At 43.3% G+C, this 71,853-nt stretch overlaps 2 protein-coding genes across 2 annotated transcripts in view; one reads left to right on the forward strand and one right to left on the reverse strand.

The window, feature by feature from the left end:
- The first annotated feature begins 37,982 nt into the window (after positions 1-37,982).
- CALB1 (calbindin 1) lies at positions 37,983-57,461 on the forward strand. Its single transcript, XM_068158502.1, has 11 exons — positions 37,983-38,181; positions 38,503-38,579; positions 43,376-43,450; positions 48,739-48,822; positions 48,912-48,968; positions 52,091-52,168; positions 55,355-55,410; positions 55,535-55,574; positions 55,663-55,716; positions 55,838-55,909; positions 56,360-57,461. Exons 1-11 carry the CDS (start codon positions 38,100-38,102, stop codon positions 56,471-56,473), a joined length of 789 nt encoding a protein of 262 aa, XP_068014603.1. The 5' UTR covers positions 37,983-38,099; the 3' UTR covers positions 56,474-57,461.
- Positions 57,462-63,609: 6,148 nt separating this feature from the next.
- The window catches only part of DECR1 (2,4-dienoyl-CoA reductase 1), a 14,157-nt gene continuing 5,913 nt past the window's right edge, over positions 63,610-71,853 (reverse strand). The window contains exons 6-10 of the mRNA XM_068158503.1: positions 69,504-69,603; positions 68,300-68,372; positions 64,979-65,125; positions 63,919-63,981; positions 63,610-63,809 (exon numbers count right to left, since the gene is read on the reverse strand). Of these exons, the coding sequence (XP_068014604.1) occupies positions 63,750-63,809; positions 63,919-63,981; positions 64,979-65,125; positions 68,300-68,372; positions 69,504-69,603 (443 nt within the window). The 3' untranslated portion in view covers positions 63,610-63,749. The remainder of the gene's footprint in view (positions 63,810-63,918; positions 63,982-64,978; positions 65,126-68,299; positions 68,373-69,503; positions 69,604-71,853) is intronic.

Genomic DNA, 71,853 nt, shown 5'->3' on the forward strand with positions numbered 1-71,853 from the left:
AGACATTTAAGAGTACTAAGAGTGCCTTGCCAAGAGGACCTGATAAGAACTCAAGGAGACATTGAGTCTCTTGTAAATTCAGGTTATTGACTTAGCAATTGATGCACTGTGCAGCAGGGATTTTCCTGCTTCAAGTTCTGTTTGGAACTGGCAAATCCCTGCAAAGCCAATTTTAACCTTAACTCTGAAAGTCCACTGAGATGCTTTGTCGGTCTCTGTGTCTTTAACCTTGACTATAGCTCTCATATTTTCTTTAACCTTGACTATAGCTCCCATATTTTCTTTAACCTTCACTATAGCTCTTACATTTTCTCTGATGTGGCATGTATGGGATGAAGATGTGGTGACAGGTTGGACTCAATGATCTTTGAGGTCACTTCCAACCTTAGTGATACTGAATATATATATATACTGAATACTGAATAAGATGTTCAAAGCAGACAAGGTAAGATCTCAAGATTTGCTCTCCTGATTGTATTGTATGATGAGTAAGTGGAGAGGAAGATGGCCCAAATTTGACTACAAAGAGAGGTAAACTATCTTTGGGTAAAACTGGTGGCTAGAATACTGGCAGAGCTTTATTCAGCTTACTGATTTAAGAGGTCCCAAGTTCAAGTAACAGCCTCATTTCACAGTGAAGTTTGATGGTTGTAGCACCAAACCTCATCCAGATAAGCACCTTTTAAGACATAAAATGTGGGGCTGCATTCAAACCTTAGGGCTTTCTCTCTGCCTCATTAAAAACACTGGAAGTGATTCAAAAACTCACCGTGGTAAATGCATTAGGCCAGCCAGCACTGAGCTAGCTGAACTTTTTAGCTGTACAATTTATTTACTCAAAAATTGTTTCTGAAGGTGGCTTAAATTCCTAACAAATGAATAAGGCAGTGAATAAATTCAGCTGCACAAAATGAGCTAAACTCAAAAATGCAGTGAAAGCCTTGTTTGTGAAAGCACCCTCCCAACACACAGGCTCAGCAAATCATTCTGAAACCAATTTAAAGTTCATCAGGCTCGAAATGAAGGAATTGTAAACTTTGTTTCTATATGTCAGAAAACATAAACCAGCCCACAACTATTCTCTGGACCCTCTAATGTTCTATGGTGTGTCTATGATTTAAGATTTGGGTGGAGGGGTTTTGGTTTGTTTTGGGTTTTTTTTGGGGGGTTTGGGTTTTTTTTTGCCATGGGAGGAAAAAGTTTTTGTGTGTGCCATTAATGAAGCTAGATTCTGTCTTGCAGGCACAAATACTTTATCTGAAATCACTGCTGTGCATAAAACTCAGACAAATTTTCTAAGCATTATTCAGGGAAGGTACAAAAAAACTCCTGCTGAAATTGGTGGGAAAACAGCTTCACCAGAGCAGATATAACCTTGTTTAATGGAGCTGCTACAGTATGCTGTAAAATGCCTAGATCATAGCTCTCCACATGGCTGAAAAGGGACCTTTCACATCTGCTCTGCTTTGGTTTTGGAGCTTCCATGCAGCTTTTATCCTGGTGTGAATTTAGGCAGGGACTGCTGCGAACATCACTAAAAAAACATGGGTGGAAAGGGCCCTTCCAAAACAAGCAGAGTAATATTCATATCCTTGCAAGGCTAGGGTGTAACCAGAGCCATGTTCTTGCTTGCTGAAGCTTCAGTAGACCTGGGGGACCAGACTTCATCATAGTACAGAGGTATGGTTGATTGTAACATGTCTGTGTTAAACTCAGAACCCCAACCCCAGCTTACTGCATGAAGACAACTTTTCATAGCATGAAGTGCAGCTGTTAAAGACTTGCCTCAAGGGGTGGGTGAAAAGCTTCAGCTGGGGCTTATGCAAAGAAAAGATAGACTCATGGAATTGTTTGGGTTGGAAGAGACCTTCAAGATCATTGAGTCCAACTATTGAGCTAACAACACCATGGTCATTAAACCATGTTCCCAAGTGCCATGTTCACACATTTCTTGAGCACCTCCACAGGGATGGTGACCCCAGCACCTCCCTGGGCAGTCTGCTCTAAAGCCTGACCACTCCTGCAGGAAATAAATTCTTCCCAATCACTAACTTAACCCTCCCCTGGCACAATTTCATGTTGAAGTTCTTGAACAGGACTTAAGCTGCAGACACGCTGGATGTCCACGTTCAGTTCTGTAAGAGTTGTGAGTGCTCCATATATACGCCCCAAGTTGTCCAGGTTGAAATAAAGCAGATGGAAAATCCACAGAGCAGAATAATCAATAATTCTACTTGGTTAGTGTTTGGAGAAAAAAATTAAGAAAGAGAGTTCTATTCCTGTTAGCCAGAGTTGACTCACTTTTTGTCAAAGAACAGCAGTGTTGAGCCGTTTTTGACAGCAGGTGCCTGCTTCATTCTGATAAATCAGGAAGCATGAACAGAGAGAAATTCAGGCTTTCCAGGCAGTGACACCAGGCAAAGAAGGTCACTTGCACCTCCTTGCTGTGTGATACTCTGCAATTGTACACAGCCATGGGCAATGTGTATGAAATGAGAGGCATTTTAGGCTGCTTTAAGGGACTCTCATTGCTGACTTCTGCTGATGTCCCCAGTTGAGGTTGTAAAGACACTGGGGAAGAGACTTGGATGCTGTGAACATGAGATTACAGTGAAGTGTAGTACTAACTTCCAAGGAGAAGTGACACTTTTACTCTGTGCAATGATTTAGTGTTTAGTGTTGTGTCACTTAGATGTAGCTTCCTGGCCTGGCAGGGTTATTCAGAGCACATAGCTGAGATACTGTGTAGAGATGGTTAAACAGCCAAAGTTATTAATTTAAGCTAAGTCTGCATCCTCTCTACTGAGGGTAACAGATAGTACTAGCTTTTGCTCTGATAGGAGACCCTTGACACCAATCCCAGCAGCAGCAAGGGTGCATTAGGACCTGAATCACAGTGAGTATCTGTGTGCTTAGTCGCTGGCAAGAGGCAAACCCATTTCAGCACCGCTCTGACTATGTGACATCCAGCTCAGTGACAGCCAGGACTGCCAGGAACAATGCGGATGCTTTATTTCAACCTTCCTCAACGCTGTCTCTCCTGAGTGTCTAGGGAGCCCCATGACTGCATAGAGAGCCCTGTTGCTGCATGGCCATGGTAAGCATTCCTGTTCATGCCAAACACTCCTATAGCTGTAGAGGGCAGCCTGAATCCAGCTCCACTTCTCTTCACTGCATAAAGAAACTAAGTCTGGCAATGCTGAATAACAGGTACTCTGCCCTTGAATTCAAGATACCACAGGGACACATAAGTCTTCAGTACATTTGAGGAAAGGCTCTAATTCACCTCTTCTAGAAAGCCCTGGACTAACTGTGCATCCCACAGGTCCGTGGATCACTGCTGCTGGCGTAGTCCTGTCCTTCTGGCTTGGGACTTTCTGCTGAAACTGCCAAGGAAAGAAATAATTATAACATCAGACATTTCTGTGCTGAGACAATCTCCATCAGGAAAGAAATGAGGAGCATTTAGCACTGCTCTCTGGACAACTTCTGGTAGACAGAAACATCTTGTTGTGGCCAACCTAGATCAAGTTTGGTTCACTGTAAAAGGAAAGCACTCAAAGTCCTTGTTACTAGGCTCAGACTACATGAAAAAACAGGTCTGTTTTACACCAGCAGAACTGATTTGAGCTTTACAAAAGGGCAGAGGAAGAAAGGTTTGAAGACCAAGGTAAAAGCAGAGGTCACATGTACAAAGAAATCCAGGAGGGACACAGGATATAATTTAAACACAAACAAACAACAACCAAATCAAGTAACAACAAAACAAACAAACCAGAATCCTCTTTAATTGTTCTATCTTCTCAATGGCTCTTACTTATTGACTAAAACTGAAGAGGCATTGAAGAGCTGTTCTTCCTCCATGAGGAGAGACATGCAGGAACAGAAGCATTTATGATTCCTTATCTTCCAGTTTAATGTTTGATTTACCATACTGTGTGATAGCTTTTGTTGTTCATATACTGTGCATATCATCATAGTAGCAGGGTCAACAAGGGCATGAGCCAATCTGATTTGCCAGCTGTCCTCCTGCCAGGCTAGGACTTAGAGCAAGCAGGCTTTGCTCACCAGGTCCAAGTGCACAGTCCTTGTCTTCTACGAGCTTCAGCTTCCCTTAAATCCTATCTATTGAGTTGTGCAGCAGTTTTGTGAGACAGAAAGTCAGTCAAACCATCTCACACAGACCAGGATTTCAGGATGGAAGTCTTAAAATTATCTAAACTTGAAAGATAGAGGCAGCCCTTTGCTTTGACCTTCCTCCCAGAAGAGCTCATCATGCTCTAGGCAGATTAACTCATCTCTTTTTTGGGTAAGCTAGCAGGTTAGAAAGTGAGACCCATATGTTTAGCATCCAAAGAGCTATTTGAGAAAGATTCACTGAGGTTAGTAAAGAATGATAGCTCAAAATAATCCCCTCCTTTGCATTCTTGGTTTGTAAAAACCCTCCCAGTCTTCCACACAGCACTCAGGGACTTGAGCGTGTCCAGAGAAGGGCAACAAGGCTGGGGAGAGGCCTTGAACACAGCCCTATGAGGAGAGGCTGAGGGAGCTGGCATTGTTTAGCCTGGAGAAGAGGAGGCTCAGGGGTGACCTCATTGCCCTCTACAACTACCTGAAGGGTGGTTGTAGCCAGGAAGGGGTTGGCCTCTTCTCCCAGGCAACCAGCACCAGAGCAAGAGGACACAGTCTCAAGCTGCGCCAGGGGAGGTTTAGACTCGAGGTGAGGAGGAAGTTCTTCACCGAGCGAGTCATTCGCCATTGGAACGGGTTGCCCAGGGAGGTGGTTGAGTCACCATCCCTGGAGGCGTTCAAGGGGAGATTGGACGTGGCACTTGGTGCCATGGTCTAGTCATGGGGTCTGCGCTGATAGGTTGGACTCGATGATCCTCGAGGTCCTTTCCAACCTAAGTGATACTGTGATACTGTGATACTGTGAATCAAGGATTTTCCCATAAATACAAATCAAAGCAACAACAAAAGACTAACTAACCAACCAACACCCCTCCCCATCCCCCCAGCCAACCAACCAAAACCAAAACAAGCAACCAACCAAAACAAAACCCCCAGCAGAACAGGCACTAATTTACTGGGCAGAGAAGCAAAATAGCTTTGACCCCTGGCCAGCATGGCCTCTTCTATTGCACTCCCTTGCGTGCAATGCCTCTCCCCCACCTTTCCCGCAGTCCGTGGTTCTGGTGATGGTGCTGACTTAAACTTTGGATTTTGCTCTCTGTCTGCAGCGTCTGTTACTGCTCTGTAAATATTGCAGCTGTTTTTTCCCTATGAAAAGAGACAGACTGCAAACACATCACTTTCCTGCACATAAACCTTGACAACGTTTGTTTCTTTGAGTAGTGCAGCAGGAAACTTTGCGTTAGAAAGTGAGATGGGAGTCAGTCTTAGCTGTGAAGATTAAAAGCAATCTGAGCTATCTTTTACAACAGCTTCTGGACTCCCAAAGTTTTGCATCAGGAACAGCCATGGATAACTTGGTACTCAGCTTCCCTATCTCCTTCTGCTGATTCAGGGTGTAACAATTATTTCACACCTGGTGAATGTGTGCAGTTAGTAGAAGGTTAAAATATTTCTCTCACAGATCCCTCACATTCCCCAGAGTATTACCTCACCCTGCATCCCATCCAGATTCCACATGCTTTGGCTTGAGAACAAAGCTGGAGCCAAAAAGGGGAAGTTCAAGCTTGTATTTTTTCCCCCCATTGATACTGTGTTTAAACCAGCCAGCCCTTTCAGTGTGGGAACCTGCTGAAACTCCTCGCCAGAGCAGAGGTCCAGGTATGCTGCTTGGGTGTGTAAGTTCACACTCTTCCTCTGGACACTGAGTCACACAAAGAATGTATTTGTTTGGAAGAGACCTTCAAGACCTCCAACTTTCAACCTGGCACTGAAGGGTTGACACTAGACTATGTTCCTAAGCACCAGGTCCACATGTTGCTTAAACACTTCTGGAGATGGTGACTCCATCACTGCCCTGAGCAAACCATTCCAATGTTTGATAAGCCTTCCTGTGAAGAAATGTCTCCTAATATCCAGCCTAAACATCCCCTGGTGCAGCTGGAAACCATTTCCTCTAGTCCTGTTACTTGACACCACGGAGAAGAGGCTGGCCCCCTCCTTATTCCAGCCTCCCTGAGGTATTTGTAGAGACTGATGAGGTCTCCCCTCAGCCTCCCCTTCTCCAGACTGAACAACCCCAGCTCCCTCAGCTGCATTCACACTAGTGTTACACACTTTCTCCATCCCTGAAGAGCCCTTGGCCATGATGTTAAGCTTCCCTAGCCCCCCATGACACGGTGTATGTTGCCTCTAGCTTTCACTAAAGCCCAAATTGTGTGGGAATTGTGTGGAAGAGTGCCAGCTAGCTTGGGCTCTGCCTGGGGCAGTTTTTACGGTCTGGCATAGTAGATAATAAAATTTTACCATTCAGTGACATTTCCTGACAGTGCAGACACCTCAGGGAGCCCTGTTAGCTGCTGGCTGATGGAAGAACCATTCCTTAGAGGTCTGTGGAGAGGATGTGTGGCTGGAATGTGCCTTTTCTAGCTGTAGAATTGGGAATTCTTCCTGTTGCATCCCTGCTTTCCTGTCTCTCTCTTCAGTGAGAATGGCTGTGTGTGGAGAGGCAATCTGGATTTAAACAGAGAGATGTGAAAATGGTTTGACCATATTTGTACATCAGAAGAAGAGGAATAATTGTCTTGTCCCTTCATGCCTGCTGCTGAGCAATTCTTTCTGCATGGTCTCATGAGGCACTCAAGAATGAATGAATGAGGAAAGAAAGGTGGCACCTGCAAGGAAGCCAGCTGCACATTCAAGCAGTGAAGGTGTGTGTTTCCCTCTTAATGTTCCCATAGAAATAGACCATGTCACATTTAGATGATGAAGATGAAAAGTGCATGTTTAAGATCACGAGCTCTCTGCCTTGCCAGAAGTTTGATAAGAAGCCCATGCACTTCTCCCTCCCACCATACACTTGTGGGGGTCTCACTTGTGTGCCTGTGCAAATCTGTTTCCATTAACCTGTCACACAGATGACAGTTCATCACACCAGCCCACAGGCAGGCAGAAGAAGTTTCTGCAGAGCTGAACATGCAAGGCACTCGATCCTCCAAGACACTGCTCACAGTTTTAAGTGACTCTAACAATCTTTAAGAAATGGCATTCATGACCATCAACTTGCACTTAACCTCTGAAAACGAACATCTGGGGCAGCTCCCTGTATAGACAGACTCACCAGTTCCCATCAACTCTGATGCAGAGAGAGCCACCTCAGAGATGAGACATTTGATTACAGGTCTGGTCTCTGGCTGAGGCTGTCAGATTTGGGGCCAGTTATGGTCATGGAGTTTGAAATGTCAGTCTCCATCCACCCGGAAATAAATATCCCACAGAAGTGAAAATCCAAGCATCATCTTGTGCCAGTTTGAAGTATTTCTGACAAGAACCAGGTGTGAACTACTTACTGAGGGACAAAAGGTTTATTATGTACATATCTGCATGTTTCAAAGGGAAGAACAATGAAGGTCAACTCTGCTTGTCTGATGTCCACCCCTCTCTTGCCTGTCTTGAATTTCTCACATGGTGCTGTTGAAGCAGAAAATAGCTGTCAGTCCTTGCTGGAAGGCTGCACCAGCTAGGACAAGGCAGACATCTAGTTTTCCAGAGGACTACACTTGTTCCAACTCCTTCTCTGCAACCAGATTGCTAATGAACTCGCTGCTTACCCAGTTACAGAGCTCCACATGGAAAGCTGGGGAGGTGTTTATGGCTCCAAAGGCTCATAAAAGAGAACAGGCAAATTATTCCTGCTGACTGCACAGCAGGGAGTTGAGAACGCAGTTAGCTCTGTCCAGACACTTCATGCTTCCAAGTTAAAGAGCAAACCACCTAATTGCAGCAATACCTATGTCCAAGATAAAACACCAGATCCCTGACTGAGGATTTTCCAGTGCCTTCTGTACACGGCAAGAAGCAATTTACATGCACTCAGAATTTTACTGCATTGCTTTTCTCAAGCAGATTGCTGCTGTTTAAACAGCTTTTGTTCTTTTTCTTATTCTTTTTTTCCCCCTGGGGATGTAGGGGGATCTTTTGCTTGTTACATTTCTGCTTGAACTTTTCTGAAATGAGATGCACAGTGGATCAAGACTGAGCAGAACATCTCCCTTCCGAGAAAAGGTTGAGGGAGCGGGGTCTCATTAGCTTGGAGAAGAGGAGACTGGCAGGGAACCTCATGTGTGTTTACAAAGATGTGAAGGATGAAGTGTCAGGAGGACAGAGTCAGGCTGTTCTCAGTAGTGTCCAATGATAGGACAAAGGGCAGTGGGTGCAAGCTGGAGCAGAGGAGGTTCCAAGTCAACAGAATGAAAAACTTTTTCACTGTGGGAGTGACAGAGCACTGGAGCAGGCTACCCAGAGAGGCTGTGGAGTCTCCTTCTCTGGAGACATTCAGAACCTGCACAGATACATTCCTGTGTGACCTGCTCTAGGTGATCCTGCTCTGGCAGGGGGGGTTAGACTCATGATCTTTCAAGGTCCTTTCCAACCCTTAACATTCTGTGAATCTCTGAATGCCACTTCCCGGACTCAGGGGTTTGCAGATCTGATGAGATATCGAAGCAGTCCCTTCGCTTTTCAAATGCAAGGACCCAATTCTCATGTTGAGAAATGGTCCTGACTTAGGTTGTCTATGCTTTCCTGAAGGAAGACAATTGCAGTAGTAGAGTGCAAGTGAAAATGAGTCCCATTGTACACTTCTGGAGACCGCAGACCATTAATTAAAACTCATACAGAACCAATTAACATTTCACATCAGTGCAGCTGCTGCAACGTGGAAAAGACCATCATGTTTTTCAAACCTTTCTGGAGACAACAAAGTCAATTAAATGATGAGGCAGTAAAATATATTTAATGGCCTGAACTGCCTAGCACTTATTTGTAACACCTCAAGGTTGGCACTAAACAGGATGCAGCAGGCTGCTCAGTCACCTTCATGGCGCTGCAGAATCACAGAATGGTTTGGGTTGGAAGCAATCTTCAAAGGTCATCTAGTCCAACCCCCCTGCAGTGAGCAGGGAAATCTTGAACTAGGTCAGGTTGCTCAGAGCCCCATCCAACCTGAGCCTGAATGTTTCCTGGGCTGAAGCATCTACCACCTCTATGGGCAATCTGTACCAGCGCCTTACCACTGTCATTGTAAAAAAAATTGTCCTTGTGTCTAGTCTGAATCTTCCCACTTTTAGTTTTAAACCATCAGCCTTTGTCCTATTGCTACAGGCCCTACTAAAAAGTTTCCCTCCATCTTAATTTTCTCATGCACTGTATGTATACATAATGATTTTAGAAGTTGCTCCTGCACATGGCATCTGGAACGGGGCTCAGGGGCTTCATATTCAGAACTCAGACAGCTGAAGGAATAGCTCTTCAGCCAGAGCAGAGAGTTGACACAGATGGAACTTCCTGAAAAGACCCATTCACACAATGTTAGCCATCAAGTGAGGAAATTTGACTAAAGGATTTTTGTGCACTCCTCAGAGCTTTTTCAAGAGCATTAGAGACTCTAGACCAACTCCTTCAGTTTCCCCAAACAACTCTGGCAAAATGTCCAACTTCCACATTTTAGGGCATACAATCATAAAGTCATGGAATTGTTTGGGTCAGAAGGGACCTACAAAGGTCATCTAGTCCAAGCCCCCTGCAGTCAGCAGGGACATCCTCTACCCCATCAGGCTGCTCAGAGCCTTGTTGAGCCTGACCTTGAATATCTCCAATGATGGGGCCTCAACTACCTCCCTGGGCAACCTGTTCCAGTGTTGCACCACCCCCATGGTAAAGAACTTATTCCTAACATACCCAATCTAAATCTGCTCTTCTCTAGTTTGAAACCATTACTCCTCATCCTATCTCTGCAGACTTTTGCAAATAGTTCCTCTGCAGCCTTCTTGTAGGCCCCCTCCAGGTACTGGCAGGCCACTATTAGGTGTCCCCTGAGCCTTCTCTTCTCCAGGCTGAACAACCCCAGCTCCCTCAGCCTCTTCTCACAGGAAAGGTAGTCCAGACCCTTTGATATTTTCTTGGCCCTCCTCTGGACCCACTCCATCAGGTCCATGTCCTTCCTGTATTGAGGGCTCCAGATCTGGATGCAGTATTACAGGTGAGGTCCCATCAGAGTGTAGTAAAGAGGCAGAACCACTTCTTTGTTGACCTGCTTACCACATTTCTTCTGATGCAACCTAGGATGTCATTGGTCTTGTGGGCTGCAAATGCACATTGTTGGCTCATGTCCAGCTTCTCCTCCACCAGCAATAGGACCCCCAACACAGAAGAGACAAAGACCTACTTTGTCCAGAGCAAGGGCACAAAGATGATCAGAAGGCTGGAGCATCTCTCCTATGAAGACAGGCTGAAAGAACTGGGGTTGTCAGCCTGGAGAAGAGAAGGCTCTGAGAAGACCTCATAGCCACATTTCACTATCTGAAGGGGACCTATAGAAAGGCTGGGGAAGGGCAGTTTAGAAGGGCTTGTAGTGTTAGGATGAGGGGCAATGGTTTTAAAGTGGAGCATGGGAGATTTAGGGTGGACAAAAAGAAGAAGTTCTTTACAGTGAGGGGAGTAAAATACTGGTACAGGTTGCCCAGAGAGGTGGTGGAGGCCCTATCCCTGGAGACATGCAAGGTCAAACTTGATGGGGCCCTGAGTTAAAGATGCTCCTGCTTACTTCAGGGAGCTTGCACAGGATGACCTTCAAGGGTCCTTTCCAACCCGATGGATTCTAAGATTCTAAGACTTTTTTGGGTTTTTTCTCACGTCACAGGAGGATGTTTGGATATAGTAAATTAACTTCTGATTCTAGTCTTCTGTCACCAGATAAGATCTGGAGTTCAAACACGTGGTACACACTGCTGTCACTGATCATTGAATCACTTCCCTTGTCCACTTGAAGTTACATTTAGAGGGTGAACCAAACTTTCCTAAGCACAGAAGGATGATTTCCCAGAAGACTAAGAAATTACAGGAGCATCACGTAGAAGCTTCTCCAAAGCAGCAATTCACCAGGCTGACAAACCCAGTCCATCTACTTCTCCTCAAAATAAAAGTGGCAAATATTAGGTCAAACGTGAAGGGAAGCAGTAAGTGTGTTAATGAGGGCAGCAGCAGCCTGATACACCGAGCAGGAGAAAGCGAGGGCAGGCGGTGGCACTGTTGAAGAGGAGGATTGCATTTCCTCATCTGAATAAGATGGTGAATTTGATGGGCATCTGCTCACTGGAGAAACTGTGGAGGACATCTGTGCTAGATCAGTATCATCTGGGATAGCCCTAGCCAGTCAGGACCTAAAAGAGCTCTCCTGCCAAGCATCTTACAGCAGATGTGCAGTCAAAATGCATGTAGGCTCCAGCCATTGTAGGTAGGTGATGGAAAAGTTAGACCCCATTCAAATTTCAGGGGAAATTTGTTTGCAGATCTGCTCAGTCAGATGTATCAAAAGTCTTCTGAGGTTTCTGATCACTGCAGTCATGCACTGAAACTACTTGAAAATGTTTTCAGAAACACAAAGTGGAGCCTTTCACACAGCTTCTTGTAGGCCAGGGGCTACTTGGGGCTGGGGCCTTTGAGGGTCTCCATGCAGGTGGCAGAGCTCTCTAGCAACCATCACCAGAACAAGAGGACACAGTCTCAAGCTGCACCAGGGAAGCTTAGGCTGGAGGTGAGAAGAAAGTTCTTTACGGAGAGAACTGCCCAGAGAGGTGGTGGAGTCACCGCCCCTGGAGGTGTTCAAGAGGAGATTGGACGTGGCACTTGGTGCCATGGTCTAGTCATGAAGTCTGTGGTGACAGGTTGGACTTGGTGATCTTTGAGGTCTCTTCCAACCTTGGTGATACTGTGATACTTATTGCACTGCTCCAGTCAAGGAGCAGGGCAGCTGAGGAAGCTCCAGTCCCAGGAATTGGACTCCTCTCTGGGCACAGTCTAATATGTTATAGAATCATAGAACAGTAGGGGTGGAAGGACCCTATGGAAATCATCTAGTCCAACCTCACTGCTAAAGCAGGTTCACCTAAAGATTGCACAGAAATGCATCCAGGAAGGTTTTTAAAGTCTCCAGAGAAGGAGACTCTACAACCTTTCTGGGTAGCCTGCTCCAGTGCTCCATCCAGCAACACCTGGGAAGTTGCCATAAGACCACGAGGGTTTGTGGACACAGCCTTCCTCTTCCCCTATCCTTCATTTATTTTTAAATGGCCAGGCCTGGGTCTGACTGCTGTTCCTCAGGCTGGGAAATGCTCTGTGGTTAGATACACTGCAGGAAATCCTTTGGATGAGAGGAGACAGGATGGAAAGTGTCAGCTGGTGGACTATCAAGTCCTGCTTTCTCAGCACCTTCTCACAGCTGAATCACTAAGGAGCTGCAGCTCACAGCTGGATCGGAAAAGCTCCCTGAGGACCCGAGACAATCAAAGAAACCTTCACAGAGCTGCCTTTACAAAGCCAAGCTGAGGAGAGGGTGGATGTCTAAAGTGGAGTGAAGGAAGGATGCTAAACGGCTTAGTTACAGGATCGTTTCCTCTTGCCTCGCAGACTATCAATATTTGTGTACATGTGATATGCTTCTCTAGTTCCCTCCAATCATGTCCATTTTCTATGCCTTAATAAACAGATTTCCTACAACTGGAGAGAAGTAGCAGAGGGATGATCTGCCTACACAGGGCACTGCTCCTCAAGCTGGGGTGGACCTTGCTCAGTCACTTGTGAGGGGCAGTCCTCGACAGGCTGAACCTGTCCCCTTTTTGCTTCTGTTAATTACATGGTGAAGAGGCTACGACTGTTCTGGTGTATTTACCCCAACCAAATTTGTTTCTGGACACCTTTGACGCCTTTGTGAGCTCTGTAAAACTGAGCATTCAGTAAAAAAAGATCACAGACACTAATTGATGCTGCTGTGGAGCTGCCTCAATCCTTTTCCTCTGCTCCTAGACCAGCAGTAGTAAAAGTATGATTTGTTACTGAGATAATAAGAATTTTAGCAGGCAATCTTTCTGAGTCCTTTCAGGGAAGACAGAGTGGCAGAACACGATTGAACAGCCCAATTAACCTCAGCCTAGTATCATCAATTGGCAATAGAGGAGGCAAATGCTAGAAGTTCCCCATGTAGGATCATTTCAGCCCTCTGGCACGACTGTCCATATTTTTAGAGATGACCAGAGCTGTGATGGAGACACCTCTTTAGCCATCTCTACAGTTCAGAAACCAATCTATGGAGCTTTTTCTGGCAGGGTGCCAGTGGCAGGAAAAGTGCAGTTTTGAAACTAGCCCTCAGTGTAGAAGAAATTTGACTTTTGGCTATAAATAGCAGCAACACCTGCCTAACCTAAATGCTCATTTCACTTTAAACTAGTTTAATTTAAGCAATAGAAGTTACACTTACTTTTAATGGGCAGCAACTGTTCATTAAATTTATAATGACATTTAGATACCCTGGTGATAGACATTCAGAAATATCATATACGTAGAGACAGAAATTCATTAGGAGCATTACTGAGGTGGCTTGGAAGTGAAATTGCCTGGAAAAGAGACACTTGTTTCAGCTCCATCTGCACTTTGAAAACCTGAGCTGTATTCTAAGGCATGGAAGTATCATAGTAGTATCATAGTATCAGTCAGGGTTGGAAGGGAGCACAAGGATCATCTAGTTCCAACCCCCCTGCCATGGGCAGGGACACCCCACACTAGATCAGGCTGGCCAGAGCCTCATCCAGCCTGGTCTTAAACACCTCCAGGGATGGGGCCTCAACCACCTCCCTGGACAACCCATTCCAGTACACTGCAGAGTGGTGTTAGCCAAAGCCCATCCCACAGAAAGTCTGAAGAGTTTTCCTTTCAAAGATTTACAGGCTGTTAGGACTTCGCTGACAAATGGCCATGGCAGTGATATCACTGAAATCTCTACTTCATGTACAGATACACAGCTACACAAATACGGGTGTGTGTTATTTCCACACAGGCATCAGAGTTTCTGCACACAACAGTAGATGCATGCCAAGGGAGCTCTTTGTTTCTAGCCAGCCCTGGCTGTGTCCTTCTGATGCCAGAGAGAATACTCTTTTCAACCTCACTAGACAAAATATTTGACCCACACATTAGGAGCTAACACAGAGAATAATCACAGAACATGAGGGACTGGAGGGGGTGGAACTCCTCTGCTATGAGGATAGGCTGAGGGAGCTGGGATTGTTCAGCCTAGGAAAGAGAAGATTCCAGGGGGACCTTATAGCTGCCTTCTAATACCTGAAGGGATCCTACAGGAGGGCTGGAGAGGGAATTTTCGTAAGAGTGCGTAGCAATAGGACAAGAGGGAATGATTTTAAGCTGAGGAAGATTAAATTTAGACTGGATCTTCAGTAAGAAGTTCTTCAGTACGAGGGTGGTGAGACTGGAATAGGCTGCCCAAGGAGGCTGTGGATGCCTCCTCCCTAGGGGTGTTCAAGGCCAGGCTGGATGAGACCCAGAGCAGCTGAGTCTACTTGAGAGGCATCCCTGCCCATGGCAGGGAGGTTGGAGTAGATGATCTCTGAGGTCTCTTCCAACCTAAGACATTCAATGATTCTATTATTGTTATGAATGTAGTCTTTTAAATACACATCAATATCCATCTCTAGTCTCTTAGATTGAGCCTCTTCCTTACGTCAAGTCTATTTCTCCTGTCTAAAAGCATTCATCTGTACCATCTTATCTACACAAATAAGGAGCATGGTTCACAGCCCAGAGAGCTCAGCATGGGATCAGGACTGACAATGTCATTCCTACTCACATGACACCAGCATTGATAAGGCAGTCAAAGTCAAATAAGCTTGCTGAGTAAGAACTCCACATTTCAAGTAGTCTGCAGTGACACCTTTGCAACAGTGTTTAACATCAGTGGGACTGGCAGATGTTATGCTTTGCATCTCAATAAGCAAGTCTGTTGATTAAGGAAAGGACTAGAACATGACTGGATTAGAAGAAAACATGTGAAGGGACACAAGAACAAACAGCAGCTTTGCTAGCTTGGTTCAGCAAGGGTAGAAGCAGCACATTGTCATTCCCTTTAGGAGACATGCCCCTGATGATGCTGCCTACATCTGTGTTATCTCACAGTGTGCATCAGCAGGAGCAGATCACTAATGTGAAAGAGTCTGAGAACTCAGCCTCCACACAGCATCCGGCCCAGGGTTTTGGTTTGTGTTTTGCTTCGGAACAGCTCTAGCTGAGGCCCAGGGACTGAAGACCTGCTTGTGGCTGCAGCACACTAGGTATGCTGCCAGAGAGCATTTTCCATCTTAGTTCCATTGCAAAGGGATACAGTTCATGGCTTCAGAAAGTGTTCCACAATGGGAAGCAAACTATAGTAAGAGTGAGCTAGGGACATTTCTTTCAAAACACACTTCTGCTCCAAAGTAAAGCACTAAAGTAAATAAAACTGTATAAAGCAGATTTCTGGTGTACAGAAGAGATAGCTTCCCACTGGAGCTGCTCAGAGAAAGACTGCATCTGAATAGCTCTGATGAATTAAAATCATCACACCCTCACCCAGTTCTCTCTGTGCATCTCTCATTCTTCCCTGTTGAATAAGTGCTCATGTGGCAGGAAACCAATTTGTGGATTCTTTGCTGAAAGTAATGCTTATGCAAGTTGAAGACACATTATCAGAAGAATGTTTTGATTAACTTGCTGTTCATTAACTGTATACCTTGGTGACTGGGCAGTAATTTCTTTATTTTTTAAGACAAAAGCTGTATTTTTGGAGAATCTACTGTTCTGAGAATAATTGCATCCAGCAGATGTTATGTATTTGTTGGCACCAGGTCCCCATTTAAATTCTAGCACACACTTGCAGGAAGACTGGTAATCTGAGGTCCCAGAAGGCTCCTTCCAAGAAAGCTGTCTTTGCAGGGCCATAAAACAAGTCCTCCTGCAGTTAAAAAGTGACCATGGCTGTATGTGGTGTCACCTGTGAATCAAAGCTAAGGAACATACAGCAGCTCTTCAACAGAGAACTTACAGGAATTACTTTTTTCCACCAAGTCAGCTGGGACTCTTAATGTGATGAACTTGAGTCTGAATCATGCTTGCTTAGCATCCAAAGGCATTGCCAATCCAAGATTTTGACTGTGCTTCTTTTATCATAGTATCATAGTATCATTCAGGGTTGGAAGGGACCACAAGGATCATCTAGTTCCAACCCCCCTGCCATGGGCAGGGACACCCCACACTAGATCAGGCTGGCCAGAGCCTCATACTCAGGGCTGTCCTTCCCAGTATTCTTTCCAAACTCAATTTCCAAATTCAGGAATTTCTTTGTTGTGTTTATGTATTTTGTTGTCAATTAAGCTAACAATGGCAAACAGTCAGACTACTTAGGTGAATGGCTATGAATCTAAGTCACCCTTCTTTGTGTAGCCTACTGACAGAAGAAAACAGACTACAATCACCACAAACTTTAGTACACTGACAACTCTGACCAGTCTGTCTCAAAACTTTTATTCCTAGTGAAAGCAAGGTCCACAAGCACCAATAACTGGCATGTTTCATAGTTTCATAGTTTCATTCAGGGTTGGAAGGGACCACAAGGATCATCTAGTTCCAACCCCCCTGCCATGGGCAGGGACACCCCACACTAGATCAGGCTGGACAGAGCCTCATCCAGCCTGCTCTTAAACACCCCCAGGGACGGGGCCTTGACCACCTCCCTGGACAACCCATTCCAGGGTTTCACCACTCTCATGGTGAAGAACCTCCTCCTCACATCTAGCCTGAATCTCCCCACCTCCAGCTTCTCCCCACTCTTAACTGTACCTCTCCTGAACACACCCCAGCGTGGCTCCTGTAAATCTTTCTTTCCCTCACTCAACCAAATGTTCTCATTCTAAAATTTGCTTAATACACCAATCAGAAGCACTGAGGGGTTTGAGTTGCCATTTAAAATGCTGTGATAAGAAGTGTCCTTAGTCAAGAACAGCAGTACCATGCCCCAGAGTGCTGGGGTGAAGCACTGACTTCGTTGTCAAAGTGAAACCATCTGCTTTTGGCCCGTCTGTAAAATAAATTATAGCTACTCCCCGGATTTAATGACACACATCTTTTGTGACCATTGTCAGAGCACCTAGCTAGTTTGACTTGTAAACAGGAGACATCTTTCCTTTAGTCAGATTAACAGGTGGGGTTTATTGCAAGGAAAGAAGCAGCAGTTGAGTAGCATTGCATTTTTTTTTCCCCCAGGAATAAAAAAAAAAGAGTTTAAGTGAAGGATTTCTTTCTGCACTGCATCTGAGCACTCCTCTGTTTTAAGGGGTATTGTGGTGAGGAAGACAGCATCAGTGTTTTGACAGACACCAGCTATAGGTGCTGGATCATTCAGTGAAAATAGCTGCACTGGTAACACCATTATAACAAGCTGGTACTACATAGTTAAACTTGGCTGCTACTAGACAGAGTAGTCTTCAGTGCAGTACTGCCAGGTGCTGTCATAAGAAGGCTTCTTTATTCACTTACCATCTTGAGGGGGAAACGAAAGAATCCATGTGCAGTCTGCATTTCCAGGTTTCTGAAGGGATTTATGATCCTTATTTACAAGAGCACTCTCATTCTCTCCACAGCTTGCCACCTGCTTAATTTTTCAGTAGGTTTGCACAGAATATGATTTTCCTTTCAGCTGGTTTCAGCTCAGCCTGGTCTGCTCGAAAACCTGCTCACAAGTTTCACTCAGTTGCTGAGCAAAGATTGATGAGGTGACTTACCAGTGGCTCTTGCACTCAGAGATCTCCTCACTTTGCCAGTCTATTAACATCAGGCGAGTGGAAGGTGCAGTGGTCTGCTATCACTGCTTCTATTCCTGCTTTTGCTGGAGCAAAGAGGGCAGTAAGTACTGACCAGCAAAAAGACATCAGAAACACAGCACGGTATTAACAGCTCTTGCTCATTAAGGAGAACAAAGAGCCATATTTCAGGGTAACAGCACAACATCTGCCAAAAAAACAACCAACCCTGCACAGAGCAGTTATAAACACAAATGAGTACTTCGTGTGCACATGCAGGTAATGGCAAACTTCAATCAAATAACTTGAGTGAGTAGGTAGCTTTCCAAACACCTCCCTGGCTTTCATCCTGAGGCACAATGATGTGCACAAATCAAGCAGCTCAATAGCATTACCCTATGGAAATGTGTCCCCAGAGCCCAATGTTCCTTCTTCCTTCTCCAGTACCCCCAAAATGACTCCTGTTAAAACCACAACTTGTTACAGGGATAAAAAGAGCTTGAGGAGTCTTGTCCTTAAATCTTCACCAATTAAGAAGGAAGAAATTTAAAGGCAATAAGCACAAAGAAAGCTAACAGGAAACTCTTGGAGTTCTGTAAAATATTTCTTCTTGTCTTTATTTCGATGCATACAGACAAGATCTTAACACCTTCACTTTTGAACTATTGTTATTAACACTAAGAGCGGCTTAGACACACAACAGATCTTAGATAGCAGTCCTCCAGCTGTGGCCCGGGGTCAGGAGGCTGCCTGGCTTACATAGGCTGGAGCCAGTGCATCATTTCTGAAAGGGATATGCAAAAACTGAATACTCTAGGGGAAAGGCACCTGAGTCACCAAAAGGTGCCTTACAGTTCTCTCTATTTGCAACTCAGCTCAAAATCTTTTTTCCCATGGAGGTAAGCACTAAGGTCCTCAGGGAAATGAAGGTGACCTTTCAAGCATAGGTGTTGGACCAGGTCTTCCTCTTCTGACTCTTGATGTTACACTGGGTGATGCTTAATGCTAAGCTGGTGCCACAATATTCCCCAGTCTTATTCTGAGTTTGTTTGCTTCCTGAACAGATCACAAAACAGCCCTTTCATTCAAAGCTCTGATAGGGATCTGCTTCCCCTGTTGGTATCTGCAGCTATCTGAGATGCAGAAATATGCATTTAGCTCCCATTTTTGTCCTAATGGGGTTGAACTCTGAGCATGAGAAAACTCTGTCTGGGCATTTACAGGCTCCTTTATGGGCTGCAAGAAAGGTGTCTTCTCCTTGCCATAAAAGCTATTCATTTCTGCATGGAAGAGGGGGACACTTTCTCTGGCTAGTGATTGAGGATACTCATCTGAGACAGAAGACACCTGAGTGCTACTGGCTGTGAGGCTTGTATTAAGTAATTTTCAATAAAAGACTAGCACAGACATTGAGGAGTAGATTTTTATAACTATTTAGGAATTAAAGTGAGTTGCTGAAATGGTTTCACATTTGGTAGCTACTGCAGATGAGATCATTTTGTCTCAGCAGGGCCATGCCGGTGCAGCACTCCACACTGGCTGGCGTAACTGGACCGGCTTCTGCGGCCCCAGATGGAGCAGCAGAAAACAGTGCAGGTTTCTCCATACAGCATTGAACTGTACGGCGCTGCAACATCCATTACTGCTTCAGAAAGGGGACCTGCTCTGAAGAGTTTTGTTTCCCACCTGAGCCATCTCACCCACACTGATAAAGGCCTGCCAGATGACATGACATGCAGCGCCCTAAAAATTGAAAGCACCTCTGCTTCAGCAGGACTGGCACCTGGGTTCAGAGTATTTTTCTTCAGAGCAAATAACTAGAGGAATAGTCAGGAGTCTTTTGACTGCATCCTGCGGTTGGACAGGTGATTACACTGTCTTAAATTCATACAGCAATCTCAAGAAGAATGTAGTGCAGTTTTCCAGATTAGGGACTGCAGAGGTTTTAAACCACCCCACTACACTTCCAAATCAGTTTGCTTGTATCTGTCTGTATTGCAGCCAGGCCTAGCTTGGCACGTCATGGAAAAACAGGATGGACTAGAACAAAAAAAGCCTTGTCAGCCCCTCCAGTTTTCCCACTACATTTCTTTATTCTGTTTACAAGAGACTGCCTTTTTTTTTCCTTTTGTATTGGTCTTCTGCTTTTACCATATTGCACGAGTGAAAGACCTGACAACTTTAGCTCCTACGGTATTCATTTTCACTAAACTACTCTAAGAAAGAAAATTCATGAGTGGGAAACTGAAGCACCGGAGATCCAAAGACCTCCCAGCGCCATTCAAGGAGTCAGTTCAGGGAGCACTGAGCCCAGACCTCCTAAGTCTAACAGCAGGACCTCAGCTATTCAATCATCCTTCCTTTCAATAGCCCCATTTTACCTGTCCAGAGATCACTTTACCATGATAAATCACTTGAACTGTGAAAATATTTATACTCGGTGTACGACAATCCACACCAAGAAAACCAGAACATTTTTACTGAATGATGTTCCTTCAGTGTCAGGTGTTTAGGAATAGCAGAGTTGTAGCTCCTTATTCAATAAAGCAGGTACACAGCCATTTGAATGGATGCAAATAAGGACCATTGATTCCTTTGAACCCTTTAATTCATTAGCCAGGCCGATTAGTTTTTTAGATAAAGTGGAAAGGAAAAAATATACCCCAAGGTGAATTTTGAAACAACTGTGTCAAACTGAAACTGATCTTGGAGTGATCCTTATCTGCAAACTCAGGGGATATTTGTTCCATTGAACGTCAGAGGGATAAAATCAGTCTAAAGTCTCATGTTAGCAATTGGCAGCCACTTAAGAGCATTGCACCTGAGAACAGGTTTTACTTTATTGGCCATAAAAGTAAACAATGACTCTTATCATTCTACCACTTAGGCAGAAGAATACTTTGAAATGGTAAGTGTCTCAGCTTTCCAGCCCACAAGTATACAATTTTTAATGGGCTAGTACTTAGTCCTTAGCACAGACCTTGTGCAAGAAAAAAAAAGCCAGCCACTGTGTGAGCAAATACTCTGGCCGTGCGTTCTGAGCGTTGTTTCCACAACGTGGAGCTGGCCAAAAGGCAGGGGCACGAGGTTCTTGCAATCCAAGTGGAAATTTTCAAAGCACCTGGTCTAGTGGAGACCACCCTGGTCCCAAGGGGCTTTACATCACAGGCCCTAGGGGCTGGCTGTATGTGTGATGATGGGGCACTTTAAAGCATTTCTCCTCAGAACGTTCATGGCTCCTTTTACAACATAAAGAAGCCTTAAGAACCAGGAAGCCCCAGAATTGATTTTGTTTCAAATAAACCTGCATGGTTTTTCAAGGATTGTTGCAATACAAAGCAAGCCAGGAACCCGATTCCAGAGAAAGGGAAGATCCCCCAGCCTGGTGTTTTACCCACCAGCTTGTGCAAAATACTCACTGGGGTGTGGGAGCTGGGATCGTATCCTCCAGATCTGCCCACGAGGATTTACATCTCACGCTTGTCAGAGGAGGAAAGCTCTCACTTCCAAACTGTCACATATTCCTGGGGGTGGAGGGGAGAAAGAAATCCCACTTGCAGTATTTCCCTTTGGAGCCACTCATTTTGTATAGGATCATGAAATAGTAATTGGCCAGAGATAAGCACTGCTTCCTAGATGCTCCTTTGGGCAACAGGACACCTGCATTTTGGTCCTGCCTCCTGTTACTGCCTGAACAGCAGTGAAGCAAGGACAGAAAAGCAGGTCTCTCTTCTCCTGCTTTCTCCTCTTGCTCAGGTGAGTGCCCAGCTGCTGGGATGATTCTTCTCTTTGGCTGAAGGAACATGCAGCTACACAATGCAGTGTCAAACAACTGTAAGGGGAGGATGGAGCAGTGCCCCAGCCTGTGACACCCGGTGACTGCTGACAGAGCACTCACCCCTGCAACTGAGTACATGAGCAGAAAGGAGAGGGCAAACGTGCTCTTGCCACATTTGGAGTTGCAGGAAGAGCACAGGGAGAGGTACAAATCTTGGAATAAGATAGATGCTTCATGAGAGTCCACAGCAATTGGATTCACTGGAGCCCAGAGCAACTGGAGTTCATCTGGGAATCATTCTCCTCTCCCCAGCTCAGTATACCCCTCACCAAAGAAAGAGGGATTTGAGTGAGACAGAAATAAGGAACAGTGGCACCTAGGGCTGAGCCTGGGACAGCAGGTCTGGGGGCTGAGATCCATCATTCAGCCTCTGAAAATGGGAACTCAAGGCAGATAACTCACATGCCCTCAGCTTGATGGCTGCCTTATGGTCCACTCTAGCTGTCAACAAAACCTTTCCTCTTCCTTGGTTGTTTAACTCTGAATCACCCATGAGAATGGGGAATATTCCTTGAAAAAAATTACCTTTTCTCTTTTTAATCTTATTTTTAAATGTGAGTCATAGACCCAAGTGACTTTCTAGATTCTTTGGTTATGCAGAAGAAATGAAAGACAAGAGATTCCTGTGGCTAACGAGGATTTGTCACATCTGCGGCACGCCTGGCCGTCTCCCTGCATCGCTGGTAGCAGGTTTAGGAGCAGGCCAAACCAGTGTGGCAAGAGCTGCAGTGTCCTTCACCAGATGCAGATCACCAGCAAGAAGCTTGGTTTAAAAAACAACAATTTAATTCAACCCTGTGTTAAGCAAATATATTGGAACTATTTTTATCTACTATGTAAATCATGAATTGCATGTCACGTATCACAGAAAGCTGATTCAGTTTTTTTCTTGACTTCCATGTTATTCAAGCGTGCTAAGTATGAAATAATGTCTTGGATGGCTTGAAGAGATACCTGTGGAAACACTGGGACAAATCTGCAACGCCACCACCCACCATACAAATGCACTTCAGGTTTTACTCCAAACCTTCTGGGCAAAACCTGAATCTTTCCTTCCAGGTCAGACTCTTGCTTTGGAGGCAGCATTTGTACTGCCAAATTTTAAACAGAATCTTTCTAAGCTTTGTTTGCATACAAATGAAGCCACACAGGGTTTGTGGGGAAATGGGGCACACACACCAGTTTTGGAGGCATATTTACCCCAGGTGCCAAGCTCTTGAATACTGATTCTACAGATTTTGAATTCTAAGTGCCAGGAAATTGCAAATGATAGCAACTAGGACAGAAGCAATAACCACTCATCTCTGTTTCTGAATTCCCTTTCTTAGATTACTGTCATTGCTGTGCAGGAGCAGATCCACACTTCTATTTTGCACAAGTAGGAACCACGAACTGGCCAATCCATTTACAAGCAGGTTAGTCTCTAATCCCACAGCAAATGCAGACTACCGTGCAATAAACAAATCTCAATTTCAAGCCACTCACACAAAGTAAGCCAGAGACCTCCTGGCACTGCTCATTGCTTTAATGAGAGGGCACTTAGGTGACTTTCGTGGCCCCCTAACCTGGGGGTTCAACATTTTCCTAGCCTCCTCTCCTTGTCCTAGCAGGCATTATTGTTGCTGAAGTGTTTCTCTAATTACTGAGAGTGATTGCTCACCTAACCCAGCCACCTTTGTCCACAGAGGTGCCATGGCAGTTTTCAGACTGATTTGCTCAGCCTGTGGATCTCCTCAAGCTGGGGATCATCTGGCAGCCAGTTAAGCTGCTTTGTGTGGATGATACAGAGCCAAGCTGGGGGAGTGTTAGGGCCATGGCATTTGGGACTCCTTCCAGTGGTGTGAGATTTCTTGGGCATGGCGACCTGGTACTGGCAACAATGTGCCTTCACGAGGCAAGGCTGCAGGAGCTGATAAAACAAGGGTATTTCCTGCTAAAAGCTTGAAGGACCTTAACCTCCTCTGAACTAATCCAAACAAACACACAAACAAAAACTCCTGAGTGTAATTAATTCTCTTCTTTTCTAACAATCACAGAACCTGACGCATTTTAAATGTTCTGTTTGAGGGCAATTTATTTTTTTCACAGACCTAACCAAAAATAAACAAGGTCTCCTTCTAAACCCAGAATGTTCTGAATTATACACAAATATTTGCTTAGAAAAGAAGCCAGATCCAAAAGGAGATGAAAAAAAAACCAAACAGAAAAGCTGATAATAAAGACTGAAGCAGAGGTACAGCTCCCCAGCTAGCATTCCCTGACAGCTAACAGCGTTGCATGAGCAGTGATTTAACTCACAATTTTATAAATGTCAGGTACTTAAAGGCATTAGAAAGACTTCAGCATCGTCAGGAAGAGCTACTAAAACAATTGCACCGCATTCCTTTCTACAGCTCCAAATACTTTCATTTGCCAGTGTAAAATGCACAAGTGACCACTCTCTGACTTCTTTGTCTTTGTTTTAAAGCAACTGACTGTTATGAGCACCTTGTCTGCTACCAAGGGAAGGAATTAAGGTTTTTTTGTACCTGGTAAGGATAACACCTGCTAACAAAAATAGAAACCTATATTTAGGATCTGTTACTTCATGCCTGGGTAATCTGGAGAGCATGTCCGGGAGAGCAACTGGCGTTAACCAGTCTGATAGTGTGATGCCCGCAGCAATACCAACTTGTTAATCTTAAGTTTAAAATAGATCTTCACCAGCAAGTCAAGTTAACCATGTCTGATCCAACTAGTTTTATCTTAGACTATTCATTTCAGTTCATTTGATTTCATCTACTCTCCTTTGATGTTGGGGAGACTTGACTCTAATTTGATGCAATGTCTTGGTCGTTATGCAGCCTGCATTGACTCGTAGAGACAGGGAACTTGGAAAGTTTCCAAACTAATAGCTTGAGCTCAGCGTCATTAAAGGAAATGTCAGGCACCTAAATTGGAAGGCCCTTCAGGCTCAGTTTTGTGCATGTTTTGGTGGCCCCTTGCAGCTGAAATCATAAATTAGCTATGGTCCAAACTGAAAAAAAATAAATTGTTTTCTTCCACTTAGGAGGTTTAGGAAGAAATTCACCTTCTCCCAGCTTGAGCTACAGTACACACCATAAAAGGTCCCCAGACTGATGGTGATGATAAACTTCTCTGCCTGCAGGAAAAAGACTTCATGAAGTGATAGTGAATATCTGCAGCTTCCATCACTTTAATAGGATTTGTGTGCATTTGAGTTTTGGAAAGTCATACAGTTCACAGGTGCCTAGAAATAGACCTTAGAGCCTGATATAAATCTCTGAATTGGAGAATATTAGGCAATCTGACCAAACAATATTCTTTTTTTTTGCCAGACCTTCCTACTCTTAGTTGGAAGAAAGACACATGTGACAAACTGAGCTGCAAAGTGCTACCTTTTAACTTGTTTTCCAGCACTTGTTAACAAATGTTCAAAGCCCAGAAAATCATATTGGGCATTTGTTTAGCTAACCTTACTAAGAAAATCGCTCAACCTCAAGAGACCTTCAAAGGTTGCTGTATTACAGCAGCAGGACTCAGGAACCCAAAACTTCTCCCCTCTAACAAGTTTCAAATACCGAAGAAATTAGGTTTTTACTTTGCTGGATTTCAGGCAGAAAATGTGGCTTGCCCAGGAGAGTTTTAAGGTATTTCTTTGTTATATAAATGAGCTTTGGCCTCTTTCTTCTTTAAATAAACTATAAGAAATGAAGTTCCACGCTCTTTGGTTTTTCTCATGAAATAAAATAGGCTTTCAGCAGCAGCACTCCTCAGTGGGATGGGAGGAAGTGAATATAACTTGGTCCTTTCAGCTCCTACCTCCAGTGGCCCAGACAGCTCCTCCCTGGCACAGCACACAAATGCCCATGTGTAGAGGTTGCTGCGGACACCAGTGATATGTGCTGCTTGCCTGTAAAACCAGCAAGTAGATGAGTCTGATCAGGTGAATCCATCGTTCTTCCTCCCAGAAGTATGCCTTTCTTTTTTCACAGATGTACTTTGTGACCATTGTGACAGGGAGAGGATGAGTAAGGCCCCAGCACCTATGGGTCAAGGTATATTACAGCCATATTGGTTAATGAAAAAGGCATTTTCTCAAAGTTTAAAGACCTTCATGCAACATTCAGTGCTGTTTGCAGACCCCTCCCAGACTGAAGCAGCTCTCTTCTATGGTGTGCACTAAGGGTAAGTGTAAAACTTCTGCTTGAATGTGGGCTCCCTGATGGGGGTCACCTCTGGTGGGAGTTCCTGTGCTAGGCAGGAATTTTCACAGGCAAGTCCCAGGTCCTTTCTGGTCCTGAACATTTTAGGAGCATGCTGCTGCTGTTTGCTTGTGCCTGAGTGCCTTTTAACTATGTGGAGAGAGGAGATCATGAACCATCATTACCGGTGATCTCCTCTTGAAGAAGTCACCATTAAGAAAGCTTCCGCCAACTTTGTCGCCTAAAGAATCCAGCCTGCCCACTACGCCATCCTGTGAAATCAAAGCCTCCTCCCACTTTCTTGAATAGCATCTGCTTTGTACATTAGTTTTAGGAACAGATGGCCTTGAAGATTTATGGGTAGCAAAAGGGGAGAATATGAGTCTTGTGTGAGAAACTGGAGAAGTCTTTTGTACTGTGACTTTTATACCAATGTGAAAAGCATCAACAAGCCAGAAATATGTTCATTGTCACTCTGAGAGTTCAAAGAAGCCATGCCTTAGCATCCAGGGAAGAAACATGGCTTGCAAGATGCAATGCTACATCTTCAGATTACTTGGAAGATTAATTACAAACATTAAAGGTTAATCATGCCCTATGAACTTGGCTTGTCAGTGGAAAATGTATGGTGAAAAAGATTGTTGCAAGTGCTGGGAAGGCTTGCTGAAGCTAACAAACTTTTCTCAAAGGTGAAGGCTCTTAGTGTTTCAAAATCTTGAGAGCAGCCATGCAAAACACTCCTAATTCCTCCACCCTAGATAATATCACAGAGGGGAAGAGTCAGCCCAACAGGCATGTAGATATTCCTGAAAGAAAGAGAATAGTGGAATTTTGAGTGGAAAATCAGAGTCATGCTGCTCTAAAGAATGTGAGGTGCCCACAGAGGAAGCTTCCAGTTAGTCAAGCACAGCTCCATCAGGCAAATGCAGGACTTGAACGGGGCTCGGTGACAGCACACATATTTACTTTGTGGCATGTTTGTCCTTCAGTCTGCAGAATGACTTCAAGAGCGAGTTACTGGAGCTCTGCATCAAAATAGAAGTAGTTTGCCTTCATATATATGCCCGGAGAAAGTCCCCCCCCATACAGGTGGAAGAAGAAGGTTAATCTCTTCCTGGAGTCTCCTTCAGGTGTGATACAGGCTCTGTCAGCCTGCAGTGCTCCTGGATTAGCTCACACATTCTGCTGTTTCTTAGTTGGTTTATTCAGTTCTTGGTGCCTTTCTGGGAGATGTTGCTCTGCATGTTCTGGCCACATGGATACACACTGTTTCGTGCTGCAGAGGATCTACTTTTGAGGGGATGGCTTTTATCTGACACTTTTCCCTTCCATGGCAGGAGGCCAAGTTTTTCATAGTTTCATAGTTTCATAGTTTCATTCAGGGTTGGAAGGGACCACAAGCATCATCTAGTTCCAACCCCCCTGTCATGGGCAGGGACACCCTACACTGGATCAGGCTGGCCAGAGCCTCATCCAGCCTGGGCTTAAACACCTCCAGGGATGGGGCCTTGAACACCTCCCTGGACAACACATTCCAGGGTCTCACCACTCTCATGGTGAAGAACCTCCTCCTCACATCTAGCCTGAATCTCCCCACCTCCAGCTTCATTCCATTCCCCCCAGTCCTATCACTACCTGAGATCTTGAGAAGTCCTTCCCCAGCCTTCCTGTAGGCCCCCTTCAGATACTGGAAGGCCACAATTAGGTCACCTCGGAGCCTTCTCTTCTCCAGACTGAACAGCCCCAACTCCTTCAGTCTGTCCTCATAGGAGAGGTGCTCCAGCCCTCTGATCATCCTTGTGGCCCTTCTCTGGACACCTTCCAGCACCTCCACATCCCTGTTGTAATAGGGGCTCCAGAACTGGACACAGTACTCCAGGTGGGGTCTCACCAGGGCTGAGTAGAGGGGGAGGATCACCTCCCTCGACCTGCTGGCCACACTTCTCCTGATGCAGCCCAGGATCTGATTGGCTTTGCGGGCTGCAAGTGCACACTGAGAGCTCATGTCGAGCTTTTTGTCCACCAGCACCCCCAAGTCTCTCTCCTCAGGGCTACTTTCCAGCCAGTCACTGCCCAGCCTGTATTTGTGCCTGGGATTGCCTCGACCCAGATGCAGGACCCTTACCCTCTTCCAGGTTGTAGGAAGAGCAGAGACAGATGTTTCAAAGTAGTTGTTCTGAAACTGAATGACTGAATACAGCCAGCAAAGCATTGCTGAAAATTTGTGGGAAAGCTCTGGTTGTTATTCTCACTCCCAGTGGATCTGGGATAGGCTCACTACAGAGAAACTGGCACCTGGAGGCCAGCTCAGGCACCTGAATATGAGGGATTTCTGTGCTCCAGATGAAGAGCAGATAATGTTGGATCACAAGGAAATCCTGTGCAAAATTCCTGTTGGTGGGACTGTGGAAGACAAAAGGCTCTCTGAGAGCATCCCTGTGGTTTTCTCACAAACTGGCAGGGGACTAAAACCCCAGAGCTGAGGTTAGTTTTGTGTTGCAATCAGGTGAGGATGAAAGCAAAGCATCTGGGCAACTGTGTGTGTGTCCTGACAAGACAGAGGTAATTTGAAGTATTGATGACACATTCCTCCTCTGTGGTTTAGTGTAAAACCTGATCAGCTGCTATGTATGTAGCATGTACCTTTTCATGTTATTGCTTTGCTTAGTTCATAGCTGTTTAGATATCAGCTGAACTTTTCCCAATTGACATTGCTTCCATCTGGTCAAACTGGTTGTCTCCACTGGTGGTAACTTCTAGTCTGTAGATGAGGAGAGAAAACAAGCTCCCCATCTTCCCATGCAGACTCACTGACAAGAAATAATGCAGCAGCTTGGACTGCAGAGCTCTTAGATTTCCTCTAGCTCCCACAGCAAGCAGTGTCACACAAGGCACGGTGGGAATAGCCTTGCAATCCAGGTTGACCTCAATCAAGAAGTAACAAAGAACTTTGTGAGTTTGGAAGGAGGGCTGAGAGGCTAAAGTTGTAAACTGATAACAGGTTGGACACACTGCACTGTTGTGTTGTGAAAGCCCTAATGTTTAGCTTCTGTTTGCTTTAACTTGCTAACATTTTCCATTCTCTGGCTGTTGTAAATGTCACTTCTTTCCATGATCATGAGGCCAGGCCCTGATCTTTGCTCAGTAAAGGGTCGAGCTCTTATATCAAACCTGCTCATCATAATTTTACTGCAAAGCTTGGACAATTTTGATAAGTGGTTACGTTCTGAAGCGTTGGAAGGAAAGCTTTTAATCTTGAACACTAGCACAGGCAAGTAGAATGGATTGGATTTTGAAATAAAGCACAATAAATGCTTTTTATTGTATCATTTGCATGCTTCCAAGAAGCCACTGTGCTTATCAGATGCTGAAACCATTTCCAGGACACACTTAGAAGCAGCTGTCAATTCTCTTCAGAAGAAAGCAAGCTCTCCATCTTCTCGTGGCAGAATTAATAAAGGGATTCCTACTGAGTTTCTCTTTTCTGACCTTGAGCTCATCTATAAAGTAAATAATTTAATTTTAAAAGGCATTAAACTTATTTTTAATATAGATCAGAGGGATGGAATAATGTACTGTTAGCAAGTCTGCCTTCTCAATGTAGTGTTCTATTTTCCTCATAAAATCACATATCCTTTTCCCAGCCTGTGGATGAGAAAAGAGATAAGCTGGTGCAAGTACTACAAGTGAATAAAGGAAAAAAAAAAAGGGGGAAAAAAAAGAATAATGCAGCAGTCTCTATAAAAAGAGTTTATATCCTTTGGGAGCTGTAAAGCACATGGAACAGTTACTCCCCCTTTGATATGCAAGATTACCCGCCACAGATCTTTGGTGAGAGCTGTGGAGACTTAAGGACCTTACAGCTGAACTACAAGAGTTGGTGCTTTGCACAGAAAAGCAAACAGAGCTACGTGCCTGCCTCTGTAGGCTTCCAGCTGCAGCGATCATCACAGAGGTTTCAGTCCATCCCCAGCACTCCCACTGCTGCGCAGCAGCGCGCAGGGACTGGGAGCTTTATTACAATGGCACTTACGTCATCTTTGCTGAGCTGGTTTGGGGTTCAGCAGATCAGAAAGATGAACCTGTTCACCTTAGAATATCGTTTGCTTTATTTATTGTTTTTTCCATATTACACTTTGAGACTCTCCCCATGGGGTTTTATGGCTTTGAAGCTGTGTGGGGTGACCTACCACTGCAATAAAAGAATTTGGAACGAGATAGCACAAGTTTTTCCATTATTTACAGAAGGTTGAGGCTACTTATTAAACACCTTCAGATTCCATAACTTCACTAAAACGAACACTTTCTCAAGGAGCTGCTTATGTTGTGGCAGACCCTTGCAGCACGCAGACTGGACAGGGTAGGGCTGTGCTGTGAGCTCAAGCAAGAAAAACCTCCAGTTTCATTTTAGTTTTTAATGTAACCTTTCTGAAGAACACTGCATTTCCTAGTTACAAATTAACAGTGTGTTTTCACCCTGCACAACTGCTCTGGGATGCAGGTTTTATTTCTCCTGATTCATGCTCTTCTTAAAGAGCATTAAGTTCAGTTAAGAAGGTGTATGGAGAATGCAGGGAAGCATTCCAGTTCTGGGCCCCTCAGTTTAGGAAGGATTTTGACTTGCTGGAGCGTGTCCAGAGAAGGGCAACAAAGTTGGTGAGGGGTTTGGAACACAAGCCCCATGAGGAGAGAATGAGGGAGCTGGGGTTGCTTAGCCTGGAGAAGAGGAGACTCAGGGGTGACCTTATTGCTCTCTACAACTACCTGAAGGGAGGTTGTAGACAGGCAGAGGTTGGTCTCTTCTCCCAGGCAACCAGCACAAGAACAAGAGGACACAGTCTCAGGCTGCGCCAGGGGAGGTTTAGTCTGGAGGTTAGGAGGAAGTTCTACACAGAGAGAGTGATTGCCCATTGGAATGGGCTGCCTGGGGAGGTGGTGGAGTCACCATCACTGGAGGTGTTCAGGAGGAGACTTGACAGGGTGCTTGGTTGCATGGTTTAGTTGATTAGGTGGTGTTGGATGATAGGTTGGACGCGATGATCTTGAAGGTCTCTTCCAACCTGGTCTATTCTATTCTATTCTATTCTATTCTATTCTATTCTATTCTATTCTATTCTATTCTATTCTATTCTATTCTATTCTATTCTATTCTACTCTATTCTATTCAGCTGTGGACCCACACCACCATTTCATTTCAATCTCATCACATTTAACACGCCCCCAAACTGCAACCCCAATTTTGGTCACACAATCAGTGATGGGGTTTTTTTGAGTTATGCCTTGTGGATGCTCCTGGGTTGCAGAGCAGGCATTCCACACGGTACACCCGGCAGCCCTGGTTCCCTGCTCACCCAGACTGGTGTCTGTGGGTGTACTGTGGAGTTTCCTTTCAGCTGTCAGCTCACATTTCTTTCAACAAAAAACTAACTCAGCACTCAGGAAGCGAGGACTCTGGGAAGAGGGACCACTGACAGCTCTCCTGATGTGGAGCTGATGTTTAGCCAAAGCATGCAAGCTTTGTAAGCCAGACATGGGCTGAGTGGGTAAGGTAAAGCCAAAATATCCTAGATACTCAAAAGGAGCCCTAAACTCCTCCAAAGAGATAGACAATCCTCCTAAAGCAGGATGCAAATTTCCAGCAGTCTCCCATTAAGATGTCTCATAATAAGGGTCTCTGAAAACTTCGGTAACCAACCATCAGCACCACCAGTGGCACTAACATTCCAGTTAACTTCTTGCTGGGCTATTAGTCTGTGCTGAATTTGCTTAGAATTACATGAAAATACACATTAACCAAGCAGCAAAAAACATCACGAAGTCCTGGTCCAAAATATAGCAACACAAGCCACCAAAAATCCCAGCAAAAGCCACTGGAAATCAGGGAAAAGATAAGCACTGCTCCTGATAAACATTGGAACACACTCTCAGAGAAAGCACTGGGTCCAGCCAGCTGCAGCCCATCCCCTCTCAGTCCATGCCATGCAGAGAGCTCACGCCAACAGCTGACAAGTTCCTCATGCCAGAGATGGCTTTGGTGCTAATGGTAAGTTCACAGTGCCTCACATTCCACCTCTGTGAAGGTATTATTGGATTATGGCAAGTGGGCAAGAGGAGATGCTTTCTCCTGGCATGAGTTAGGTCATGCCCAGACTCCTTTTCCTGATGTGAGCCAGGTAATACCCAAAGCTTTTCTTGTCCCACTGTACTCAGCACTGGAGGGGCCACACCTTTTGAGTACTGGGTTCAGATTTGGGGCTATCACTACAAGAAAAACGTTGATGTTTTGGAGTGTGTCCAGAGAAGGGCAAGGAAGCTGGTGAGGGGTCTGGAGAAGAGGTCTTGTGGGGAGCAGAGGAGGGAACTGGAGGAATTCAGCATGGAGAAAAAGAGGCTGGAAGGAGGCCTTCTGGCTCTCCACAACTCCCTGAAAGAAGGTTGGAGTCAGGTAGGTGGTGGTCTCTTCTTCCCAGGAAATGGCCTCAAGTTGCATCAGGGGAGGTTTAGGTTGGACCTTAGAATAAAATTCTTCACTGAAAGGGTTCTCAAACACTAGAACAGGTTCCCCAGGGAGGTGGTTGAATCCCCATCCCTGGAGGTGTTGAAAAGAGGCAGAGAAGTGGTGCTGAGGGACATGGTTTAGCACCGGGCTCTGTAGAGTTAGATAACAGTTGGATTTGATGATCTTAAAGGTCTTTTCCAAGCAAAATGACTCTATGATTCTATAATGTTGTAGTTAAGCAAGTAATTGCCTACAAACACAAGAAAAAACACTGTTAAGCATTATCTTACAAAAGATGGATCTACATACAAGAATGCTGCATGATTTCACTCTCATTCTTCTTGGTTTCCTAGTTGTTCTATAGCATTGAAGCACATCTCTGGGTTGCCCAGAGAAGTTACGGGCTCCTCATCCTTGAAAGTGGTTAAGACCAAGCTGGATGAGGCTTTGAGCAACCTGGTCTAGTGGAAAGGGTCCATGCCCAAGGAAGTGGGGTTGGAACCATATGATCTTTAAGGTCCCTTCCAACTCAAGCCATTCTGTGATCTAAATATTTTGAAATCATGTGCTCCTCCACCATGGCCAGCCATGCTTGCTGGCAGCTGCACACAACTTGAAGCTGCCCTCTAGAGCCCAGTGCTACCTCTGCAAATTCTACCCATTGGTAGCTCAACACCATTCCAGTTTTAAAAGCTGCATTCCCCCCTTCCAGTTTTCCAATGTTTCTCAGATGTGTGTTTTAATGTGGCAGTGTGTAAAAGTAAAAGAGAGAGGGTTTTTTTTTTTTCCTGTATCATATAATCGTGAATCTGGAGCATCACTTCTTTCAAAATGCTTCTTACTGGGATGATCTACTAGGGGAAGGCAGAACTGTAGCGAGGAATAACAGCCAGGACTGTAGCGAGGAATAACAGCCAAGGATCAGAATTGCCTTCCACATCTTTCAAGCGTGACTGTGCTGCTAGCCATCACTAAGTATCAGATATCAATAAGGGAAATCCAGCCACACCTCAGGATCACACACGGATTTGTCCTTTCAGAACAGAGGTGACGCAGCAGTCCCTGCCTTTGATGTATCGCCTAATGTTGGACCAAGAGAATTTCTATTGTCCCCTCTGAACCATTTGTGTTGTTCATGTTTCTCATTTGAAAGTTCTTGCATGTGTGTCTCTTTTGTCTCTGCTCATCAAAATTCAGGCTTGCAAGGCTTCATATGATGCTGCATTATTGGTGCTTTCTGGATGAGAATTACTTATGGTGCTATTTCGACCTTCTGTTTGGGGGGGATATTTTTGGTTGGATTGCTGTTAAAATTGGCATATTTCATTCCTGTCCATCTTGAGAAATTCTTGGGATAGCACAGTTAGATGCTTTTCAGAGTGAAGACAGAATTGTGGTAGTCAGTCCTAGGAAGTCTCAGAAATACAAAAAAATTATTAATGACACACCTGAAGGCTGTGCTGCCATTCAGTGAGACCTGCACAGGCTGGAGAGTTGAGTGGGGAGAAATTGATTGAAATACCACAAGGACAAGTGCAGAGTCTTGCATCTGGGAAAGAACAACCACATGGACCAGTATAGGCTGGGGGCTCACCTGTTGGAGAGCAGTGTAGGGGAAAGGGAGCGGGAGGTCCTGGTGGACAACAAGATGACCATGAGCCAGTAATGTACCCTTGAGGCCAAGAAGGCCGATTGAATTCTGGGGTGTATTAGAGGGGGCATGGTTAGTAGGCAGAGAGAGGTTCTCCTCCCCCTCTACTCTGCCCTGGTGAGGTGGGGGAGTGAGAAAAGTTAGGCTGCGCCTAAAGCTGTCACATGAGGGCACATCTGGAATATGGTGTCCAGTTCTGGGCCCCTCAGGGAACTGCTTGAAAAAGTCCATCACTGAGCCACAAAAATGCTGAAGGGAGTGGAACATTTCCCTTGTGAGGAAAGGCTGAAGGAACTGGACCTCTTTAGCTTGGAAAAGAGGAGACTGAGGGGGGACCTCATTCATACATATAAATATCTGAGGCATGAGTGTCAGAACGATGGATCCAGGCTCTGCTTAGTATTGTCCAATGATAGGAAAAGGGGCAGTGGGTGCAAGCTGGAGCACAGGAGGTTCCATGTGAACATAAGGAAAAAAATTTCACTGTGAGGGTGACAGAGCACTGGAACAGGCTGCTCAGAGAGGTTGTGGAGTCTCCTTCTCTGAAGACATTCCAAACCTGCCTGGATGTGTTCCTGTAGGACCTACTCTAGGTGATCCTGCTCTGGCAGGGGGATTGGATTAGGTGGTCGTTCAAAGTCTCTTCCAACCCGTAACATGCTGTGATTTAGTGTGATCCTGGGATTGTGTGAAAAGGTCCTTTCCAGCCCAGTGTATTCTATGATTCTATGAAAAGCATCTGAAGAACAGCTCTGAACAACTGTTTTCAGAAGCAAACAGCTACTTAGATTCTGGGTCAAGTTCCCAGCTGGCCTCAGTGTAGCATTTCTGACTGCTGCCAGATACAGATCTGGCTTCTGTTTTGTAAGGAGAACTTCAAGTAGCTCTAGCTAAAATGAAGGAGAAGGCTTAGGCTTCTCAGTGAGGTAAAGCATTAATCAATGTGCATATATGCATATCACCACACAGATAATTTCTGACAATATGAAGAACTTTGTCATTTTATAAAGCCCTCTAGAGGCACTGGGAAAATTTGCATGGACTTCATTGGGTTATGGATCACATCTTGTACATATCTACATTTTAAACTCATTTCCAGTGCATTCTCTTTCAATGGAAATTAATAGCTTCTTGGAATTGAGCTGACCAGCTCCCCATTTATTTTTGCATAAGAAGCAGAGTCCACTGGGGATAAATATGGATGGTGGCTTGGTAATTCATTAATCATGAAAATATGGTGCGCAGTTAGTTATATAAGTGATTATTTCTGCATGGAAATGTCTGCTACTTTTATGTCCATGCAGTATCAGTTCAAGAGGAGCAGTGAGAACATACAAACCCGCTCACCCTCATCTACCGCTCTCCAGGGAAACGTACACGCTTTGTAGATAACACTGATTTTTGTAGATGTCAGCATAATGAGAAGTCAGCATGTCCAAGTGTCCTACCTGCCCGTGATTACACATGCCTCTGGTGGGGAGAAGCAGCATAGTTTGAAAGTTCCTCTGAGACTTTCCTCAAACCCTCCTGGCCACGTATGACCTATGTAAAATATTTTATTCTGAGAACTTTTGAAACCATAAACATTGCAGCTCCTGCTCATTTAAAAGGCTAAGCAGCCAGAGGAGCAATCTTGGGCTGGCCCCAAACAATGCTGAATTCTTCTCCCCCATTCAACTACAGATTTCTGAGTCGGGGAAAAATAACAAGCACAAGATTTGATGTGCCGTTGGAGAATGGTAAGGAGCAAGGAGAGAATCAGCATAAGATGCAAGTCAGAAGGCTGTTGAAACTGGTTCAGTACTCAGTTTCCATTCGTGCAGGCTTGCTGGAAGCTGAAATTCTGCACTGAGCGGGGTAATTCAATATGCTTGGCAAACAGAACTTGCCTCACTGGCACAGACCTCTTCTATCTAAAAATGATGGAAATGCCAGTTCCACCTTTGTCTCCTTCCAGCGCCCTTGCGTCACTGGCACCCTGTTGTCTTTTGCAAGTACAAAGGATAATCCCAGGCTCCAGGCTTCTGCTTGGTGAGGCCAGAGCTCTGCCGTGTCCTTGCTCCTCGGTTAAAATGCCCCCACAAACCCTCTTCTTTCTTGTCCTCACTGCTCCTTCATGGAAATGCACTACTTTCAGATTTTTATTTTCAAGACAAAAATATAGGCAGGTTAGAGAAGTTTCAGGGTCAGGCTACCACTGAAGTCCACCACTCTGAGAAAGCCAAGCCCCAAACCCTGTTCCTAGATGGGAAAGTGATCCAACCATGATTTTTCAAGTTTCTGTATTAGATGGCAAAACACAAAGCCTGATTATAAGGAAATATTTAACGTTGTTTCATTTCTTTTGAAAGGGCAGGATGGTATTTGTGGGAGCGAAACTACTCTGAGCATTTTCCATTAATGTTTACAACTATTTTGGACCAAAGGAATGGATGATCTGATTCTTGGGTCTTTCCTCTTCGCTGATGCTTTATTCAGCAGCTCACAAAACACCCATCAACATGACGTGTCTCTTGAAGAACTCACAGCCAAGCAGTCAGTAGCAACAGAGTAAGAGGAAGCTGCACACCGCAGGTGGAGAAACAGGAGAATGGAAAGATGGAGGGAATCAAGTATAAGGCCTCATGATTACTTAATCGCTATGACCATGTCTTGTTCCATAATGCATACAAGATTTCAGCCACCCAATCTGCTGAAATCCTGGGACATGCCAAGCTTTCACTAAGGATCCATCTCTCATCCTGGTCGGTTATCCAGCCCCCCTGGCATTTTGCTGTCTTCAGCTCTCCGCTGTCCTACCCTTTCATTTATCCTCACGGTATATGTGAATGTTAGCATACTATTGTTCTGTTGCTGCTCATGTCAGTTGTTTAACACAGGAAGATTCCTAGGTTTCCTAGCTCTTCCCATCACCTACTGTACTACCTGCTGTATGTGGCAATGTCCTGTCAGCTGATTATCTTGGTCATCAAATCATGTTAAGTCCATGTAGCATGTGAGGGATATTGCTGGAAGAAGAAAGGCAGTTTCAGTGCTTCAGAGCACCCAGATAATCCTAATGTCAAAAATGAATCATCACCAAAGGTACCTAATCATTATTACTAGATCAACACCATGTTACCCCATGACGAAAGGAAGATCTTGGGTAAGCTGCTCTCATCCTTCCCACATAGCCATTGCTACAGGAGAGCAAGTCTCCAAAGCTAGTCTACCAAAACAAGTCGTAGCTCAGTCAGAAGTGGCTGTAATAAGGTTCACCACACCTCCATACTAGGAAAGAAAGAACTTACTAATGAAGTCTTCCATATGTAACTGTTGGAATGAAATTCACATTTACCATGCTTGATCCCATGCTATCTCAGTATGGATATCTCAATATCCCATGACATCTCAGTGCAAATGTTGGTTTAAAGGGTTGCAGCACTTCAAAGATTTAAGTCTGCATGGAGCTATCTACAGGTTTGTTTTGGAGATGGAGCAGTTAAAAATGTTACTACCAACACTGATTCATTTCACCCAACACGGTGTCTCACATGTCTCTGTAGTACCGGGCCGTCCTGCAATTCTCTTAACCGTGCTCTGACACCCAGGACCCTTACCCAGACGGAAACCCGATGGCTAAACTGGGAGACTGTGCTCGTCCTCTGCCCCTCACATCTCATGGGCATGCTCTTCCACAGCGAGGGACCCACAATAACTACTGGGTCACCCAGCGCTGCTCCCTCTGCTCGGAGACGTCCTCCCGGCACCAGCACACCCCTCATGTCTCGCGGTGACTGTCCCCAGTGGCCTGAACCGCGGGGGCTACCGTCGGGCGTGCCCCAGCCTTGGTGCCGCCGGCGGGAGACCCCGGCCCCCCCGCGCAGGGCGGGGAGGCCGCGGCGGGGCCCGCGGAGAGGGAGGGCAGCGCCGGGGGGAGTGGCCCGACCGGGACGGCCCCATAAATAGCCCTCGGCGGGGCGGTGGCGGGAGGAGCCGTCGCCGCAGCCGTCGCCACCGTCGCCGCTCCGGCCGAGGGCAGAGTCAGCACCGCGGACAGCGACCCGTCGGGACCCCGCGCCTCTCCTCACCCTTCCGCACCCCTCTGCTCCCCACCATGACGGCGGAGACCCACCTGCAGGGCGTGGAGATCTCGGCCGCGCAGTTCTTCGAGATCTGGCACCACTACGACTCCGACGGTGACTCCTTTCGCCCCCCGGGGCTGCGGGGGCGCGGGGGGCGGCGGGGGGCAGGCAAGGGGGAGACTTGGGGGGGACTCCAATGCTCCCCGCCCGCAAGCAGCCCCGGCCCCAGCCCAGGTCCCGATCCGCGCCCGCCGCCCCGCAGCCTTGGGGCGCAGCCCCGGAGCCGTCAGGGGTCGGGATCGGGGTCGGGGTCGGCGCGCAGGGAACGGCTGCGCCGGGAGGGAGCAGACGGGTCGGAGACGTTCCTACCAGCGCTGGAGAGCGGAGCAAGTTCGGAGCGAGCGGTGACCGCAACCGTAACTCTTTCTGTTGTAGGCAATGGGTACATGGATGGGAAGGAGCTACAAAACTTCATTCAGGAGCTGCAGCAGGCGCGGAAGAAGGCGGGCTTGGTAGGTTAACGTTTCACCCCACTTTTCCATCTTCTCCGAGAAAGAAGAGTTTTCCTGAGCAAACTCCAGTGCCCCGGTTCCTTCTGTTCTCTGTTGCCATCACACGGGTCGTGCACTTGCCTCACCAGGCAAAGGAAAGTAGCTCGGTTAGCAATGAAATAAATCGACTGTGAGTCTGCTTTGGAAAGGGGAGGCCAGGGTGCACCTCCCGGGAGAGCAGATCCCGCTCACATCTTTCCAGGCTGCGAAGTGGTGCTTCTTAATAGTGCTCAGAAAGAAAAGTCAAGAATTGCATGGACGTTGCCTTTTTGTCTCGGATGGGACGTTCTCCCTTTGCAATTAATCTTACCTGATCCAGATCTGTACCGACACTGACACTTAAAAAAAAGATCAAAAAAAGGCATAAAAAATAAAAAAGAAGGAAGGAAAAAACCAAACCCCATCACTTCGAGGTAGTTTGATTCTTTTAATTTCATTCCTAATGGGCAGTTTGGGCTGAAATGCGTTTCTGCCCCTTGGTGGTCAGTAAATAGATCTGCAGAGGACTGCTAACCACTTTTTGCCCTTCATTAGTGTTCTCCACCAGGAGCGTGATTACCAAATCCTGGTAGCTTAAATTGTTCAGAGGGACGGCACAGTTTTGGGTAATGTTCTCAAAACAATTCTGTGTTGGAGTTATTAAAGCTAATTACTAGTTTCCTCCAAACTATGCCCCTGTGTGGGACAAACAGAGAGAGAAAGAGGAAAAAAAAAAAGCAAGAAATTAAAGAGTCTATGTAAAGCTTTGAGTTAAGATAGAAGTGAACCTTCAAACAAATAAGTTGCCTTTAAAATAATCAGGCTACTTAGCATCAGACTCCAGCATATAATCTAATGAATTACTTTAAGCGAATCTATGCTACAATCCTTCTGAAGTAATAGAACATAAAATTATAATTGAACTGCATGCTATGTGTGTGTGTGGGAGAAATAGATTAATACTTCACATAAGCATAACTCCAAATTAAGGAATAGTGTTTTTTCCCATAATTAACTTTGCCTTAAAAGTTGCAGCTTATTTCCAGAAGCAAATGCAAAGCTATTAAATTAAAACAAATCAATTTCTTTTGTGGGAGATGGTATCTTACTGTCTGTATGAGTGTAAAGCAGCAATGCCTCTACTGCTACAGCAGTCTAGGTACCAGTAAATTCTTCAGAGAGATGTTGGTGGTAAGAATTAGTTTTCTGGAGTGTTAAGTTTAAACTAAATTAAAACCAACCAAAATGAAGAAAAAACAACAAACAAATAACAACAACAACAACAAAAAGCCACCCCACCCAAACAAAACTAAAACCAACAAACCATGGGTTAGCTGTTTGGGTGGGTTGGATTGGTTGATGGGTTGGACACGATGATCTTGAAGGTCTCTTCCAACCTGGTTTGGTTTATTCTAATAAAGGTTTATTCTAAAACCAAGAAAACCAAATACTTCCAGAAGATTGGGAAAGGAATGGAGTTTGTAGCAGACAGAAGTCTATTTCTTTTCATATTTTTTCACAATAATGAAATAGACAAAACTTCAATAGTCTTCATGTGCTGCAACAGATCAAACCTCTTTTGAGCATTGAAGTGCACGAAACCGATGTATGTCCATTGGAAAGAAGCCATGAAAGCTTCTGTATAGTTAGCATGAATGACATTCTTAGTACATACACTGATACTGATAGTTTAAAAATTAATTAGAAGCTTGATGAAAAACAAAATAATGAACATTTTAAGGCTGGGCTCTCTTCTCTCTCAAAGCAAGCATGACGTCATCTTAAAAACAGAGGAGGCTGAAAGTGACGCCAAAAAGCCTTGCAGGATTACTCTTGTCTGATACAAATTCCATTATTTATGCCTTTAAAAAAAAAAAAAAAAGATCTATTTTGTTTAAAGAAAATGACCTCTGCCTATATCTCACACTATGTTTTAGAATTGCTCAGGTGTTTCGTTAAGTTTGCCTTTCCCCTTTCCCTGATTGAAACCACTTCGGAGTGTTCTGCTGGAAAGAGCGGTCTGCTGTAGCAACATCAAATTCAGTACTTGCTCTGTTTGCTCTGGAGTATGGATATATGTCATCTTAGGTTTCCAATCTATGCTGATTCTTGAATTTGAAGGCTCATTTGCCAAACAAGCATCTCATTAGTTCGTGCCTTGTCTCACGGGATGCTAAATCAGTAGCTTTGAATTTCTATCCTTTTGCCAGAAGGGACACATTGAGAAACTAGTGTAGGTTATATGTCATTTCCTTGGCTGTCCTTCTTTTAACACCCCAAAGCTTCTTTGTCATCATTAACTTCGGTATTTCAGGTCACCCTCCTGCTCACTATTTTTGAAATATTCAATTATGCATTCTTCATAGCTGGAGTCTACATCAGTCATGCCGTGTGCATTAAAGAATCGCACTGGCTCTGTCATCGGATAGGATGGTTTAATATTTCCCTGTATTCTTCCCAACTACAGAACAGTTCTAATTATGTTCTAATTCTAATCCTTTTATTAATCCACTCAGTAAGCCTGTACTTTCACAGTTGCTTTTTCTCAGGTGGAGCAGTAGCATGCAGCCTGTTTCATGCCAGCCCCAAAGGGTGGATGTGTACTTGGATGTTTTAGGGCTTGGGCTTTTCATTGGTAACACTATGTCTTTTTGATCATGCTTTATGGTAGGCAGTGAATTGATCTGGTACAATTTCAGACATACTGAAAGAACTGCCTCTTTTTAAAAGATAAACCCCCTGTCAGTACAAAAACCTAGCTTCCAGTTATTGTGCCCCACATTTATGCAATATGTTCTCTATTGCCAAAAGAAGCTGTGGGGTGTAAGTGACTAACCCAGAGACTGACAAAGGGTCAATAGCTGGATCTTGGCAGAGCTGTTCCACATCTTGTTTCTCACTTTCTCTGCACATATAGATGAGGACAATATTTCTCCACAGAAGTTTGTGACTTAAAAGATATCTCTGAATACAGACATGTAAATATTTCTGTGATGCCATCTATCCTTATGTTTTCAAATCGTATTGAAATAGGTTACTTTTTTCCCCACAGCTCCACTTGGTGGGATAAGTGCCTCAAGTTTTATCAGGGGAGACTGAGGCATGAAGGGCTAGTTCCTTAATTTCAAACACTGTGCACTGTGAAGGGCTGGTTTCTTAATTTCCAGCATGGAGCACTGATTCTGCATCAAATTTAGGACTAGGCTTGGTTAAATTTGGGCAAGTTTTTGTTTTGTGACTGAAAACATTTATTTGAAGAACGTAACTTGAGTGATTCATTGGGCAGCTCAAGAATGGATGAAGTGAACACCAAAGACCCCTTTCTGCATGCAGTTTGTATTAACCTGTAAGTGGCTGTGCCTCCTTCAATGGCTGGACGCTCTCTGGCCCTGCAGAGCTGCTGTTAGAAAGATTAGTAAAATATTTAACCAGACTAATTAAAATCCAGGTGTCTGAATTCTCTGTTCTATCTGCTAAGCAAACTTGTCCCCACTTTGGGATCATTAGATGAAAGGTGACATTGAAGTGGTTTGTATTAATAACCACATCTCTAATTAAAGCCATGGCAAATTACTAACCTGCCATGGATGACTTTGACAGAAATAGGATACTGGGCCATGATTGTATCAGCTACAAGGAGCTGACATTTGAGTTAGCTTTGGTAGTTGAAATTTGGGACAAACTACAACAGGCTTTGTGCAGCTGAGATTCCTTGTGTCTCCAGTAAGAGAATCACTTAGGTTCTATATATTCAGATCTATTACAGCATCTCAGGCTTTAATTTCCAAAGACTGCTGTGTCTTCATCTATAACCACACAAGTGTCCGTTGGGTTAACATAATGATTGTCCTTATTCTTGTTGCATTATTTACCAGCTCACACCCGTAAGAAATGCACAGTGAAAAGTTTCATCAGTATTGAAGGTTGATGGCAGCTCATACCAAGGCAAGGCAAGGCAAGTTGAAGTGTGAAACCAAATATTTAGATATTCACCCCGAGGCTGGCACTTTTGCCAAAGCCTAGAGTGAGTATAGCCTGTAGAGAACAGATCTATAGCAGGGAGCATAATTTCTATGAACTGCTATGCTGGCTTTACTCTATTAGATTTAAGGCAATGCTCAAAGTTTTCTCCCTCTTGAACCTACCTCTCTACATTTCAGCAGTGACATTTTGACTCTTGTTTCTATGATAACCAAACACTAAACAGTGAAAACCATGATATCACGATGAGCTCTTTTCAGGCTAAAATAGCAGCCATTGTTCGGGAAAAATCCACTCAACGACGTGTGGAAAGGCTATTTTGGTGCTTCAGATGTATTGCAGTGAAATGTTCTTTATTTTGAAAGATTTTCAACTGCCTTCAAGTTACTAATTTAAAAATGAAAACTGAGAAAATTGACTAATAATTGCCTATGAAGTTCACTGTCATCCTCTTAAACAAAGGAGCTGTTATACACATCTTCCAACACATCTGTCCTTATCATTTTCCTCCATTCTGTAAATAGGAGCGCTGACTATTTAGATGCCAATCATTCACATTGATTATAATTCCTTGGGAAGCAAAACTTATCACAATGACACTATTCATGATATAAAAAAAAAAAAAAGCCATAATAAATGCCCTCCTTTCATTTAAACTTGAACAATCCAGCTGCAGCAAGTGTGAGTACTTCAGTAAATGTAGTGTATTGTTTGGCAACTAAGAGAATGTTCAAGCAAGTTCACGTGTGTGTGTCTCTGTATCATACAGTAATGGTTCTCCCATTGTAACTTTGTAGGATTTAACACCTGAAATGAAAGCTTTTGTGGATCAATATGGGAAGACTCCTGATGGAAAAATAGGAATAGTTGAGGTAAGATTGTTGCTTTATAAAAAAAGACTGGCATGCTTACTAGTAGAAAATATATTTAGCACAGGAAACCGTGAGCATAAGATGTAAACACTTTAGGGTTTTTAGTTCCACAGAAAATTTCTTCCTCTGTCTTAAGGTCTTCAGTGTTTTCCTCACTAACATTTTTTTTCTCACTGACAGAAAGGTATTCCTTGTGTCTCTCCAGATATTTCACTACACTTCATTCAACTTCACACACTTTGCTGGGTAGAATAAGTACCACCGTCAATTTAGTTTTCCTGCAGAGCAAATAAGAGCTCTATTTTAGCATTGGAGTTGTGTAAGGCAATAGGAGTTATTTCTAGCAATGATTTTGAGCTAATGCTCCAACAGCAGTCCTATAGTGAGGATAACGCACAAGTGAACACAACTGGGTGAGGATAACACACAAGTGAACACAACTGGGTGAGGATAACACACAAGTGAACACAACTGGGTGAGGATAACGCACAAGTGAACACAACTGGGTGATCCCTGTGTGTAGGCTATATACATGTCTAGGGTAAGACAGCAGCCTAACCATGTTAAACAAAATGTTAATAGTAGTTGTGATCTAGCTTGTGAAAGATCAGGTCTGCTTACTAATTCCTTTCTTGATCTTTAGCAGAGCTTCAGGCAGAACAAAATCCCTTTCTAAAGAGGGTAAAGGGAACCAACCCCTTCTGCACACAGAGCTGCCCAGCTATTGCATAATTTGGCCAACATGCTGGGAAGGGGTAAACCTTTGTGCTTTCCCTCACTTTCCCTCTTGGGTGCTGCAAGTCAAAGAGGAGAGTTTGCTGGGTTACAGCTTGAAAAGTCACTTTTTAAAGCCTAAATCTATGACTCCTTTATGTCACTCTGAGTGCAGTGAGACTGTGGTTTTATTATTAAATGCTATTACATTATTTTTTCCCTTTTCTTTTTTTTTTTTTTCCTGATAATAAGAAATCTGACCTGGAGAGCTAATTAAGAAAGAGCTGGAAACAAGCCAGGTCTGCAAAATATCTACAGTGACCAACTTTGGGTCAGTAGCTAATTTTAAAATAGAGGGCTGAATAGAACCTGTAAAAGTCAGTAGGAAGTATGACTGCTGCTATAATCAATCATTTCAGTGTCTTTTCTCCTCTGTCATTTGTCTGCACTGCATATACTTATTTAAAGTGTACACACATGCATATGTAATTGCAACAAACTACCACAGAAGTACACCCAGTTTCACTTACAGCTGTAATTAGGGTTTCAAAAAAGGTATCTTTTGGCAATATTTAACACTGATCAAAGAGTTCTGCACCTAAAAAGACCTATTGCTTGTCTGGACTAACTATTTTTTGGGGGATTGGACTAGCAAATACTTACTCATTTGGTATTGAAGAAGCCCATTTAATTTAGTATTTTTGAATATAGGCAATAGCAAGCACTGAATGCAAGAAGAATGTGTAGACAATGCCTGGAAAGGAGGATTTCTGTGCTTAGGACAGATAATGGAGAGTTGGATCTTTCAAATTCTGTTCCTGATTCTGCAATTGACCTAATGGGTAAAGACTAGCAAAATTGATAGGGACTGATAAAGCACAGTGCTCACCACCCCCAGTGAAGTGCCAAGCATACTCAGCATCCACGGAAGCCATTGAATAGTGACAGTACTCAGTTCAGTGACTGAAGGGACTTTCTCCCTTAATATAGCAGTTTCCTAACTGAATAGCTATATTTTGTTTCACTTACATCAGCATGCAGCTTGATTTGGAAAGTGCTGATGGGACTCAGATGAAATGTGTTGCACATGCAGAGCAGGATGATATTAAAGTTGGTATCTGGACTCGATTCTCTTTCCTTATAAATAAGAAATGTCCAGTAATTCCAGCAGTGCATCAGATAGTTTTTTATATGGAAGTGTATGAATGCTGTTAAACAAAAAACCTCACAACTTATGTAAAGTCACTCAGACTCCCAGCCATCATTATCAAGAGCTTGGCATCTGACAGAAAAAGTCATAGCACATAATGAGTTTTCAGGAAAGGTCTCTTGACTGAGATAAAGAGTAGGCCTGGGTGGCTTTTCCTTCTTTTTTTTCATCTCAGGCCAAGTGTGGATTCTGCCTTTGCAAGCACACTGCAGTTAACTCACTAGCTTTTATCCAGTGCCCTCCAGCTGAAGGCAGAGCGTGACCTGTCCTCTTGCTTGTCATTGTGTAAGGGACCTTTTATTCACCTTTTGTACTCATTCAGGCCAATGCTTTCACCAAAATGTGGATGTGAAGCCTGAGGTTTCGAAGCTGAGGGCTGCAGTAATTCCACATTCAAATTATTCGAAGCTTACTGCTGCCATAAAAATAGCTGCTTATTAGCCTAAAATATTCTTTGTACTCCCAGTCTCTATTACAGGATTTTCAAAAGTAAATTAACTGTATCAGGTGGAGGGAATTTTAAACAACATCGATTACCAACAGAAGTCACTCAGAGAATGATTTCTGGAAAACAGTCCTGATATAGTTTTAAGTACTGTGAGCATGCATGCTTCTGCAAGGTAACCCTATAAAGACATACATCAGCCTGAAGCTGAGCAGAGGAGTCCAGCCAGACTGAGTTGATGTGGGTTTTCTGTACTGCTCATGATGCAGAAATAGCTGATGTTCACCATAAGAGCAGCACCCAGCTCGCAGCACCCAGCTCACAGCACCCATGCCCACTAACCTGCTGCTGCTGACACATGCCAGTGCATAAGGGTCTGCACTCTCCCTCACACATGCTCACAGAGTCTCCCTATGCTTATCTTCACAAAGAAGTCATTAGAAATAGCACCATGTTTGCCATATTTTCTCTCTGTAGTGATATAACTGGGACTGGGAAGTTGGGTCAGTTTCCTTGTGATCGTCTCACCCCTTAATAGTACAGAGTTTTCCATCCAAAATCCCCAGTGTAAGGCTATTTGATGCATGAGCTTGGAGAACTGGGTTTTCCTTTAGCTATTTTGGTTTTGTGATGCTGAAGGGTACAAGAGAAAGAAAACACAACAGTCATTTTTTGGCAGAAACCTGAGCTAATACTGGATATTGAGCAGGCTATTGGATATCTTTGTAATGTGAAAGCCTGTGCTTTCCCCCAAGACTTACAGACTGTGAGAGGTATAACAGATTGGTATTGCTAGTAAGCTGTTAATGATTCTTTGCAAGGTTACTATTTCACCTCCACTCTTGCACCTTGTACTACTTTACAGTGTCCTTGCAAAATCCCCCAGTTAGCTATGGAGAGCCCACAAGTAAGAACTCATCATTTCCATACATGTGAACCCTTTCCCACTGTTGGAATCAGTCTCTTCAACCCAAACTCTGCTTATTACTATAATCAGTTCTTCCATTCAGCATTTGTTGTTGATTAGGAATGCTGATTTACTCTCAAAATCAAAGCTTCCCTCTCCTGGGAGGGATCCAGAAGCGCTCCCGTATGCCAGCCCTGTGTTAGGCACATCTAGCCGTTAGGTACCCACAAACGTGCACTTACCCACATGTGCGTGTGTGCTATTTATAATGGAGTAGGTTTCCAAAGCTGCTGACAAAAATACATTGTTTAAGTTGATTTGGCTTAGTGTGAAGCCATTTAGCAGGAGCACTCAGAATGCTCTGACGGGTCTGACAGCCTGTCATCAGCTGCACCGTATCTGTAAGGCGAGTGCTCAGATCTGTCTTTTCAGTTACAGCAGCACTTAAAGAATATAACGGATTCCTTGCACAGATAATGTTGGAGAAGAGAGAGATCTGTCTCCATAAACTTCTTGTGCCTGTAGGATAAGAAGGAGACCTGACCTCACCTACGGTGCTACTGGAACCCAATTAAAAAGCCTGAGCAGTTAGGCAACAGCGCTGAACTAGACAGAACAAGGGATTTGAGGGCGTCAAATGAATGTGGAAAAAAATGAAGACTTGATTCAAAATTTTAAGATGGGGCTCCATGAAGTCTGCAGATGTCATTATTTTTTTTATGAAAGAATGAAGCTAAGAAATCTGTCTTGCTCCATTTTTCTGTTCCTAGTAAGCACAGCTGGTCCATTCTTCAAGTAAAGTTTTCTTTAATCAAAACACATTTCATACATTGTGCAGACAGAAAAAAACACAACCCGTTAGGCTTTTGTTGGAAACAAATCATGATTTTACATTAAATTACACAGCATACTCTCCATCTCCCACGTTTGTCACTTGCCAAAATTGAGTTATAGTAAATGAACAGTTTCAATAATCAGTACAATCATGTCTGATTTTAAAAAAGCCTTTTGTGGAGCAGAGGCACTGGAAGAGCCACCCCTGATTTTGCAGGGCTAAAAGCCCTTTTGATTTCTTTCCGGTATTTATAGATCTTCTTGAACACATCCCTGTGCAAATGATCACTGCTTGCCACCCCCTTACCCTCCCCACTTTCCTTTTTTTTTTTTTCTCCTGGCTTTTTCATGTTGTGTTTTGTGGGCTTTTTTTCTGTTTACTTGACACGTGTGTTCTTCATGTCAGTGTTCCTCTTCTTCCTCTTCCTCAATGTCTGTGAGCAGTCTATTTCCTTCGCTCCCTCAAGAAGGGGGCCTACAGGAAGGCTGGGGAAGGACTTCTCAGGATCTCAGGTAGTGATAGGACTAGGGGGAATGGAATGAAGCTGGAGGTGGGGAGATTCAGGCTAGATGTGAGGAGGAGGTTCTTCACCATGAGAGTGGTGAAACCCTGGAATGGGTTGTCCAGGGAGGTGGTCGAGGCCCCGTCCCTGGGGGTGTTTAAGAGCAGGCTGGATGAGGCTCTGTCCAGCCTGATCTAGTGTGGGGTGTCCCTGCCCATGGCAGGGGGGTTGGAACTAGATGATCCTTGTGGTCCCTTCCAACCCTGAATGAAACTATGAAACTATAAGTCACAGACCTTCACACTTATCCCCTATACATCCTTGAGTTATGTTTTTCTTTTGCCCCAGTTTCAGGTTTTCACCACAGATCCTAACTCTGCATGGATAAATTTCCCCCCTTTTTTCCTGCAGCTACCTCTTCAGTAAAGTGCTGTCTCACTCCTTCCTTGCAGACTTCAGATCTCTTTGACCTTGATGAATACGGCAAGGCTGTAAGAATTTCAGAGGCATCTTCCAAACATTTTCAGCTAACAGGATGAAGCTTCCTCTGGGGTCACAATAGTCCAAAATGAGCACAAAGAACTTCATAATCTTTTAGGAAGTTTCATGCCCTTTAACAGGCTCAACTGGCCTAATGAAGAATCAAAATCTAATCTTTCTGAAACTCTGTTACAGCTCGCTCAGATATTACCGACGGAAGAGAACTTCCTGTTGTTCTTCAGATGCCAGCAGCTAAAATCAAGTGAAGACTTCATGCAGGTACAGTATGGAAAGCTTGCCTTTTGTAACATCATCCAAGACTTGCTAACCAGAAATATATCACTGAAACATTCATGTTCTGATTGCAGACATGGAGAAAATACGACAGCGACCACAGCGGCTTCATTGATTCTGAGGAACTCAAGGTAAACCATTATCTATGGGTAGGCAAGAGGTGAGAGCAGGCCCTGGAGTACAGCTGCTGCTGCTGTCTCTTCAGATAGCCATTCCTGCATGCTTTTTCATTCCAAACACAGCCATAAAGCAATATGATTAGCTGATATTTTTATCACCAGTAAATGATTCAAAGTGAAACTCTAATCTGATCAATGCTTTTCTGTTCAGATCAGATCAATGTTTGTCTCAAGTGACTCAGGGTAACAGGTACTTAGCTTAGAAGAAACAAACATTCAGAAAGCAAGACAGACCTCTGAAAGCTACATAGTTCTTTTTTTTTGGTGTGTTATAGATGAGGGCTGTTCTGCAGGGTTTTTTTCCTATGGCAGTCACTCCCATTAATCACAGATCATGCTCTCTCAGGCACCAAGTAACTCCACACAGGTTCCACTCTAATCCTGTCAGGCTAACACAAATGGAATTGTGTTGCCCCTAATTGGTTCTCTTGGTGGTATTTTGGTATCAATTTTCATATGCACAACTAAGGGCACAGTCTAGATTACTCTGTTAGCCATCTCAGCTTTGCAGAGAATGGTTTAGCTCCCTAGTTGTAACACTAACAACAGTTTGTAGGTGATGAATCACAGAGCTGTAGAATCACTGAGTGGCTGAAAGGGACCTCTGGAAGTCATCTGATCCCTGCTCAAGCAGGGCCTCCTAGAGCCAGTTGCCAGGGCTACACCCAGATGGCTTTTGAGTACCTCTAAGGATGAAGACTCCACAACCTTCCTGGACAGTCTGTGCCACTGCTGGGTCACCCTCAGAGTAAAAAGGTGTTTCCTGATGTTCAGAGGGAACCTCCTGTGTTTTGGTTTGTGTCCTCTGCCTCTGGCCCCATCACTGGACACCTCACTGACTCCATCCAATATGTGCCCTCTGTTGCAATATTTATGTATGTTGAGATACCTCCTGAGCCCCCCTCTTCTCTGGGCTGAATAGTCCCAGACCTCTCAGCCTTTCCTTGTGGGAGAGATACTCGTATACAAATGTCTCTGAGGAGAAACGTGCTGTTTTCCACAGTTCAGTTGCACCTGATGTAATTACTGTAGCTTCAAATTCAGAGATACCAAAACTATTCATAGCAGAAGAAAGAGCTAGTAGTGCTTACCCATCTGATTTGGACTATTTTGCCCATATGTGGTATTCTAAAGAACTACATAAGCTTTATTAGCTAAAGCACTGGGAGCTCAAACTGTCTGAAATCCTTACAGCTCTTCTGTTTAGAAGAGGAATCCACATCAGACAGTTCACATCTTTTTTTCCTTTTCCCTTCCTCTTTGAGTTTGTGACATTTGCCAGGATCCTACCTCAGGGTAACCCTCAGGCAGACAAAGCCACTCTTCTGCTGGTTGGTAGCAGCAGGTCATTTGGCAGGATCAGGAAGAGGCCACACATGCATGTAGCACTTCAGAACTCTCCAGATGGTAGTGTCTTAAGGAGAGCTGATGAATGGTATAATGTAAAGTTGATTTAGAAAGGCAGGGCTGATTGAGGACCAGCTGAAGAATGAAGACATCTTAACTGGATCCCTGGTGGTCCCATCTCTCTTGCCTGCCTCAGAGAACCAAGCTTTAACATGGTTAAAATAAGACAGAAATGTCCAGTTCCATTTTTAGAGCAGTACTTCTTGACAAGCTCAAACATTTTAAGTATTTGTTATGTGAGGAGCACACCCACTTACAACTTTATAAGAGAAATTTAAGCTGGAAATCAGGAAAACTTTCTAACAATAGCAACAGCAGTGGAATACGTTGTCCAAGGGGGAGGCAGACTCCCCATCACTGCTTGTATTTAGGAAAGGTTTGGCAATAGCTCAGACCAGACAATAGCTCAGGATGTTTAGATGTAGATATTCCTTTACTGAGACATGGAGATGGGCTGGATAGCCTTTCAGTGTCCTTTCCAGTTCTATTTTCCATCAAAGCACTCAAGATTAAGCACGTCTCTGTAACATCCATTTAAACCATTTGAGTCATGGTCTTTCTATACAAGCTACCAGGAAGGTCCTCCAGCATGCATGGTGTCAGACTAGAAGAACAACAGTGGGTATTAGTTCTATGGCTATTGAGAGGGTTGCATTCAAGTTCAAGAATGGCATCTTTGTACAAACAGATTTTCTTCTGAGCTATCCCATCTTCTGTCTTGAAATGTCGTGCCCCTGCCCATGGCAGGGGGGTTGGAACTAGATGATCCTTGTGGTCCCTTCCAACCCTGACTGATTCTGTGATTCTAAATGTGGCACAAAACTCCACAGAGACGATGACACTCAAACTGGTAACAGCAATTAGGTGCTTCATTGAGCACTGACAGGCATACTGACATTGTGGCTCTTGTGATGTCTTTGTTAAATAAATTGATATCTTTTTTTGGTTGTTGTTGGTGGTGGTTTGGGGTTTTTTTATATCATAGAGCTAGTGCAGAAATTTAAACTACCATATGAGGAAAAACAACCCTATTTTTTAAACTAAAAGCTGATGTTTCAAGTCATGAAACTACATCAAATTCTCATTCAAGAAAATGCAGTGCAATTGGCTGCATGCATTTAAAATGCAAGGCAGGGAGGAGCAATGCAGGTTACCATTCACTTCTAGCATCAGGTGCTGCCACAGACACGGATAAAACATGATTGATCATTGATCTTTTTGGCAGGAAGTGCTAAACCATCCAAGCTTTCAAGGAGACTCAAGATTCATTAGCTTAGTTTAGTGATGGAGCTGATTAGGAAGCAGCATACTAGAAAACCAAACCACTTGGTTTTTTTCCATAGTCACAACACAACAAATGGCATACAGCAGAGAGTCATTTTTTTTCCCCAAATAGAGTTTTTTTGGAGTCATTTTTATCCCCAATGAAATTTTTTTGAGTAATTTCCCCCCCCCCCCCCCCCCAATAAAAATTGTGCAGTACACCTGATCAGAAACTGTTCCAATTCTTAGTTGTTGATGATGACTTCTTTTCATGCCTATTTGGAGCTTCAGCAGTAAAGTAGGGGTAAAATAGTATTTCCCATCATTTTCATCTGAAGTTAGCAAGTTGAGTATTTTGTACTGTAGGTAAAAACTCACCTATTACTCTTCTATTTCTTTTACAGAGCTTCTTGAAAGATTTATTACAGAAGGCAAATAAGCAGATTGAAGACTCAAAGTTAACAGAATACACAGAAATAATGGTAAGATTATTTACAAACATACTTCATCAAGACTGAATTAACTCAAACTCTGTTCGTCTTTAGGCAATGGAAGATTCCAAATGACTTGGAGCCCCACCAGGTCCTAATCAGGCTAACATTTCAACAGAGAGACAACTCTCATATCTAGCACTGCAAGTATTTCTGCTGCTACAGAGATTTGACAGCAGTTTTCAGTGCATCTTAAGAAAACAGACAATCAAAGCTCAGTTATTCTGTATCTTCTTGATATTTGTGTAATATATGTATGATATTAAACCATGCCATAGGCTTTCTAACTGTTCTTCTTGCTTGTGCTATTAGTTTCAAGCCTTCACAGTTGATAGCAGAAAATATTGGACCTGTCACTATCACACTATTATGTTTAGATCAAATTCATTTGGGGTTTCTTTGTGTGTGTTGCATTCTTAATGGTGCTGTGGCATCTGTCTCTTGCCTTAAAAGCCATCACTGCATGGTGGCTTATCAACATCTTACATTTCCCTTGTCCTCCTCTCCAACGAGGAGAAACTGATGTTGTAGATAAACACTAGAACAAAGCTGTTGCTTTCCTGGCCTTAAATCAGCCCAGTCCTGGAGCACTCCTTCCGTCCTAACACCATACTGCTCCATGGTAAGGACCAGGATCGGCTTCTGAGTGGACCTTTCAAGAAAATAACCACACCCTCAGAAGTCTTATCTTTAGGAAATGTATAATGTAAAATATATGCAGTATAATATATAATGTAAAAGATATATATATATATATATATATTTGTTTTACCAGCTTGGATTTATCCTACAATAATTAGCAACAAAAAATGTGCTAGGTAAACCCATTAGCCCTCACCCTGGCTTGAGAATGGCTGATAAAACTTGTGTTTCTCCTGGGAAACATTGGCTGGTTTATTGTGTCACTGTAAACCACTACCCTACAATTCTCACTGTTTATTCACTGCTGAAGATAACCTGCCTTCTTTTTATTCAGAGAGCTTCTACTCCTTCATCTTGAAGTGTGCTCTGAGTTCTGGCCTCTGGAGAGAGACACAATGATCAAAGATTAACAGCAATAAGGAAAAATAAATTTCAAGGCCAGCTCTCCCATAACCACCTCAGCAACAAGAAAAAGAGGACAGAGAGGCTAGAAGATATACAGGCCTGAGCAGCTGTAGGCAGGCACAGCCAGTGACTAACAACCCATCAAAATACAAAATATGTTGATTTCACAGCTGCCACTGCTTACTTCCCCTAAATGCAAAGCTCCTCACATGAGAGATGCAGGCCAGGCAGATGCTTTCACACAAGGAAAGGAAGCATTGAAAGGAACCAGGGTGTTAGGTAGAAATAAGTGCCTGTAGAATAGGTCTCTTTTCTGGTCTCCTTTGACATTCATTGTGTATTAACCAATTGAAATTAGGTCTTTTTTTTTCCCCCCATGACATTAATTCTGTCTTTAAAAGGATATACACTTAGTACAGGATGTCTTTTCCTCTTACCTAAAAATTACATCCAAAATTACTGTGATTGAAAGTGATGGGATGGAGAGTGGGTGGTTGTGTTTTCAGCACAATGCCTAACAATGTTTTGTACAGTTGGCTGCTTTTGTGACTCCTTCATACAGCGGAAGCAAAATAATATCTGAAAGAAGAAAAATGGGACTACACATACAGAAAAAACTAGGGGAGGAAGTCTCATGCAGGTGCAATATCTCCATCTACTAATAAAGAGTATAAGCTCATGCCTCACAAGCAGCAGGAGCTCATTCTCAAAGGGAAACACTTTAATGCAATGGGGTGATTGAAAATTATGAAATACAGTATGCACTTATTTTGTCAGATTGCATTACTATATTTATTCCTGTAATTTGATTGTAATTATTTGTAGATATTTACTTTCCCCTTTTCATGCCATCAAGAAAATGTGGTCTCTTCACTCTTTTCTTGAAATAGATCATGGAAAGAGAATGTGATCATTAACTTAAATATTTAGACCTTGCAGCCAATCGAATGAAATGCCTGTTATTTTTCTGTCTAAGGAACTAAATGCCTTGGATTCCTTTGAACTTCACCCCACTGTTGTTTCACCATTACCATAGTATCAGTCAGGGTTGGAAGGGACCACAAGGATCATCTAGTTCCAACCCCTCTGCCATGGGCAGGGACACCCCCAACTAGATCAGTCTGGCCAGAGCCTCATCCAGCCTGGAACCACCCATTCCAGAGCTTCACTACTCTCATGGGGAAGAACCTCTTCCTCACCTCCAGCCTGAATCTCCCCACCTCCAGCTTCATTCCATTCCCCCTAGTCCTATCACTACCTGAGATCCTGAGAAGTCCCTCCCCAGTCTTCTTGTAGGCCCCCCTCAGATACTGGAAGGCCACAATTAGGTCACCTCGGAGCCTTCTCTTCTCCAGACTGAACAGCCCCAACTCTTTCAGTCTGTCCTCATAGGAGAGGTGCTCCAGCCCTCTGATCATCCTTGTGGCCCTTCTCTGGACACCTTCCAGCATGTCCATATCCCTCTTGGAATAGGGGTTCCAGAACTGGATGCAGTACTCCAGGTGGGGTCTCACCAGAGCTGAGGAGAGGGGGAGAATCACCTCCCTTGCCCTGCTAGCCACACTTCTCTTGATGCAGCCCGGGATCTGATTGGCTTTGTAGGCTGCGAGTGCACACTGAGAGCTCATGTTGAGCTTCTTGTCCACCATGAATGAATATGAATAGGTGATATTGATGTGGGCAAGGCAGATGCTTTCACAGAAGGAAAGAAAGTGTTAAAAGGAGCCAGGGTATTGGGTAGAAATAAATGAGATCGTGATAGGAAGTCAAACACAAAACATTATCATGTCAACCCTCCTCTCATTTACAAATGATTACAGGCACAGATCTCACATGGGACGTTCATCACTCTAGCAGGTTAAGACCTACCTTGCAGCAGGTTAATCATAATTTTTCATCTGGTTTCTTACCAAGCTTTTGCAGTAGAATTAATTACTGCAACTTACTTCTTCAGCACTTTCAGTAAGCGCATCACACAGCAAATGTGACAGATCCAAACCCGGAGCCATCATTTCAGCACGAAATAAAAGCAAAATGTCTCTGCATTTAAGTATTCAAAAAAGAAAGAGTGGTTTTCTTCATTATGTTGACTAATTTTGATTATTAATGTAAAATTACATATTCTTTCAGCTCAGGATGTTTGATGCAAACAATGATGGAAAGCTGGAGCTTACTGAACTGGCCAGGTATGTCTTCTGTCTCTTTTCACAGCAAATATCATATAGCAGTTTCTGTTACAGTTAAACATTTTGACCTTTGGTTGTTTTTTTTGTTGTTTGTTTGTTTGTTTGTTTGTTTTCCTGCCCAAAGACTACTCCCTGTACAGGAAAATTTTCTTATTAAATTTCAGGTATGAACATTCACATTCTTAAGGTAACTCATTACCATCACACAGAACCGGTGTCATTAATGGAGCTTTTTTCCTTTTTGGCATTTAGGGTGTCAAAATGTGTGCAAAAGAATTCAATAAAGCCTTTGAGATGTATGACCAAGTAAGTCTTCAGAGAACCTTTTGTTAAGTGCATGGTTTGGTGGCACTGATTTTCTGAATTTCTGGGCAGCCTCTGGTATGAAAAATAAGAATTTAAACTTACCTTTAATGTTCTTTTTCAGGATGGCAATGGCTATATAGATGAAAATGAGCTGGATGCGCTACTGAAGGATCTCTGTGAAAAGAACAAAAAGGTAATCCTAGAGGGCTTGTTTTCCCACTGGAGATTAGATTTAATTTGGATTTGAAGGACACTTTAATCCACCCAATTAAGATAAATATAGAGAGCTTCTAAGTCATGAATCCTGAAGTCTAAGTGCAACTAAAGATCTTGTCAGGAGTCACAGCAGTGTAAGTTCTGAACTAGGGGGGCTGTGATTACATAGTGACACTGTCAAAAGCTTGCTTCTGTAGCATCAGCTATCAGCAGTCTAACAAGGCTATAACAATATGGACAACATGCAAATAGGTGAACAAGATTTGCAGCGTGTCACTGTTGGACAGGCTGAGAATACCCTTTGGGGTTTTTTGGTGTTTGGCTTTGTGTCTTTCCCCCCCCCAAATTTTCTGCTTAATTTTGGAGGCAAACTTGCTCCTGCTGGTAACTAAACAGGATTATAAAGCATTATCTGTTCTTTAACTAGGAATTAGACATTAACAACCTTGCAACATACAAGAAAAACATCATGGCCTTGTCTGACGGAGGAAAGCTTTACCGAGCGGAGCTGGCTCTTATTCTCTGTGCTGAGGAAAACTAGAACTCTTCTCTCATGTCCACTTAACTAGTGATGTACTCTATCTACACAATAACTGTGCACTATAAGGGAGTAGGCTGTATTTTTAAACTGCATATAGAAAATTAGCCAGGATGTGTGGCACATTCCTTTCAGTTTGTTTCTATACTGTTTGTAATGTACAGTTTTTGTAACAATAAGACTGATAAAGAGAATGTCTATGTTTGGGCCAGTCTGTATATTCCAAAAGAAACTCAAATATGTTGGGGGTTGGTTTTGGTTCTGGTTTGGTTTTTTTTTGTTTGTTTGGGTTTTTCTTTTTCTCTTTCATAAACACAGCTGAAAAAAAACCCACCAATTAAACCTGCTGCCATTGCTGTGGTCATCATATCCTTTGACACGTCCAACATTTCTTGTGCGTAACAAAAAGGCCTACAGGCATCTTGCCCTGTTACAAGTAATTTTAATGATTGTGTTATTTTTAAATGCAAAACATGAATACAGATTAAACACCACCTAGGTCTGGAGTAGGAAAGAGACGTTGGCACGCCTGACTTTCCAAAACTGAGCGAGGCAATAAGAAATATTTTCAGTTGTCAAACCGTCCACTTTACAGGTCTGTGCTCTCTGCGGTTTTCCACTTGCTCTTCTCTTTATGAACTCATAGCATATAGACGAAGCATTTATCTGGGCTAGATCTCCATGCAGTAGCTGACAAAAAAAACAAATGTAGTGTTTTCAATCTAGCTGTTTACTGAATTTAAACATAGGCACTTCAGAAATAAATGCCTTTAATCTGTCTTGGAATCTTGGCTAAATGACAGGTAGCATAGTTAACACACAGATTAACGTATGATAATATAAGTGTACCTTTCATGACTATTGCTGTGTCAGAGAATATGACAATCCATTTTCTAAACTCTTTTCACATTTTGCAGGTTATAATTATTCTAGTAAATTGCTGTTTTTACATCATATTCTGTGTAATCTATAATTAAATTTAATATCCTAAGATTGTTGGTGTCTAGTTTGTCTATCTCCTGGATTCTTTTGGGGTTGTTTTTTTTTTCCTAGACCATGTAAAGGGAAAAAAAAAAACAAACCAACCCCACAACTGTTTTAAAGAAATGTGCCTCCTTGGATCTTACAGTGGATTACTGTCTGTAATATTAGCATGAACATGTAACACTAAACAAAGAGAGAAATCTAGTACAGGTTTTATACCACTTTAGTAATTTAGTTTACATGGTGGGCCCTGCTTTTTATTATGCTCCAGAGGTATTTTTTAAATAGGAGCTATACTATGGAAACAGCTCTGTCCTCTTTCAGCTTAGTATTTTTGGCCTGGCTCCCTTTTTACTTTACAGCAGTTTTATGCCAGACAACTTCAAGAACATCCAGGCCGTTGCTCCCAGTATGTACTGGCGTGGGAAGGAAACTGGGCTGTGTCTTCAAGCCAATAAACCTATATTGCCTCCATTTACAACCATTTCAGAAGCAGTTCCAGGTTAGTTTATTAGCTGTATGCAACTTCTCAGAATGCAACTTCTCAGATGCATCTCTGTGTCTTTTTTAATAAGCAGATGCTAATGCATTTTATTTGAACGTGTCTCAAACAATGAGGCTCAGATCTTTCCAGACTATAGTCACTAACCTCCCATTGAACCCTTGAATTCCTCAGGTGAACTGAATACTATTTCAGGAATGGCCTAATGGCCTTGGAAAATTAAGGAGTAGATGGGGCCAGATGGGGTCTTGCTGACAAAATACCACAAAAATGAACGATCAAGCTAGCTCATTCTCACCACTTTACTCCCACTCCATGCACAGTGGTTTGACTTCTCACCTGCTTGTTCTCTTTTCTCTATGCAATGTGAAATACAATTGTGTCTGTTAAGCAAAGGAACAGCAAATCTGCCTATCAGTACAATAAATGATTGATACTGTTCATACCATGCAACTGAAACCCTGGATTTTGCCTTATTTAAACACTGTAAAAGTGAAAAGGTAAAGGAAAAAAACAACAACTCCCCAGCTTGTATGTAAAAATATGATGTGACTGTTTGCTAAAATCATTACAGTGGAAGATAAAGAGTTTAAAGAGTTTTGACAAGAAGTCACCAGAGAAGCTGGAATCTTGTCTTCCTGAACTTGACTAAAGTTACCTGTCACAGATCTGTTCTGAAGCCAGCCTTCTGCTGCCCACCAGCTGGCTCTACTGCGCAGCACAAGACAGAAAGCAGGTCTCAGTCCCCCACAGGCAGAATGTTTCTTGCAGTGGTTTTTCATTAACAAAACTTGGATTAAAAGACAGCAATTTAAAACCCCAGCTCTAGCCAAGGTGTATGCTATGGCAGTGCAAAGCAAAGTGTACCAGCTGTGGGTCAAAACTGCTGTAAAAACTCCAGGTTTCAAAGTCCCCAAAATATTCCTGGGCAGAGCTCTTGCATAGTGTCAGGGCTGGGGCAAAAGGAGGCTTGGAATAATGAAAGAGGTGGTGATGGGAAGGCTGCAAGTTTCTTTCTTCTGGTGGACATCTGGCAGCCAAAGCAAAAACTCCAAGTAAAATTGTAGCATGCACAAAATACAACTGTGTGAGGTAAGCAGCTATGCCATGTTCCTGCTAAGGAGAGAAACTGACTGACACCCAGCTACCTGGGGTCCACTTTACTGTGGCTGTTAACCAATGTACTGTCTAAAAGTGCATATTTTATTAAAATAAATAATCAAATAAGCACTCAAGATAGCAAATACTCCAAAATGCTGTCCTACAAATTACAAATGGGGATGCAGTAAAATCTTTTAGCCCATTTTAGTTTAAATGTGTACAAATTTACATCTTTGGTATCTGAAGAGGACTTACAGGCAGGCTGGGGAAGGACTGTTTAGAAGGGCTTGTGTGTGACAGGATGAGGGGCAATGGCTTGAAACTGGAGCAGAGTAGACTTAAGTTGGACAAGTTAATTACAATGGGAGTGGTGAAACACTGGAACAGGTGGCCCAGGGATGTGGTTGAGGCCTCATCCCTGGAGACATTCAAGATCAGACTCAATGTGTCCCTGGGCATCCTGATCTAGTTGGAGGTATCCCTGTTCTCTGCAGGGGGGTTGGACAAGATTTCCTTTGAGGGTCCCTTCCAACTTGATGCAACCTGTGAATCAGGGGAGGTTTAGGCTAGATGTTAGGAAGAAATTCTTCATAGAGAGTGATTACCCATTGGAATGGGCTGCCCGAGGAGGTGGTGGAGTTGCCATCACTGGAGGTGTTTAGGAGGAGACTTGGTGGGGTGCTTGGTGCCATGGGTTAGTTGATTAGATAGTGTTGGATGATAGGTTGGACACAATGATCTTGGAGGTCTCTTCCAACCTGGTCTGGTCTGGTTCTGTTCTATTCTATTCTATTCTATTCTATTCTATTCTATTCTATTCTATTCTATTCTATTCTATTCTATTCTATTCTGAAAATTACAAATCCACACAATGCTTGGTATTCAAATCAAAGAAGGTGAGTCTCTATTAATTTTAAAACACAAAATAGCAGATTTTTACTAATAGTGCAAAAATAAAGTAGGGTAAGTATGTGGCCCTTCAAAAAAGCTGAGACATTATAAATGCAGTGTTTGCTGACAGATAATCCTGAACAGTACACAAACCACTGCCCGTTACGGAGAACACCCTCCTCATTTTCATGGACAATTTAGTCAAGATTGCACACAGGTCTTGAAGTGAGGGATTTGGCTTTCATTCACTACTGCTCTTCTCTGTCCTAAGCAGTGGGTGCCCAGTATCATTGCACAGGCCTAATCTCCCCTGTTTACAACATAGAATAGAATAGAATAGAATAGAATAGAATAGAATAGAATAGAATAGAATAGAATAGAATAGGAGTAGAATAGAATAGATCAGACCAGACCAGGTTGGAAGAGACCTTCAAGATCATCGTGTCCAACCCATCATCCAACATCACCTAATTAACTAAACCATGCAACCAAGCACCCTATCAAGTCTCCTTCTGAACACCTCCAGTGATGGTGACTCCACCACCTCCTCGGGCAGTCCATTCCAATGGGCAATCACTCTCTCTGTGTAAAACTTCCTCCTAACCTCCAGCCTAAACCTCCCCTGGTGCAGCCTGAGACTGTGTCCTCTTGTTCTGGTGCTGGTTGCCTGGGAGAAGAGACCAACCTCTGCCTGTCTACAATCTCCCTTAAGGCAGTTGTAGAGAGCAATAAGGTCACCCTTATGCATCTCTGAAAAGCTGACCCACACAAGCTTGCAGAATTCCTAACCAGCACATTCCTTGTGCACGTCAAACGCAGAGCAGGGTGCTGAGACACAGCAGCGCTTCTGCGTCACACAAACCTGGTCTGACAAAATAGGCAGAGGCTGCTGCTGAACTCCACTGAAGCTGGGCCTCAGTCTTTGTTCTGTTAGGCAGCCCTAGCTGCTTCTGAATAATTTCCATCTGACGTCTTGTGCATTTATGCTAAGCTCTCATCATAATGATAATCACAGGCTGCAGAGGCAGACCAAAATCCACATCTACTTGCTGTGTCTATGAGGAGACTCAGCAGCCGTATTTAGGCACCCAAATATACGTGGCTTGATTCCTCAAGTGCTGAGCACCTCCAAATCCCACTGAAATCAGCTGAAGCTGTTTGCACCAATTAAAAGTCCTTTACAATGAGAGTGGTAAAATAGTGGCATAGGTTGCCCAGGGATGTGGTCGAGACCCTGTCCCTGGAGGCGCTCAAAATCAGACCCGATGTGGCCCTGAGCAGCCTTGATCTACTTGGAAGTGTCCCTGCTGACTGCAGGAGGGTTGGACAAGACCTTTGAGGGTCCCTTTCAACCCAATGCAATCTGTGAACCCATGAATTCTACTGTATATTAAATTAGCACATAAAAAACCTGTTGGTTTTACCTTGGTTAAGGTGGGGGTACATGTTAAGCAGCAACACAGCTCTGTGGAGTTGGACAAAGGCACACATTCCCTTGCAATGTCGTGTTTTCACTTGTGTGTTACCAGCACATGGAAAAAGATAAACAAGTGGTTCACATACCAATAAATCTGGAAGTATGGACAGGTAGTAACCCAGATTTCCCTCAGTGCCATTTTCTGCTTGTAAAGCAGACTCTTGAATGGGTAAATACTAGCAATATTCTTAACAGCAATTGATATATTCAGGAAGAGGGAATAGTCAGAAACAGGAGAAGCAAAGATTGGCAGCAGGTCTGGTATCATAGCAAAGAGGTAATACAACTGATCTCTCTATTTGCAACCTCAAATGATTTCCATAACTTGTTTATAGGCCTCTATTATACTACAATGCCCCTTTTACAGCACAGAATTCATCAAAGAAATTGTAACAGACAGGTTCAAAGACAGTAAATCATCACCTGAAATAAAAAGGGTAATGTCAAGGTTTAATTGAGCAGACAAGATGTACTTTTCATCTGAAAACAGACAATGAATCCTCCTTTGTGAGTGCCTCTGAGTGGTAACACCTTTGACTGATGGGTCATACAAATGTCATTTAAAAAATGGTATTTGGATTCCAGGAAGATTTTCCTTGAGATCGATGAAAATTAAACTGCCTCTGCAACCCTGCTGACTTCTTCCATGCTTTCCAATGTACACCACCACCTTTCCTGACCCACTCCTCTGCTTTCTTGTTCCTTCCAACTTCGCCTCTGTGAAACTATTGTGGCTCAAAGCAGTACTTTTTTTCACGTTCCCATATACCTTGTGGCTCACTGGCAGTCCGAGATAGTGTCAGGAATGCAACAATCTTAGGGCAAATAGGTTGGCATAAGACAGTGTCCTCAATGTGGGTATGGTGGATTTCTAGCTTTCACTTATGTCAGCAGGCCTTACAGCCAAGTACCATGGTAACTACTGCTGGGAACAAAATAATTTAACATAGGTAGGCTTATCCCCCTTTTCTCTTTATCCCCTGACTCTATCCTTCCCTTTCCATCTCACCCCAGCTAAAAAATGTCTCTGCTTTCCATACCTAAAAATACATGATGCAGGCAGGACTATTAAAGCTATAAATTCAATCCTAAAAATGTTGAGATTGGAATGTGCCTCTTTTCTTGATCTTCTCCACCTGCCCTCCACCCAGGACCTGTATTTGGTGAGCTAAAAGGATGTGCCAGTCTCGCTGCTTCAGATGCCCAGATCCCCAAGGAATGCTGCCAGGTGTATCTGCCCTCCTGTTTCGTTGCAGAATCATAGAATCATACAAGGTACTGGGTTGGAAGAGACCTCTAAAGGTGATCTAGTCCAACTCCCAAGCAGTGCCTACAGCAGGAGGGAAAAACAACTGGCAACTCCCTCATCTGGAAAGCGTAATACAACTAAAAGAGGGACAGCAATAAATATTGTTTGCTTGGTTTTAAATTGCCTGCTTATTTGGGATGGATAAACTGACCAGGTTCAGAGGTAACATCTTTTTGAAGCTCCTTTAGTACCATGGGATGAAAGCTAGGGATTTCTGTCCATCTCAATCAATGAAGTTTCAAAGCTTTCAATCCAGATTTGCTGATATCCTTCACTGGTCTACGGAGAGACTCCCCTAGTTACACACACTATCATAGCAAATGACTTTTAGAATCACAGAACCATAGATTCACATTTTCAAGACCACTGACTTAATCATGACAAAGAGCAAGCTCCTTAGAAAGGCACTGCTGGTCCTTAAATGCCAGTTTTAAAGTTCAACATAAAATAATTAACAGATTGAAAATGTCAGCCGAAGAAGAGATCGTAACAGTGAGGTTATTTCAAGCCTGTGTAAGCAACCAGAGGAGCTACCTCCCATCTCAGTGCATGCAGTGCTGCTGATAACCTGAAGCTTTGTTACTTGCAGGTTTATTTCTGAAGTATGAAGATTAGGACTTGGCAGTTTTTCCTCAGATTAACAGTTACCTTTAAATATGACAGCCCTGAACTGCTACTGGATTTCCAACAGTGAGACACTGAGAAACATAAAAATCCTCTGAAATATACAAGATCAAAATAAAATCAAATTGCAGGCCACATCATGGCTATGAGACATAAGGTGAAGACCACTAACATTTCAGGGTACAACTGTTTTTCACTACTAGCAGCAGGTTATACTGTAGGTGGGAAAAAGAGAGATGCTTTATTCAAAATACAGTAGTTGCAAAGTAAATTTTATTGAAGTCAGCATACAAAAGATTTTTGAAGGCTATTTCTCAATTGGTTATTTCTAAATATTGATGAAAAATTAGTGGTTCATTTCCAGGCATCTCCACTGTACAGTTACATACTTTTAAGAGCCTTTTGTTTTTCTAATCATTGCTTCCATTATATCCCACTGCTCCTTGGTAACCTAATAAAAGGGGGGGGGGGGGAGGGGGGAACAAAACCAGTTTTATTAGACTTTCATATAATTACACACCTTTGTTTGAATGTAAAGTAGCAAGCAAGGAATTTCATACCTTCCTCAAATCATTAAATTCTCCTGCCATAGAAACAAATTCTCCACCATCCATTCTGATAACCTGGAGAAAAGCATAAGCAAGGCATTTAGTAATAGGGAGGGCTCTGTAGCACTCCCTCACTTATGAACTGTTAAAGTAGTTTTTATCAGTTTGGATTAGAAAAAAAAATCAATCACACCCCAAAGCTCTTTTTAAAGGAACTAACCACTATACAGCATAATTAAAAGGTTAATAATCCATAGGTTCATAGAATGGTTTAGGACACAGTCTCAGGCTGTGCCAGGGGAGGTTTAGGTTGGATGTTAGGAAGAAGTTCTATACAGAAAGAGTAACTGCCCATTGGAATGGGCTGCCCAAGGAGGTGGTGGAGTCACCACCACTGGAGGTGTTCAGGAGGAGACTTGATGGGGTGCTTGGTGCCATGGGTTAGTTGTTTAGGTGGGTTGGATTGGTTGATGGGTTGAACGCAATGATCTTGAAGGTCTCTTCCAACCCGGTCTGGTTTCTTCTAAATAAATGGTTTTGAGTTGGAAGGGACCTTGAAGACCATCTAGTTCCAACCCCCTGCCATTGGCAGAGACACCTTCCATTAGACCAGGTTGCTCAAGGCCTCATCCAATCTGGCCTTGAGCACCTCCAGGGACAGGGCATCCATGACCCTCCCAGGCAACCTGTTCCTGTGTCTCACTGCCCTTATTATAAGAATTTCTTTCTAATCTCCAGTCTAAATCTGCCCTCCTCAAGCTTCAATCCATTCCCTCTCATCCTACCACTTGTAGAAAGTCCCTCTCCAGCTGTCTTGTAGGCCACTTTCAGGTACTGGCAGGCTGCTATAAGGACTCATGGAAGACTTCTTTTCCGCAGGCTGCAGAGCTCTATCTCTCTCAGCCTGTCCCTAAAGGGGAGGTGCTCCAGCCTTCTTATCATCTTCTGAACCCAGAATGGTCCAGAACACTTGGGGAAAATTTCTAAGTAACAGGTTTTGTTTCCTTTCTGGAACTAGGGCTTAAAAAACACCAGCAGGTTAACTGTACAAACAAGACCAGCCAAAACTCACTGCTCCATTAACCCAGCTAGCATAGTCACTGCAGAGGTAGGCAGCAAGATTTGCAATTTCTTCTACAGTTCCCAAACGTCCACAGGGAATCCTCTCCACCATCTTCTTCTCAAATGCACCTGTTGGGTCAAGGCGGCTAAAGGCACCCTGAGAATTAAGAGTAACACAGGAGAATAAAGGAATTTAAAATGATGTAACTACATCAGAAATTAAAAGTGCTACAGAGAATCAATAAGGTTGGAAAAGACCTCAAAGATCATCAATTCCAACCTGTCACCCAAGATCACAGTATCACCAAGGTTGGGAGAGACCTCAAAGATCATCAAGTCCAACCTGTCACCCCAGATGTTACTAATCGCAAACAATATGGAAGTTAACATGTGTGAGTAAACTGTTCACACCCTGTCTGTCAGTAAGATGAAAAAAGAAAGCAGGAAACAGAAAGTATTTTATCTCTGTTGCACTGATAGGCATCTGCTGAGCATGGAGTGCTGGAATGTAACACCTCTGGGAGAGTCACCTACCACCTATCTATGAAAAACAAAAAGGGTTTAACAGTCTTTTGTTTCCCAAATGTTTAAAGGAATAAGCAGGACTCAAAACTGCTGCACTAACTGCAGCAGAAACAAGGGGGGAAAAATGAGAAGAGATGGGGAAAGGACTCCACCTGGAGTACTGTGTCCAGTTCTGGAGCCCCTATTACAAGAGGGATGTGGAGGTGCTGGAACGTGTCCAGAGAAGGGCCACAAGGATGATTAGAGGGCTGGAGCACCTCTCCTGTGAGGACAGACTGAGGGAGTTGGGGCTGTTCAGTCTGCAGAAGAGAAGGCTCTGAGGTGACCTAATTGTGGCCTTCCAGTATCTGAAGGGGGCCTACAGGAAGACTGGGGAAGGACTTCTCAGGATCTCAGGTAGTGATAGGACTAGGGGGAATGGAATGAAGCTGGAGATAGGGAGATTCAGGCTAGATGTGAGGAGGAGGTTCTTCACCATGATAGTGGTGAAGCCCTGGAATGGGTTGTCCAGGGAGGTGGTTGAGGCCCCGTCCCTGGAGGTGTTTAAGGCCAGGCTGGATGAGGCTCTGGCCAGGCTGATCTAGTGTGGGGTGTCCCTGCCCATGGCAGGGGGGTTGGAACTAGATGATCCTTGTGGTCCTTTCCAACCCTGACTGATACTATGATACTATGAAATAGAAGAGGGTTTTGTTGTTCTTCCTGGCTCCTCCAGAAGGAAACAACTTTCTAAGGCAAACCCAGAAACGTGTTAGTAACATTCATGTTAAGTTACTGAAATGACAGAGTTAAAGGTAAACTTTAAGTCCACACACCATTTAAATCCTCCACTGCCGTGTTTTTTCATGCCAGTTTGTAAGATTATGTCCTGGGTACAGCATTGTACTTGTTACATGTTTCCCTTCTCCTGTCATGACTGACAACAGGGCTTTTTGAAGATAGGGATGAAGCACCTAAGACAGGAAGCCTCGATTTTGCAATACGCTATCTAAAGGGAAGTCTGTCTGAGGAGGCTTTCAGGAAGATTCTAACTTGGAACCAGTATTAAGACCAGAGAGCGTCTCAAGTGGGAAATGCACTACTAGTTGAAATTAAAACCATTAATGGGAGGTAGCAATATTCATGTTTAAAGCAGCTAACGTGCCAAAAACTAGGACAATCTGCACATCAGTGATATCATGACATCACATAGCAGATGCCAAAGTTTATACGGGCTCAAAAAGGAATAGGACAAACCAATGGAAGAAAACCAATCTGTTAAGATTACAACATGAAAAGATAGCAACTGTATCAAACCCTCTGGGCCACAGGCTGCTGGGCGCTGGAGATGTAAAGAAATGTCATTCTGCTTCTGTGCACTGCACTGGTTAGGCCACACCTTGAGTCCTGTGTCCAGTTCTGGGCCCCTCAGTTTAGGAAGGAGGTTGACTTGCTGGAAGGAGTCCAGAGAAGGGCAACGAAGTTGGTGAGGGGTTTGGAACACAAGCCCTATGAGGAAAGACTGAGGGAGCTGCGGTTGCTTAGCCTGGAGAAGAGGTGACTCAGGGGTGAGCTTATTGCTCTCTATAACTACCTGAAGGGAGGTTGTAGACAGGTGGATGATGGTCTCTTCTCCCAGGCAGCCAGCACCAGAACAAGAGGACACAGTCTCAGGCTGCGCCAGGGGAGGTTTAGGTTGGATGTTAGGAAGAAGTTCTATACAGACAGAGTGATTGCCCATTGGAATGGGCTGCCTGGGGAGGTGGTGGAGTCGCCGTCATTGGAGGTTTTCAGGAGTAGACTTGATGGGGTGCTTGGTGCCATGGGTTAGTTTTTTAGGTGGGATGGATTGGTTGAAGGGTTGGACGTGATGATCTTGAAGGTCTCTTCCAACCTGGTCTTATTCTATTCTATTCTATTCTATTCTATTCTATTCTATTCTATTCTATTCTATTCTATTCTATTCTATTCTATTCTATTCTATATGTTTTCCTTCTACTCTTGCCATGCACAAGACATGGAAGACTTCTGGCCTGATCCAGTAACATTGGTTCGACAATCTTACAACCCTGCCAATACTGCCACTTGGCTTTCCTGACAGTTAAAAAAAAGTAAAACTGCACTCCTAGCCCCAAAACAGCAGCAAAACCAACTGCTAAATATTTTATGGGTAGTGGTATTACCATTATTAGTTGTTACTGCTCATAATTGCAATATTTTGATTCAATGTGAAATGGATCCTCCTCTGTCCTCTTGCAGGACTGCTTGCTTTTTCCTTCCTGCTCCAGCTGGTCTGGATTACTTCCTTCAAACCCTCCAATCCTCCTTTTCATGCATATCAAACCTTCACATTTCCTTGGTGACTTAAGTTTTTCCTCTTTTTAGTTGTGTGATTTTCAACAAAACTAGTGAGATTCTGTCCTCATATACCTAAAAGAGATTCTGAAGTTTTGGAATTGATGACGTCAGAAATTCAAGCAGAAACAGGCATTTTCACTCCACCAAATGTAAGAACTCACTTCACTTGACAAACCAGGCACATGCAATTGACAACAATCAATATTAAATATTTTGTTATATCATTTGTTTGAAACACTAAGAGAAGTTTCATTGGGATTAGTGTGATAGAAGAGGCAGTGGCACGCTTCAGAAGCGGGTGAATTCTGTTTTACAGAAGAACTGAGAGGCAGCGTGTTCAATATTCCAGCAAAGTCTTGACTACCAAGGAAATCACACCTGAAGTTACCAGTGACAGAAAAGGTTAGACCATCTTAAAGTCGAGTCAGTACTACAAAGCATTTTCAAGGTTGCTTCACATCATACTATGTACCTTTGTTCTTATTGGCCCTGGTTGAATCACATTGAATCTCATGCCATATTTACCCCACTCGGCAGCAAGAGACCTAAAATTTCAGTAACAGAATGCATCAATATTTTAAATGCTGTATTTTAATCAGTCCATTCAGCAAAAACACTACTTCAAACTGAATCAATGGTGTCAATGCTACAGCCTGCTGAAAAGGTTTGGGTTTTTTTCTTCACAAAAACATTTCAGAGAAGAAAACAAAAATAAATCACATTCACAAACCATGGCATACTGATGTAAAGGATACATCAGGGATAAAGCAACATTCAGGAGCAATCCTTTCTCCCTTGCACCTCTTGCAGATGATTTAAGCACCTAAACTCCTTGACAAAGAACTGTCAGGCCTCCATCTCTCTCTGGTAATTTAGACTATTTCACAAGTAAACACCTCTAACATTTTCAACATCTCTCTCACATCAGATGCTCTGAGGTAACACAAACCAGGTTATATTCTAAAATGGGTCCAGAAGAATAATTTTTGCTTCATGGCAGCATTTTCTCTGCATAAGCTGCACTTCAGATGGATCATCTGCTATGGTGAACGAATTAGCAGGGCCATGAAGTCTCTCAAAAGTGCACACTTCAGTTACAGCTCTACAGAACAGAAATCAAGGCCATCACTCATTCCCTCATCATTTTCTGGATAAAGAATTCTGGTTGCTAAAAGGCTGCCAAGCTATTGAATTCCTTCTGCCAAAGTGAAGGGGAGGATCTATTCGCCCTGAAGGACTGTACTACAGTAATGATAACAGAAAAGCTTTTGTTTGGCGAGTAACATTGATACATCACATGATAATGTTCTCAATTAAGTGTAACTGCAGATCTTAATTTAAAACAGTGGTAGGAAACACATTTCATTATCAAACTAGATAGGTGAAGCAACAGTATACTCAAATACAAGTGTGCTTTCCTGACACAAAAGTGGAAGGCACTACAGACCTCAAACATTTCCCCAAATGACTGTCTTTAAGGGCTGGCTTGCCTAGGAAAATGCAAGAGCATCTGATTATCAGAACTCTGTAACTGACATTATATTTGCTTGGATACTGGAGGCAGGAAGGTTCTCTTATTATACAGGGGGACTATACCAACTAGCTCCATTTTTAGAGCCCAGCTAGGATATCTCAAGGGTGCGAAAAGCAGTAACATATTTCGCTAGATTACTCACTTGCTCATTGCTTCTACACCGGCTTTTGCAGAGGCGCTCGGCAACACAAATCCTGAACCACTCTCTGCATAAATTGTTGTTATAGCTAGGAATGCTGCTCCTGGAAGTTGAGAAAACATTTTAAAGAAACACCCCAACAAACCCACACTAAACAAACAATAAATGCATGAAGATCAATCTCTGAATTTAAGATAAGAGCAACCTCGGGGTAGAAAAGTTTGCAGCTCAAGCGCTGAGGATGGCATTTTCTCCTGGATGTAAAAAGGTATTTAAAAAATCAAGTCTTGGCAGCTCTGCTTTCAAGTCCTTTTATTTCTATTCCCTCTTTCCCACAAATGTTAAAGAGCTGTTCTGTATAAATGTAAATAACTATTGATTAGGCTCCAAAGGTCTAAATCCTCTGACTTCTACTGATAATGAATTGATGTGTGCAAATCAGTCTAACTGGAGTGAAGGCTAAGATCCTGGTTTCTTTTTAGACCCCAGGTAATTTGCCTTGATTTCATCAGTTCTTAGCTGAAAAAGAAAAATCCCAAACCAAATCAGCTTTAACAATTAGGCTTGACATAATGTTGAAATGACACAGTTTAGGGCTTGAGTTAATGCTTATGCAGTAAAGAGCTTCAAGAAGAAATTTTCAGAAGGCTCTTCTGCAGTAGAGCTTGTGACAAAGTTAACCTTTGTAACTTTTTCCACTATCAACACAACAAACTATATTATAACAAGATGATTTTCTTTCACTATGTTGTAGCAAAAGACTTGTCAAAAACATTAGGGAAAATAATGGAAAGTGCAACTGTTTACTGCCTCTTTCTTTCATAAAAGCCTGGAAATTCTGAGTGTCTGACCAATGACTAGCCTGAACTCACTCCAAGTGGGAAATGGAGGACAAGGGCCCACAGTTTCACTACTTACGCCACAGTAACTAAAATAGCTGTGCTACTTACAGTATTTTAAACATAATTTAATTGGAATAGCTACCCAAGGGATTTTTCTACAACAATATACATTACTGGTAGGATGTATGTCAAGCTGAACTACAGACTCAGTTAGAAAAAGAAAATCAGAGTAATGTTACACAAGAGAAACTCAGGTGAACCACAAGCAAGGGCTGAGAGAAATGTCAACAGAAACCATGGACCCTGTTTAGCAAAAAAAGGAGTCTGTAGTGAGAAACACTTTGAAAAGAAGTATCAGAGGTCAAAAAACACAGAGCAACTCTGAAATGATCTCGATTTGATTGTTCATTAAACACTCTGCAGAATGAAACCACAGACTTTTTAGAATACAGGTGAGCTGGGTGAACCCACCACAGAAACATGACTGACTGATAAATTTACAGCTTTTAAGTTTGAAGTACACTGCAGGTCACATGATTTTTTTTATGGCTAAAGCCTCTATTCATAAAATGGACAGTATCTAAACAATTAACTCCTCTTATTTTGTAACATTTTACTGCACAAATAAATAATGTGCTAGCAGATTACAAATGCCTTTTAAATACCACTACAAGCTTCAGAGTCTAAAACCAGAGCATTTTAATTATGTACTAAATTAGGTTTAATGTAGGTCATGCTGCAGACCTAATGATGTGCCAGGGTTCTACTAACTGTCAGATGTACATCATCCTCAAAGGCTGCTCTAGAATACCTGCACTGGGTAGCATCTCCATCGCTTTGGAAGCTTAAGGAGTCTGCTCAAATGGAAAAATCCAAGCAAATGGAAAGAAAATAAAGTTGGGGAATGAGAGGACAACCAATAGGTACATTTGATTTACTTGCAAAAACATGTCTTAAACAAAGCCTTAAATAAAAGGTCTTTACTTACAGACAGAATTCCCTGGAAAGAAGGCAAGCAATAGCAAAAGAAATTCATGTGTTTGGAAAGCTTAGAAATGAAAGGAAGAGACAATGCTAAGATAAATGACTACTGGATTTTTCTGCATTTGAAGGTGGAAGCATTCAATAGCAGCAGAGACAAAGGCATTTTAAAGTCATATTTCATATTACTCTAGGGAGACACCATATGCTTCTGAAAGGCCATAAAGCAAACTGTTACCATGGCTTGCTATAATGATACAGTAAATCAGAGCTGGGGATGGGTTTTAAATGAGGGAATATTAGCACTAGAATGGTGGAAATTATTTTTTCATGTGCAGCTAAAAAATATGTGGGAAATACTTTGTCAACTGACCCAAACCTATACACACTTAGTGAAACAACATTAACTTTATAGTGTTATCATCTAACTGTATAAATCCACTTGGTACTTTTAGGAGACAAGTTCTAAAGAAATTCAGCTAATTCAGGAGTTAGAAAAATACAGTGCAAATTCCAATGTTTTATTTTAA

This window comes from Melanerpes formicivorus, unplaced genomic scaffold (genome assembly GCF_026170545.1).
Source record: "Melanerpes formicivorus ecotype bairdi unplaced genomic scaffold, bMelFor1.0.p_v2 SCAF_40, whole genome shotgun sequence".
NCBI classification, from domain to species: domain Eukaryota; kingdom Metazoa; phylum Chordata; class Aves; order Piciformes; family Picidae; genus Melanerpes; species Melanerpes formicivorus.

Bases quoted from the DNA above. Each gene is read 5' to 3' on its own strand.
- CALB1 (XM_068158502.1), top strand. From the start codon at position 38,100: ATGACGGCGGAGACCCACCTGCAGGGCGTGGAGATCTCGGCCGCGCAG. The intron at 48,823-48,911 runs GTACAGTATGGA...TTCTGATTGCAG, and splicing joins CAAGTGAAGACTTCATGCAG to ACATGGAGAAAATACGACAG. The intron at 55,717-55,837 runs GTAAGTCTTCAG...GTTCTTTTTCAG, and splicing joins CCTTTGAGATGTATGACCAA to GATGGCAATGGCTATATAGA.